This window comes from Vigna angularis, chromosome 3, assembly GCF_016808095.1.
Source record: "Vigna angularis cultivar LongXiaoDou No.4 chromosome 3, ASM1680809v1, whole genome shotgun sequence".
In the NCBI taxonomy this organism is placed as follows: domain Eukaryota; kingdom Viridiplantae; phylum Streptophyta; class Magnoliopsida; order Fabales; family Fabaceae; genus Vigna; species Vigna angularis.
Window position 1 is genome coordinate 22,087,747 of NC_068972.1, and position 72,089 is coordinate 22,159,835.

Sequence of the window (72,089 nt, forward strand, 5' to 3'; positions counted from 1 at the left end):
CATGATTATCTTCATGAAGAAGAGGAAGGGGGAATGTTGTTGAGGGGGAAGTAGAAGCTTCAGCTGAAGAATGTATGGATGATAGTGAAGAAGACAGAATGGCTAATGAAGATGATGGGTTTGGTGTTCAGAATGATAGGGTGGACCAAGTTCGGAGAAACATTAATCCAGTTTTGGATAGGTGGAATAGAATGAAAAGAAGAAGAAATGTGTGACTAGAAGAGGCAATGTTGGGGAAGGTTCATTTATAATGAATGAAGAAGTTGGAGATCATGACATGAATGAAGAATACAATAGTGATGAATTGGATTCAAATCTAGATAGTGATGAGGATGTGAGGTTGAAAAAGGGGAAATTTAAAAAGTATAGAAAAGATTATATGAACAAGAACTTCAGATTTGAATTGGGGATGGAGTTATGTTCATTAAAGGAATTTAAAAATGCACTATTGGAGCATAGTGTATTAAATGGAAAAGAGGTTAAGTTTGTGAAGAATTATCTGAACATAGTAAGGGCAGTTTGTAAAAACAAATGTGGTTTTTTTATTATGGCTAGCAAGGTAGGAGGCAAGCAAACATTTAGGGTCAAAACCTTGGTTGGACGACACAGTTGTGGAAGGGTTTTTGGAAACAAAAGTGCAAATGTTAACTGGATTGCACAAGTATTAGTAGATAGGTTTGTAAATGTGGCTAACATGGTAGTCAACCAAATAATTAATGGCATTAAGAAGTCATTCAGTGTTGGAATAACTGCTTGGAAAGCTGGAAAGGCCAAGGAAATTGCTTTGGATTCTTTGGTTGGTGATGGAGAACGACAATACGGTCGTCTATATGATTATGTGGGTGAATTGCTAAGAGTGAAGTCTGGAACCTTTAAAATTAAAGTCAATCAACCCCAACCAAGTTTGCCTCCAAGATTTGGCTCATTTTATATGTGTTTAGAGGGCTGTAAGCAAGGCTTCTTAGGAAGTTGCAGGCCCTTCATAGGGGTAGATGGTTTTCATCTGAAGACAACATATGGTGGTCAGTTGTTGGTGGCAATGGGCAGAGACCCGAATGACCAATATTTCACACTAGTTTTTGCTATGGTTGAAAATGAATGCAAAGAAAGTTGGAGATGGTTTTTGACACTACTTCTGGATGATATTGGAGGCATTGATTGTCAACGTTGGGTTTTCATTTCTGATCAACAAAAGGTATTTTCATTTTAATGTTTTCCTATTTTTATTTCGTAGCAATTGGAATATTTACTATTGACCAAGACCTTTTGTGATTTGCAAGGACTAATGACAGTTTTTGATGAGATATTGGAAGGAGTGGAACATAGATTGTGCTTAAGGCACTTGTATAACAATTACAAGAAGAAGTTTGGTGGAGGAGTGCTTATTAGAGATCTTATGATGGGGGCTGCGAAGGCCACATTTAAACAGAATTGGGAAAAGAAAATGGGTGAGTTGTCCAATGTTAACATTGATGCTTACAATTGGTTGCTAGTTATTCCAACTAATCGTTGGTGTAAACATGCATTTAGTAGTTATCCTAGATGTGATGTCTTGTTAAATAATTTGTCTGAGTCATTTAATAGTACAATTTTACTAGCTAGAGACAAACCTATCATAACTATGATGGAATGGATTAGAACTTACATTATGAGTAGGTTTGCAACACTTAGAGAAAAAGCAATGACATATACAGGAGTTGTGATGCCTAAACCACGAAATAGGCTTGATAGGGAAGTTGAGAAGAGTGGAAATTGGATTCCAACTTGGGCAAGGGCTGCAAAATTTGAAGTCACTCACGGGTTTACAATGGATAAGTTTGTAGTTGACCTAAGTAACCATTCATGTAGTTATTACTTTTGGGATTTGGTAGGAATTCCTTGCAGGCACGCTGTGGCTGCCATAAATTACAAACTAGAAAACCCTGAAGACTATGTACATCCTTATTACAAGAGAGAGGCTTATGAGACTTGTTATGGCCCTGAAATTGTTCCAATCAATGGACAACAATTGTGGTCTACTTCTGAATTTGGTTCACTACTGCCTCCAATTTATAAAACACCCCCTAGAGGCCTAAAAAACTAAGAAGAAGGGAGGCTGATGAATATGTGACTCATACAAAATTGTCAAAGAAGAATCTTGTTATGAAGTGTAGCAGCTGCAATGAATTTGGTCATAATGTAAGAACATGTAAAAAGGGAAAGAAAAAGGTACAAAATCACTCTTTTACAAGTTCACTTATTTACACATTCAAACTTATTTACACTATGATAATCGCAATGTTGCTTACTTCCATTTACAGAACACAAGGGCCACTTCAAGTGTAGGAGGATCTAGCAGCACAAGGGCGACTTCCACTGCAGGAGGTTCTCAAGCAGAACCAGCTCCATCAACGTCACAAGGAGGAGCAACATCAACAAGGGGAAGAAGAAGTGGCAGTGGAGCAGGACCTGCATCAAGTCACTAAGGAGGAGGAACATCAACACAGGGAAGAAGAAGTGGCAGTGGAGCAGGACCTGCATCAAGTCACCAAGGTGGAAGAAGAACATCCTCACGACTACTGGCTGCACAACATCTAGGGTCCCAAGCTAGTACCAATTGAAGATTTATTGTAGCCAAGCATTTATTTTAATGTATTTTGTAAGTCACAGTCACCCACTTAGGGAACAATAGTAGTGGGTACAGTAGTTGCTTTTAACATCTACCATCCTATGTAATTGTAAGGGACCACTTAACTTACTTTAGTACTGTTATTACAATATTTTTTGTAGTGGAAAGGGACCACTTAACTTATCTTATTTAATAGTATGGGACCACTTCATATTATATCCTACTTCTTGTTGTATTCCATCTTTGCATTATGCCAAGTTAACTTTATTTATTCCAAGTTCACATTTACAGATACTCTGCTTCTACTTTCTTATGTTGCCAACTGTTTTCTTTATTAACATACAACAAAAGACCAGTAACAGTAACAGTGGAATGTTAAAGGGAAAACAAATAAGTTATTTAGAGAATTTAGTCAAGCAGAATTTCGAGACAAACTCAACTACCTCATTTTATTCAACCATAATTCTTAATTACAATTCATCTTCAACAAAAACATAATACAAAAGAAAATTGTTAACGCCCATGACAAGACAAACAACAACAACATCATTTTCCCAACTTTCTTCTCTTGTTCTAATTTCCTTTTCAACTTGTCGTTCTTCTTCCTTAGATCCAGTACAAGTTTTTCATTTTCCAAACACATTTCAAGTTCTTCACGTTTTCTTTCAAAGCTTCCTTCAATTTCAGAAACTCCTTCATCATGCCATTCAAAGTAATTACAACTTGAATTACTCTGCAATCAAAACAACACAAGATTAATTCAAAATTCAGCACATGAAATGAAAGATTTAATCACTTACTGCCCAATTTCTATATCTATAAAACAATCTTCCTTTATTCTTCATAGTAGTTGCCTTCAAAACCAACAATGTTTCACCACAACCACACAATTTAGAAGGTAACCGTGAAGATGATCCACAACTTTGCGACTTTCCCGAACCAATTGACCTTCGCGTCCAACCATTTCCTCCACTCTCACCTTTCATTTCACTACAACAAAGAAATCCCTTCATCAGCTTTCCTGCCCACCCAAACCCTGTATCCCCAATCCTTATATTCACACGAAGAAGAGCAAAACAAAACATATCAACTTACCTCCTCAAGAACACGAACTTCAACCTTCAGATGTACCTCCTTAGCTTTCTTTGCCCCCAACTGTAGTGACGAAGAAGAACCCAACTTCTTCAAATCTCATTTATAACAGATGACGAAGTGCTCTTGAACGAAATGCACACTTAACATACTTAATCTCAGTTCAACAGTTAAACCTCCAACGTGGCAGAGAGTGAAGAGGGCAGCTGATATTTCACGTGGCATCGCCGTTTGCCACATCTACTAAAACTTAACATTGTCCCATTTGAAGGACTAATAGTCAGAGTTTCAAAACTATAAGGACTAAAAACCATCAAAGTTTTGAGTAGGGACTAAAAACAAAATCGTGTGATACTTAAGGGACGAAAAACATATTTAACCCTTTAAATTATAAAATATTATGTACAGGATGGTTCAGAGTTGCGTTCAACCTTGTTAAGTTCTACCGACTCTTAATTTTGAATTATAAAATATTATGCACAGGATGGTTCAGAGTTGCGTTCAACCTTGTCAGGTTCTACCGACTCTTAATTTTAAATTATAAAATATTATGCACAGGATGGTTCAGATGTGCGTTCAACCTTGTCAGGTTCTAACAACTCTTAATTTTAAATTATAAAATATTATGCACAGCATGGTTCAGAGTTGCGTTCAACCTTGTCAAGTTCTACCAACTCTTATATAAAATATTATGCACAGGATTCAGAGCTGCGTTCAACTTTGTAAGGTTTTAACGACTCTTAATTTTAAATTATAAAAATTATAAAATATTATCCACAGGATGGTTTAGAGCTGCGTTCAACCTTATCAAGTTCTACCAACTCTTAGTTTTAAATTATAAAATATTATGTACAGTATGGTTCAGAGTTGCGTTCAACCTTGTTAAGTTCTACCGACTCTTAATTTTAAATTATAAAATATTATGCACAGATGGTTCAGAGTTGCGTTCAACCTTGTCAGGTTCTAACGACTCTTAATTTTAAATTATAAAATATTATGTTCAGGAAGGTTCAGACCTCAACTTGGTCAGGTTATAATGACCGCTCGGGGAGAAGTCAGAAAAATGACTTCAGAAATCTCTGCTCAACGCCTGCCTCAAGCCGCTCGAGGGGAAGTTAGAAAAATGGCTTTAGAAATTCCCGCTCAACGCAGGAAGTCAAAAAAATGACTCATGCCTCAAGCCGCTCGGGGGGAAGTCAAAAAAATGGCTTCTGAAATCTCCGCTCAACGCAGGAAGTCAGAAAAATGACTCTTGCCTCAGGACCGCTCGGGGGGAAGTCAGAAAAATGACTCCTGCCTCAAGCCGCTTGGGGGAAGTCAGAAAAATGGTTTCAGAAATCCTCGCTCAACGCAGGAAGTCAGAAAAATGACTCCTGCCTCAAGTCGCGCGGGGGAAGTCAGAAAAATAGCTTCAGAAATCCCCACTCAACGCAGGAAGTTCGATAAAGAACTCTTATCAGTCAAGTACTCAACAGGTTCAGCTTTGTCAGGTTCTAATTCCTTTTCATTATAAAAATAAATATTGAAGCGTTTACTTTATTTAAAAGCATATTTTTTGGAGTGAAAATCTCTTGCAGAGGAAAAAATTTCAAAGAGAACTCTTAGCATTTTATGTTCAGTCTAAGGAACATATCCAAAGAGAACTCTTAGAGTTCGCCGCTCGGTACATAAAGCAATGAAGACTTAAAGCATCAAAGATAGACTCCCTAAATACAACGTGAGCGACCTCTTTTAAAGCTCATAATAATCCCTACGCACCTCTTTTAGTAAAGAGCTTGCTCGGACTTGGGGGGCTTATGTACTATATGAAGTATACCGATCGAAATTGATTGTCATTAAGCAGGTACTAATAGGTCAGATTCCCCTACTCTCTACAAATATACGACACTAATGATTAATTATTGGGTTTGATTACCTAAAATATATTGCACTAATGGTTAATCAATGGACGTGGCTCTCACAAGCCTTATAAGTAGACAACTGATGTCCAGGTACAATGATCCTTTTCTATCCTAATAAAATATAGACCTATTTATGAAGCGTCGGAGTGTCTTCTGCAGGTCAACCACTCATTGGAGCGGATCGCATTCTCGGGGAAGATTGAAGATCAAAAGAGAGAAGAGAAAGGAAGGACGACCGATTCTCGGACCAATTCAACCGAAACAAAAACAATGGAATGCATGAAGAAGCCCCCATGTTGCATAGCTTCATGCAAAACTTCATCTAGTCTTTTATGTTTCACTAGTGAAGTTGTGACAATGTGACCCGCAAGCTCAGCACACTCCTTGTTCTAGTTTCCCCTCAAGTTCAACTAAATTGTACTTGAATCCCTCTACTGTTGATCCAGTGGACAGGTTCGATGTTTGTACATGGGAAGGCAATTTCCTGAATTCGTCCTTGCGGACAAGGTTATTTTAACGGGGAGGGTAAGTTATAGTTAAAAGCAATTGCATTAAAGGGACACGTTAATGGACATAACTATTCGAAAAAGCAATTGCATGCGTAAAATGCCCGCACCTTTACGAGAATCATACATTATTGTAAGTAGAAATTTTCCCTCCGCTTGTGTATTCCTTATTTGTTTCCTTATTGTCAACACTTGTCTTTTGTTCGTTAGAAATTTTCTCCCATGAATCACTTCACTGAAATGACAAAATATAACTTGAATATTGTGTGGTTGGTTTGGTTTTCGGAACCATTACAACATCTCACAAACCTTCTCAGAGGGAATTGTTAAGAAAAAAACATTGGATAAACAAATAAAACAGTTTTTAATATCGACCAGTCAGAACTAGTTACATGAATAATAAGCTTGTTAACATTTTCAATGATTATCTTAAACGTCACATTTGACTGGCTTTCATGATCCTTACCTACCTCCACAGGTTGACTCCAAATGGGTGTTGGAAGGGATAAAAAAATGAAGAAAAAATAAACATGGTTCGGGAGAATAGTCTCAAAACGTTTTGAAATGGTTTGATCGGATTAGAGAGGTTACAATGTATCCAATGGAAACCAAATAAAAAAAACCTAGATGTAAATCATATTGAAGAAGCCTTGTTAAAGCATGCTTACAACAACAATGAAGGTGATTTGTAATTACTATACATCAAACATTTAACTTTAGGTAGACCAAGGTTAGAAAGAAAAATACTGTTAAAAAGTTAGAAGCAATAGGATAACGGTTGTTTGATTGCTAAGCAGTAGTAGCATTCTTCTTCGCTGCGCGCACGCGACAAGCTGTCAAACCGGCAACCGCCATAGCAGCCCCAACTGTAAATTCAAGGTACGAAGTTATTTAAAAGGTTTAATACTTAAAATGGATATTATGGAAGTTTGTAGTATATGCGTTAATCGGTCGAGTGTAGACAAAATAAACGCACCCAAGGCAAAAATCAGAGAGCGATGAAACTGGTGGTGTTGCTTCTTTCTTCGCGAAATCTCAGTTTCTGGAATGCTCAAATGAGGGTTTTCTGCTGCATTAATAATTTTGTTATACACATTACTCGAATCACCTAGTTTCATACTGACGTGAACAGGTGCCTTTATTCCCAATTCCTGGCTAACCTATACAGGAAGATAAAAATGTAATAAAATACGCAACTCATAGTTATAACATTACAGATAATCATCATGTATGCAACTATATTGTAATGATGAGCTGAAAAAGCGTTACCTTAAATGAATCTAGTACTGCCCTTGGCAATGGAGATAAATCATCCTTAGCAGCGATAACCAGGCAAGGGGTTCTATAACCAGTTAGTTCTCCATTTTTAACGACCTTATCAAGCAAATCTCTGGATTTCTTCCATGAATACTCATCTGAGCTGTAAAACAGGAACACACTTTAAATATTGACAGGGAACGAAATGCAGGAAATAGTTGTACTATAAAAAAGCAACGAACATTGAGACAGTCATTCCACTTCGACTAGGGAAATTTATTCCATCCATGGACTCAACATTAATGTTCATCAGGTAGAACCACAAAAGCTGATACTGTACATGTTTGTTTGATTATTTACGAGAAAACACTTTCTTTGAAAGATGAAAAAGAAGAATAAAATACAAATACTTCTCCCAAAATAAGTTAATACACCAGGTTATATTTTGCAGTGTTAAGATGAATTTTGCTAGAGAATATAGCCTCACCTTAATGGTACGTTTGGTTGAAGAATAAAAACGGGATTGTTTGGTAGGATAGAGAAAAAAAATTGAGTGAATTAAAAAGTGAGTACGTCCCACTAGTACTTGTCATCTATTTTTTCTCATTCAATATATCTCTCTTCTCTTTACAAGACTCTTGCAGCATTATAAAATAATGCATGCAATTAACCACAACCTCCACTCCCAAAATAAGCAAATTTCATCAGCATAGGTAATTAACCAGCTATTAGGGAAACACAACACGCAATCAACCACTTTTAGTGAATCATAGTGCAACACGCATTACTTTAGTTTCAACGAGAAAAACAAAAATCTAGCTAAAGTGTATAGATAATGCAAAACAGCCGGTTAACTAACAAATTATTACCACTTAAAATCATCTTGCACCCCACCTGTCATACACAAAAACAGCTACATCGCATGCAGCCAAAAAATCCTGATTTGATAAAAGTTCCGGTAATCTATCCTCAGGTATCTCACGCAATATGAGAATTTTCCGGGTTACCTGTATAGCAATCGTCAGGATTATGAGTATATAGAATGCATCTTGTTCCAATTTAACTTCCACAACAATGTCTACCATGCTTCCTAATATAGTAATCAGCAATAGAGTATACTGAGACATGAGAGAAAGACAATTATGTTTGACAATATCATGAAAATGGTAACCTGGTTTTCACATCATAAAACAATACCATCCTCACCCCTTTTAGTTCAATGACATTTGCCGCATACTGCTCAACTGTTGTTGGAATATAATTATTTGAGAAAGGCCTGTGAAAATGATACTGTTAATTGTTGCTTTGGAGGGAGAAAACAATAAAAAGTATGAGTATATCAAATTTCACATGCTGATTTGGATTAAAAGAAAAGGAAACATAAACAAGACATTGATTATGAAGATTGGTTCAGTGGCCTACCTTCCCAGTAACGAGTACAGCAAAGCAGATTTCCCAGCCTGTTTAGAACCAAAAACATAGCATTGGAACACATTTCTTTCTGTAGTTTGCTTCTTGCGATTTAATGATCTTTTACGAGTGACATGGAGTGCTGCAGCAGGATTACCCTTATATCCAATGTAAATCAAATTAGCCAAGCTAAGTTTTGGATCAAGTAATGTCATGAGGGCCCACTGCACCATACAATTTAAAAGATACATCAACAAAAAAAAATATACTCAGCTTCTAACTGAAATACAAAATATAAATGAAGGAACCAAGTCACATGGCTAGAGAAACAACCACCCAGCTCATCCCATCCAAAAGATGAACCAAAGAGAATAAACGCATATATCAAGAGAAAAAGAGAGGATGAATTACATATCTCTATGAATAACTTTGAAAATGTTACTCTCATTCCCGCCTTTAGCATTTTTCTAATCTAACTGTAAGACTGAGTAACTCATCTTTAACCATTAAAGAATGAGAATGAGAATCCGGAGTAACTATTTTAGTGTTACTCATAAAGTAACTCGATCCTTCCTTGGACACACATACATAAGAGAGGTATTATTAACCCCGCAAGGAAACCACAAAACAATAGTTTCTAGGGAACTCCAGGAACAACAAAACAGAATCCAGATTATCTGAAAACCAAAATTTTCAAAACTGGATGATAATAACATTAAGTAACTTCCTTTAATGTATCTTTCCAAGCAATCAAATGAATTAAATACCTCAAAATTGCTTTTCTGAATCTTCATCTATAGTGATAGACATGTCAATAAGGGGTTGTGTTTCAAGTGTGAAAAACATAACAATCTCATTCACCAATGCCTGAAAAATATTTGCACCTGCTCATTTGGGGAGGTGATTACTTCTATGAAGAATCATTAGTTGCCACTGAAGATAAAGAGGACAAAGAAGAACATGTTATGGTGCGTCAAGTTTTGGATCATAGGGAAATATGAGCATCAAGAAAGAGTCCATTTAGAGACCATTAAGTTCAAATGATTGCTGAAGTATTATCCCACATGTTGTGCTGGTGGATGGCAGAGCCGTCACAATTTCATAGTTATAGAGTTAGTGGTTTCTTTGGGATGAAGGTGGTTGACACAAACTTACGGTGTACTTTAGGAAATGGAAGTAGGTGCAAGGTAAGGGAGCTTTGCCCAGCTATTGAAGTAAAGGTGGGAAGATATAATATAGTTGTGGATGCATATGTTTTGGACTTAGGGGGAATGGACACTATATTGGGTGTTGAGTGCTGGTGACCTTGGGAAAACTGAAATAAATTGGAATATGTTAGGATATAGGGTATTTGGATATAATGGGAAAGGGGATTAGGATAGAAGGCAAAGGAATTGTATAAATAGATTGATTGGATAGTTAGAAGGCAGTTTTTGAGTACATTGTTTGTTGACAGGCCTTAGACCTGTGAAGAGGGTTATGCCTCTGCATCTTTTAAACACACACTATTCTTTCTGTTAATAATACACTATTCATCATATATCTCTCTGTTTTCTTGGTGTGAGAGACTGTGAGGGAGTTCTTGGTTGGGTTTCTTGTTCGGAAACCTATCAATTGGTCCGACCTGCCGGATACCCTAACGGTGAGGCAACGATTCAGGTGAGATGGAGGGAAGAGTGGTGGCGGTAGAAGGACAGTTGGAGGCTATGGAAATTGCGTAGCCGAGACGAAGGCTGATACAGTATTTTTACGGCATGAAACAGGGTCCCTAAGACAGAACTACGAAGCAATGCGCCAAGATATCCAAACGATCTTGAAGATGTTATGAGATCGCAACCGCGACCCACACGACCAGCGCCAAGATGGAAGCCAGTCATCGGTGAATGATAACGAGGGTGGACCGGACGGGGAGAGAGGAAGACGAGGACAAGGGAATCACGACGGACTGACAAACTGAAGGAAACGGGTGGAGCTACCCGTATTTGAAGGAGACGAACCATGGAACTGGATTAGTAGGGCGGAAAAATTCTTCGAAGTTCAGAGAGTGGCTGATGAAGAAAAATTACAATTGGCTTTCATTAGTATGGAGGGCTACGCAGGGAGTTGGTTTCAATTTTGGAGGGAGAAGACCAAGAACCATTCTTGGGATGGGTTGAAGAGAGCGTTGGGGATTAGATTCGACGGAGGAACGGTTTATGAGAGATTATCGGCCATTAAGCAGGCGGGGCCGGTAGAAGAATATATTCGGGAATTCGAAGTGTTGGTGAGGCAGACAACCAAGATTCCCGAGGAGCAGATTCTAAGATACTTCATGACAGGAATCCGAGAAGAGGTGGGCGACCATGTAAGGCCGCATGATCTACAAGACCTGATGAAGGCCATGTGCGTTGCGTGTGATGTGGAAAAACTATGTACGTATTCGAAGACGGGAGGGGGATTGGCGTCCAAGAATTAGAGTTCTTGGGGGAGAACGACAGGGGCGGTCGTGCGAGTGGAATCAAATTGCGATATGCTGGGACGAGGAGGAATCGGGGAGAGTGTTGGGTCCGTAAAGAAAGAGGCGACTCAAGGAGGCGGTACCGCAAGAACCACCGGCGACGGGAGGGAAAGGAATACTCGCAACGTTACCGTACTTGGAGTTCGTAAAGAGGCGAGAGGAGGGAAGATGCTTCCGGTGCGACGGGGCTTTCAGCCCCGGCCATCGATGCCCAGAGAGGGGATTAAGAATGTTGATACTGGCCAAAGAAGAAGAGGAAAAAGAGAGTGAGGCTGAACCAGAACCCAAGCCTCCTGACTTGAATTGAAGGACATAGCCAATGGGTTCCCTTCATATGGTAGACCGATGAGGAAGAGGAGCCATGAGACCAAGCTTCCCGATTCCAACCTTGAGTGAGGACAAGGTTGTTCTGCAGCGGGGTGTAATGTTAGGATATAGGGTATTTGGATATAATGGGAAAGGGGATTAGGATAGAAGGCAGAGGAATTGTATAAATAGATTGATTGGATAGTTAGAAGGCAGTTTTTTAGTACATTGTTTGTTGACAGGCCTTAGACCTGTGAAGAGGGTTATGCCTCTGCATCTTGTAAACAGACACTATTCTTTCTGTTAATAATACACACTTCATCATATATCTCTCAGTTTTCTTAGTGTGAGAGACTATGAGGGAGTTCTTGGTTGGGTTTCTTGTTCGGAAACCTATCAGAATAGGAAGACAATGAACTACGAGTTGAATGGTCATTTGATTACAACAAGGGATATCAAGTCCAAGATAGAAATCACATTGCATCCTTGCGAGAAAAATTATACAAAATGTGGCTATAGAAATGAGAACAACTATAGATAGATCAGCTAGTCCTCCTTATGAGAATAAGTATCTTGAGCAAATCTTAATCTACACTAACTAGTCCTTCAAAATTTAAAGGAGCTTCCACCTCCTAGGAACAATGATCTCACCATCACCTTTGTTAAGAAATAGACTTTAAACCTAACTCAACCCCAGAAAATTGACTTGTAAGGTGAGGTTTGCACACACTTATATGTTATAAATTGATCTTATCTCTAGTCGATGTGAGACTTCCAACACACCCCCTCACGTCGAGGTATATACATCTCGAGCATGAGACTAGACATTAATGGGTGGTCCAATAGCTGTTCAATAACGGGTGGAACAACATGCCCAACAAACAACAAATATTGCTAGGATAGGCTCTAACATAGCTCTTATACCATCTTAAGAAGTGGACTTTAAACCTAACTCAATCCCAAAAAATTGGCTTGTAAGGTGAGGTTTGTACCCACTTATATACTATAAATTGGCCTTATCTCTAGTCGATGTGGGACTTCCAACAACCTTGAAACCCAATGAGTGTTATGTTGTACATTCATGCTTACAACCACAAGGATGAGATTGATAATCAATTGGAGGAGTTGTTGGTTGAGGTGAAATCAAGCATAGGACCAGTCCAATGATTTTAGTTCTAGAAGAAGGACAAAACTTGGAGGATGTGTGTGAATTATGTTTTTAAGCCATTATTGAGGAAGTATGTATTAGTATTGTTTGATGATAGTCTCATCTTATGCAATTAAATTAAATGCTCAAAGCTTTTGGTCCAACACCAGTTTGCTGTAAATAGAAAAAAATATATATTCCATGAGACAACCAAGACTACAAATATATTGGTCATATTGTTTCAGTGTAACAGGTGGAAATGGATCCTTTAAAGATTCAAGCTATCTTAGATTGCCCAGTCCCTCAAGAAGTCAAGGAAGTAAGAGGGCTCCTAAGGCTCACTAGGTACTACAGGAAGTTCATCAAGGACTGTGGCAAGCAATTGACAAAATTCTCCAATACTTGAAGTCAAGTCTAGGAAAGGGACTATTATTCAAAAGGGAAGACACATTGCCTATGAGAATATATACTTATACTGACTATGCAGGTTCTATTACTGACAAAAAATCTACTTCTGGGTATTGTGTGTTTCTTGGAAATAGTCTGGTAACATGGAGAAGCAAAAAGCAAGATAGAGTATCTCGATCTAGTGCAGAAGTTGAATTTCGAACTCTTGCTCAAGGAATGTGTGAAGGACTCTAGATGAAAATCATTTTGGATGATCTTAAAGTCAAGGTGGATAACCCTGTGCAACTACACTTTGACAATAAGTCTACCATAAGCATAGCCCATAATCCAATACAACATGACAGGACCAAACACATTGAGATTGACAAACATTTCATCAAAGATAATCTAGACAGAGGTTATGAAATGAGGTTTTTCTTGAAAGAAAATAGATGAAAACAAAGAGGTATTACCATAAATGTGATCAGAAGCACCTGAGTCAATTACCCATGAATTTTGACCTTCCATGGATTGAGAAATGCAGGTTGTTGATGTATTGGGAGATTGAGATGGTTGTGCCACGTTGTTAGACTTTAACCTAAGATACTCTTGATATTCATCCTCGATGAACTTAGAAATGGAAGTTTCAGTCTTCTAAGTGGAAATTCAGTCTTCAAAATATTGGCGGTTTTGGAAGGGAAACCATGTAAGGAGTAGCAATTTTGTTGAGTGTGACCCATCCTTTTACAGTGTGTGCATTGAGGACGTCCCCAACCTCCTCGTGCCACGTCCTCCTCTTCCCCGTGTGGCAACCATGACAGATGGTTCCACTCGTTCATGCGCTTCCTGAGTTTGAGATACCGGGACACGCAGAAGGCGAGTGATCAATGTTTTTATGGAGGAGACTTCATGACTGGTCAGAAGTTGATCTCTGAGATGATCAAAATCGGGATGTAGGGCACGAAGGATCAACACCATGTAAAATTTTTCTAGTTTCTTTTTTATATCTTCTAATGGGTCCGCTTCCAAAAAAATCCTAAGTTCTTCAACAGCAGATTGGGCTTCAGCCCTGAAGGACACCATATCATGGTCTGCCATTTTAAGAGATGCAAGCTTGTAGGCAGTGTCATAGAGACGTTGAATATTGTTGGCATAGATGCTTTGGGCTTTCTTCCAAAAGGAGTGACAAGTTTTGAAAGCCCTCAAAGATATAAGAAGTTTGGGTTCCACTGATTTCCATAACAGGGCACACAACTGGAAATCTGCTTGTTTCACTTATCAGCTTTTTCAACAAGCACATGGCTTCCATCTCGCTCAAGGTGGTCATAATGCCCTTGGGCAAGGAACCACATTTCAACGGCAGCAGACTATGATAGATAATTTTTTCCATTTAGCTTCTCGGAGGTAATTGATGGACTTTCGAAGAAGGAAAGCGTACTGCCAGACGCTATCAATGAAGACGACGAATCGCACAAGCGAGGAACAAGAAAACCCTAAGGATTTAGACAGGAGGAACTATGACGGCGGCAATCGGCGGCGGAAGGTGCTACGAGACAGAAACCAGAACGGGATCGACCCGCTCTGATACCAACTTAAGAATTAAACTGTAAAATAATTTTAGAGGGCTTGATTGATCTCTCTCATAATCTTCTATTTATAAGAATTGATACAAGAGTACATGATAAATAAGGTAACCCTAGACACAATATGATCATGATAAATAGGGTAACCCTTGACACAATATAATGATGATAAATAAGGTAAATATCCTAACAGATTCAATTGCAAAATACTTTGCAAGCTGATCCAACAAACAAACCAAATTATAATTGATGGAAAAGGGTTGTTCTCTCTGAAGGGAAGATGTTATTATCTAAAAGTTCATTGTTGATTCCTATAATATTACAATAGTTTCATTCCATCCCTATAGGAAGCCACTTTAACCCCACAAATATGCCCATTTTATGATGTTATGATGTTAGTAATTGATTAGTTGCCTAAATATGCCCATTTTATCACCCTTAAACCCCATTTACTGTCAAGACTAATATATAAGTTTTCCCAAAAAGTCATTCAAGGCCCTACCATTATGTCTGTGACATGCTTTTCTTGTGCAGGTTTTGGAAGGAACTATTTTTCTCCCAAGGAATATTGTCGCGCATGAGTATTTCCTACCACCGTCAAATGGATAGTTAAACAAAGATGATTAATTGATGCCTTAAAACTTACCTAGGTGTTTTCTCTTTACAAAGCAACCTAAACAAGGGCATTTTTGTTTGTTGTGGACCGAATTTTGGTATAATGCATCATACCATACAACAACCGGAAAAACCCCATTTGAAATTGTGTATGGTAGGCATCCACCAGCTATCATACAGTATTTGAATGGGAAAACCTTAGAGTCAGTGTGCATGTGTTTTAGTTGAGAGAGATGAGGCCTTCCGTAATTGAAGCATCATCCCTAAAGAGCTAAACAAAGAATGAAGAAACATGCAAATTCTCATCGCAGATAAGTGACCTATGCCAATGGTAATTGAACGTACATTAAATTGATACCACATTGACAATTGAAGAAACATGCAAATTCCCATCGCAGATAAGTGACATATGCCAATGGTAATTGAACGTACATTAAACTGATACCACATTGACAAACACTATAGAAAGCGATCAATTCATAATTGTCTCTATGCTTCTTGGTCCTTTCCATATTGTCTCTATGCTTCTTGGTCCTTTCCATATTGTAGCCCACACATGGGAGGTAACATATGAGCTACAATTTTCAGAAGCAGTCAGGGATCATCAAGAATTCAATGTATCCTAGTTCAAGCAATATTATCATGGTAAAGCAATGGAAATCGCAATGCCATCTAAGATGGAGGTTGAAGACATGGATCTAGTTGTTCCAGAGGCAGTTCTAGCTTCTAGAGAAAGTAAATGCAATGGCAAGGTAATCACAGAAAGGGTCATCCTTTGGAAGACTAAACCAATTGAAGAAGCTACTTGATAAGAAGCAAAAAGGAACCAAAGAGAAGTTTTGTACCCTTTGCCTTGAGGACAAGGCAAGATTTAACGTAAGTGGAATTGATTGGAACCCAAATCCAATTTCAAAAGCCCCTAAACCCCTTTAGGTGTATGCTCATAGACCTAAGATTAGTGAGGCCCGTTACTTCAAAACAGTACATTGGTAAGGCCAGGGGCAAGTTAAAGAGAGACAAAAATTGTTGAGAGGGGATATCCAAATATTAACGGGATTGTCAAGTCTAGATGTTCTTTTGAGCTGGGAGCTACTGCTCTTTGTTATTTCCCTTTCTTCAATTATTCATACAGAAATATATACAATACTGATGACAGTTGCTATCACAAAACCTATCTCAAGTCTCAACTTCACAATCTGTTCACTATATTAGCAAGGAAAAAAGCCTTTGTAGATCACAGCCATCAATAATGCTGACAATTAGAATCATGAATCACAAAAATCCTTTCAGAGATCCATCAATGGTAAAGGTTGAAGAAGAAAAGTATAAAGTAAGCACCTGAGACAAAAATCCATTTAGAGAGATATAGCCCGTATCAGTTTTCTCTGCTGCATCCTTATATGGAGCATTGTTCCATGGACTGAAATTCATAAACAAATAAAAATTTCAGATGGTGAAACTTTTGTCAAGAACATATCACACTTGAACATGGATGAAAGGTTTAAAATTAATACTACTCTTATTGGTTTCAAGTAATATCAACTAAAAAGAGTAAGCATCATGTTTTTTATGTTCAGATTTCTCAAGTAAGTGAAACAATCCACTCCCCAAAGTCTGAGAGATTTTCAAGTCGTTATATCTACACTAGCATGAAAAACTACAACCATACTCATTATCAAGGTTTTAACAAGGTCAATGACTATGATTTTGACTACAATGTTAAGGTTTTTAGAGTTATTGCAACCGTAATTTCCTACAACATCAAGGGTCGAGATAGAACAACAATTTTAAATCTCGCTCGCAATCAATATAAATAAGACACTAACAAACCCATAGGACTGATTCAAATGAAAGAAAATATAAGCTAAATCAGCCCCATGTAACAAGAGTCATGAATTAGACAAAAATAACTTACCAGCCCTAAGTTCTCATCGTTATTGCTTGAGCATTACCAACCAACGAGACATGGATAGTGACAATAACCTAAGAACTTAGTTGAATCCAAACATCACTTATTATTAGCCCTATTAAACTATTTTCTAGGTGTTTACTCAACATATTTGAACGTTCCTTTCCTTCCAGAAAATTTAAGTCAATTCCAATATATTTCTCGAAGTTATGATGCCAGTTATGAAACAATATATTTACAAAACCACATTGCAAAGTTGCATAAAACCCCCCAAAACAACACGTATAAAGCACTAACACTAGCAAGTTCAAGAAGCGAGTATTCAATTGAGGCTGTCAATAATAGTTCAAGAAGCCCTTGTCTTGCTCCTACAACTCAAACTACCAAATCAATTAGGTAACTTCTCTTACCCACCAAACTAATAGTGCAATTACTATTATTTTGCTGGGGAAACTAAGTTTGTAAACTATTATTTTCTCAAGGGTCCTATTAATAGCTTACTGAGTTTTGAACTTAAAAGCTATCTAAAGCACTCTTCTAGTCACTGAAGCAATATGTCACGTTAGAGGTAGTCAACAAGTTCTAGACTATTGATGAGAAAACAGAAGAATTGTTCTGATATTCAGTTCGGGAAAGGATACAAACACCACACTCAAGAAATATGAGAAGGTAAGTAAGTGATAAGTCATAGAATTGATCATCACAAGTTATCCCATAAAATGTTTATAAAGAGAAAATTTAATTACCTTTGGAATTCATATATATCCTTTTATTACATTAAAAATACATCTTTTTACAGGCTAAATTATGTGCCCATGTAGACAACCATAATAAGACCCGCTAAATTCTACGTTAATTCCTAATCAGTAGTTCTTAATGTCCACTAGCAATCACTAGTGTTGCTTTTAATTTCTACTATATGCATCATTATTTTCCACCATGAGAACATGAATGCTTCACCTTCACATGTGGTTTTTTTATCTTCCCATGTGACAATTCAGTCACTTGGTAAAAAAAGCATAATAAAAATTACAAAGAATACACAAAATTATATTGACCACCTTTTGATCATATCAACTACTTCATCAAGATAAGAAATTACAATTAAAATAAACATAAAATTAGGATGATACTACTTTTAAAGGACAAGTACCGGCAAAGGTCACCTTTCTGGAGCAGTATCAAATAGGTTATCAACTTCGGCAGGTCGTAGAGTTAGATCCTAGAAAAGTATCAGGTTTCCAAACCGAAAATTAGAAGAGTATATTGATGTTCTTCATGGAAAGCCACATAAAGTGGGTGTTTAATGCACATAGTAGTGGTCAAGAGAATCCAAAAGAGTTATACATACTTTATCTGTATCTAACAATTGAAAGATATCATTCAGAAACTCTACGGCTTCACATGTCAGCTCCACACTCTGCATGGTAATGTCTAAGAAAGTAAGTTCTACATATCTCTTGCAAGTTATACAGCAATCATAAAGAACACATTCACAAAAATGTTTGTCGTGACTTAATGCCCTAAAACAAGAGGATGTGCAGTGATTGGCTAGAAGAGAAACCATGTCTCACGTTTCTATAAATGATCATTTGATTGAACACATGCATCACTAAACTATACCATCAAATATTTGCATCCTTTTTCCAATTCATAAAAGAGAAAATAGGAATAATATTATAATATGTCAAGTACTAGCTGTAAACTATTACAGTCCAAACTGCCAGAGTCTGGAAAATGAATAACGACAGAACATATAAGAGGTAAATTTCAAGAAAAAATAAAATCAATATTCTCTGTAATCACCTATCCTAGTGATCTGAGTAGTTCACATCTGTCAGCTAACATTTCCTACTTGTTTGGTTTTGAGAAATTATCAACTTTGCAGAATTGGTAATTAATGGCAAATATTACTAGAACAAACAAGTACCACTTGTTAAAAAATGGACTTTAAGCCTAAATTTTACAAAACCGGCTTGTAAGGTAAGGTTTGCATCCACTTATATACTTTAAATTACCACCCTCACACTGAAGTATATACACTCGGACGTGAAACAAGACATTGATGGGTGATTCAATAGCGACCCGATAGAGATTGGAAAAATATACTCAACAAACAACAAATCTCGCTAAAATAAGTTCTAAGAATGGCTCTCATACCATGTTAAGAAGTGAAGCCTAACCCAATCCCACAAAACCGGCTTGTAAGATGAGGTTTGCACCTCATTATATATTTTAAATTGGCTTTATCTTTAATCGATGTGGGACTTCGAACACCATTCATATATAACATTTTAGTTTTCCTCATTTAACAATTACACAAATTTTCTGTTAAGGTTAATACAAGTGTGGAGATTATAACAATTGAATGGTTAACCTGGTACTTTAACCTCTACAAATTAACTCAAACAAGAAGATCGAAACGGAATTACACAAACAGCCAAAACCAAGAAAAAAAGAGAGTATGACCTGATCAGAAGCATGCATGGATGGAATTGGAAGGAAATCATCCCGAAGTTTTAAATTATTATCATATCCAAACTTTCTTAGAACGGCCCACAATGTCTCTGTTCGCCCTTTCTGTAGAAACATGTTATTGACATAAATAAAGCCTGGAAAGGTAAGACCAACAGAGTTGACTCCGTCAGGTACTTTCTGCTGCACAATCGATTTGACTTTTACTATTTCAGATGGCTGCAATGCTGCATTGAAGCATTTAACCTGTTGAAATATGAATTAGCAAAAGTAAAGGGCATACAACAAACTAAATATTCAAACTATAAAGGGCAAGGAGGGCAATTTATAAAAACCTGAAACTCATTTAGCTCTTCATCATTGAGAGCACCATCCATGTCTTGATCGCATAGAATAAATATTCTTCTTAAAGCCCTCACACATGGATCTGTCAAACCATGTCTTTTATAATCAAACAACGGATCTACTGGATGCAGTACTGCTTTTAGGGCAAAATAAAAAACTTCTGGGACCTAAAAATAATCAAATATAACGCACCTGAGTTTTACTAAATAGGGAGTTGAATATAATTCCAATATCATCATCAAGAAGTTGTCCTTATATGCCTAAAGACAGATCTAGCACTATCACATCAATGCACGACTTTCTTAGGATTATTGTAATGAATCGCACTAAAGGAATACTCAGGAATGAGTGATCTTTAATAATAAAAAATATGATCCATTCATGCATTTTCTGATGCTGTTTTCTAACCATATAACATACTAACTAACTAAACAATAGATAAGCATGACCAAGATTTTAAGACATGGTCTGCATAGGTTCCGAAGGTGTATGCAACTACAGTTGTGCCCACAGCAGCAGCATTTGTCCAAATTTCCAACAATATCAAGAAACACATAAAACCACGCAACCAAGTAACAATGATGCAGCAAAACATCACACCTGGTAAAGTGTAACAGCAGAGCATTCAACACAAGTGACAATTTCTGTGAACTGTTGCATGATATTTGTTGTGAGACTCTCTAAGCTCACTAGCTGATTTTCATTCCGAAGGTCAAGCTTACAGCCAACTACAATCACAGGTGCCTTCACCTGCCTCACAATAAACAATAGAAGGAAACTATTAGCTTCCCATTCACTTCAAACTCCATCTCTAAACAGAAAAATTGTCATTAACTAAAAGAAGCAAAACTAACCTCCAACTTCCGCAGTTCAGGGAGCCAGTAAGTACTCAAACGCTCAAAGCTCAACGGTTCGTCGCAAGCATAGGTTAAGACCACCGTGTCAGCTCGCTTCAATTCTTCACTGCGCTCGCCTTGCTTTTCGAAGCTAAAACAATACAAATCACACGTCGCGACGAAAGTGTTAATTCAAACGAGAAAACTCCCATATAAACTCTACATTAAGAAAATTGAATGGCATTCCTTTCAGTTGAATCTAGGGCTTATATCTGATTAACCAGTTATTTACAAATTTATTACTACTGTCAGTTTTCTTTTGTTTTGCTTGAATTGAATAGCGCGCGGAGAAGGAATGCGAGTGTGGCAGAGACCTGGAAGGTGTGTCAATGAGGGTAAGAGGAACGGAATCGGGGTAGATATTATGAGGCAGGTGAGTAGGAGGGAGCACGGGCGGAACGGACTTGGGGAAAGATTCCGACGCCATTGCGGCAATGAGTGTGGATTTTCCGGTACCACAGTCGCCTACGATGGCGACTCTAACCACCCTGCGATCGACGGCGCTGAAGGGGCCCACCATTGCAGGAAAACAAGGAACAGACGAGAAAATTTGGAGAGGTGTTCGTATGGAAAGGCGGTGCGGAGAATTGCGGTGTGTTTTTGGACAATCGATGGAGTCACTTGAATTTATATATTCCTTGCCAGTTCCGAAACAACGAATTTAAATTTGAGTAAATATGGAAGCATTGGGCAATAAATCCTTATTTTTAAGAATTTTACTATATGTCTCTCACAATAAGAGTACCGTTGGAGTAATAATTAAACATCCTAAGTTTGTTTATATATTATGTAGGTTATCTATTTAGTAAAAAAATGTCTGGATTTTTACTGTGAAAACTCATTAGAGGTTGTAATCGCAATTATACAAATAAAATCAATTCTTCACCCAATATTTTTTACTATAAATTACTTATATGATTTTATTATTTTAAAGATTTTTTAAGAAAAAACATAGAATTCTAGGAACTAAATTTATCGTTCGTTCATATGAAATCATACTATGGAATTATAAAATTGGTTCGGTAGAAAAAAGTGAACTGAGAAAAAAATAGTTTAAAAATTAAATTGAAAGAAGATAAATATTGTTTCAAAAATTTAAATACTACTTCAATTTTTATTTTTCTTATACCATTTTAGTATTAAAATTATTATTTATTGTTTGGAATAATACAATTTTACTAATTTTTTTCACACATTAACATAATAAGAGCTACAACGGAGGAAGATGGTCTTATCTAAGGAAGTTTAAGATTGAGGTAGGAGATAAGGATGATCGGCACAGAATTCTTTAACAAGTGGAAATATAAAAAAAAGTATAGAATAATATAGAATCAATAATAATAAATTATAATTTAATTAATATTAAATACTATTTTAGATTTTAATTCAGAAATTAATTATAATTTTTATTAATAATAAAATTTATTTTAAATATTTATGATTTTTCATTTCTAAAATGGTTTTTAATTTAATTAATATAATAATTAATTACTTTTGAAAAATAGAGTATTAGAGTTGATAAGTCTTTTAAAATAATAAAACTGAGTATTTTAAAGTTAAAATAATTCAATAATATAAATAGAAATTTTTAAACTTGTCTCATTATCAAAAACATTTGTCATCTCTCTAGAACTTTTTCTCTTAGTTATTTTGTCATTTTCTCTACAATTTCTAACTCCTAGATCATCTGTTTGATTATCATAAGGTGTCTAAGCGATCATAGAGTGAATCCTTCATTTCCATTCGATCAATCTTTCTTATAAAGCAAGTAAGTTTCTTCTCACTTTTTCTCTAATTTTTTGTCATGTCCACGCATAAAGATTTCTTTCGCATATGTCAAATTTGTTTTCTTTCCATCTCTTCGTTGATCAGATGTCCTAAGGATTTTCTCTAATCATGTTTCTATGGCTTGTAAGTTTTTTCTAGAGTTCTTTGAGCTCGAAGCAATAACAGTTAGTTGTGTAGAGTTGTGGTAGATTCCTATTAAGGTAAGGGAAGCCAATGTTTATGCTTATATTATTGAATTTCAATTATGATTGATAAATTGTTAAGATGATATAATATTTTAGTTGTAATTGAGATGATTGGCTTATTGAATTATGTTTTAACTAAGTGAAATCAATAGTGTGATGCTTGATGCTTTGTATGACTTTGCGTTTAGGTTGTAATAACCTTGTGAATGTGTGTTTTGTGAAATGGTTGTGTTACTTTTGGTTGAAATGTTAAATGGAAATGAATTAGTAAAATTATGGGTCATCTTGGTCAAAAGAGAGGTGTTGATAGAAAATTTTTAGAAGAAATGGTAAAAATGGAGAAATGGTGGTTAGGGATCCATGGTAGTGTCATTTGAGATTTTTTTAGGTGGTGAGTAAAGATAAGAATGGTCTAGAAATGAATGGTGGACGTTAGATTGTGTTTTTCAATGACTTTTAAATGTATTTTGAGGTTTTGAGTAGTGAGTTTTAGAAGTAGAAGGTATGAGATAAAATTAAGGGTTTTGGGTTTACTTTTGAGTCAATTTGGACTTGCTTAAACCCCTAAATTGCTTAGTTATGAGCTAAAAGGTATAGAATAGAAATTTGGTATCTAAAGTGAGGTTTTAGTTAATTTGAATCGAAATCCTATAGTGAAACATATTTAAATTTGGTTTAAGTTGAAGATTATACACTTAGACAGGTTAATTGTATCTTAGAACATCAAATGAAAGTGGTGGAAGTTGATAGGAATGTCCAAGATAGGTTGGGATGGATTAAGGGGTGCAAATTCTGCATAATTGGTATTCTGCATAATTATGTAGTGTCGTTGGGCGAGTAGGTGCTTGCTGGGCGAGTATTGAGAGTGTTGAACAGTGGGTTTTAGTGGCTAGGCGAGCCAACTTGTTGGGATGTTGGAGCTCACTGGTTGTGCTCTCGCTGGACGAGTGAAGACTGCTCGCTAGGCGAGTGAGTCTGAGTTCTTTTAGTTATTTAAAGTGACTTTCTCAATTCTATTTAGTTGTAAATGGTAGGATGGTTTATCTTATATTGTGTGATATGGTTGAAAAATATGATACTAGTAATTAGATGTTATTCTGACGCTCTCAATAACTTCTAGTCTTAAGAAGAGAAAGACAATTATACTGTTATCTGATAATAATTTATCATAAAATTATTTCCTTAATTTTATGAAATTTTTTAGAAAAAAGTAATCATATATAAAGTAGTATTAATTAATTAATTTGTAGAATTTTTTGCATTAACAATTTATTAAATTATATTTTTTAAAAATATATTACACCGTGATTTGTTTTTTAAAAAAGAGCAGAGGGGCAATTCGTAAACCACATCCGTGAGCCATGTGTTGGTAAAAACTGAAATGGCAAAAGAAAATAAAAATAGCCTAGGAAAATAGGAGCTCATTTCAATTTAGGGTTAAAGAGCTCAAACCAACTCACTGATCATGATGCAGTGGAGTAAAAGGGGAATGTTGCTGCGTTTTCTCGCCGTCATTCGCCACTTTTCCACAGAGGCGGTGCCTGTTCGTGCCGCCGCAGCCGCCAGTTCTAGTGGTGGTGGAGATACCTTAGGGAGGAGGCTTCTGAGCCTTGTGTACCCTAAACGCAGTGCCGTTATCACCATCAATAAGTGGAAGGAAGAGGGTCACGCGCCACCACGCAAATACCAGCTCAATCGCATTGTTCGAGAGCTTCGTAGGGAAAAACGCTATAAACATGCACTCGAGGTTGGTTCATCATCTCTTGAACTCTGTAATATCGGTTAGTTGTAACCTATTAATATGTTGAATCCTGAATCATGAGGGACACACTACTAGCTTTCCTTTGGTTATTCTACTATAAATGTTTTATGCTGGGTTACTGAAAAAATATTGAATTTGTAATCATAATTTTAAGTTACACAAAGTAGTACGTGTTTGGATTCACGATTTTAGTTCGTGTGTCATCTTAGTTGAATGTTGACTTGCTTTGTTCAAAATTGATTTGAGTTAAAACAACTTTGATAGTTTTTTAGTTGAGTTTCACTGTTCACTTATTAAAGAATTTTTTAAATACTGGTACGCTTAGTTGATTGGTTTAAAAATCTCTTAACTGAAAAATGAACGAATTATAATTTGTTTCATTTATTCAGTGTTGCAATTGTGTTTTTATTTTGGTATTAGACCCTACCAGGGGAAAAAGGTGTTCCAACAATATTTTGTTGAACCCCGCTTACTTGCAATTTCAAATGTCCCAGCCAAGCTGTCTAGGCTTGGGGGTTAATTGGAGTGATCTTTTACTGGCCTTTTAATGTAAAACGGTTGATCCTTTTTGTTTGAATAGGTATGTGAATGGATGACCTTGCAGAAAGATATCAAGCTGGTGCCGGGTGACTATGCTGTCCACTTGGACTTGATAACTAAAGTTCGGGGTTTAAAGAGTGCAGAAAAATTCTTTGAGGATCTTCCTGATCGTATGAGGGGCCAGCAAACCTGCTCCTCACTTCTCCATTCCTATGTCCAAAAGAATTTGGTTGACAAAGCTGAGGCCCTCATGTTGAAAATGTCAGAATGTGACTTTTTGAGATGTCCTCTTCCTTATAATCACATGTTATCCCTCTACATATCGAATGGGAAGCTAGAAAAAGTTCCTAAAATTATTCAGGAATTAAAGCTTAACACTTCCCCAGATGTTGTCACTTTCAATTTATGGTTAACTGCTTGTGCCTCGCAGAATGATGTAGAAACAGCAGAAAGAGTACTGCTTGAGTTAAAGAAGGCAAAAATAGATCCGGACTGGGTAACATACAGTACATTGACCAATTTGTACATAAAAAGTGCTTGCCTTGAGAAAGCAGGATCTACTGTGAAAGAGATGGAGAATAGAACCTCTAGGAAAACTCGAACTGCATTTTCCTCTCTCCTTAGCTTGCATACAAACATGGGGAATAAAGATGACGTTAAACGAATATGGCAGAAAATGAAAGCCTCCTTTCGCAAAATGAATGATAATGAGTATATTTGCGTGATATCCTCTATGGTGAAACTTGGAGACATTGCTGGAGCTGAGGATCTTTATAGGGAATGGGAGTCTGTTTCTGGGACCAATGATGTCAGAGTTTCAAACATACTTCTTGCTTCATACATTAACCAAGACCAGATGGAATTGGCTGAAGGTTTTTGTAATCAAATAGTGCAAAAGGGTGCCATTCCTTGTTACACTACATGGGAGCTATTGACATGGGGGTATTTGAAAAGGAAGGATGTGGAAAAATTTCTCGATTATTTTAGTAAAGCTATTTCTAGTGTGAAAAAATGGAGTCTGGATCAAAGATTAGTACAGGAAGCATTTAAAATCATTGAGAAGCAAGCTCATACTGAAGGAGCAGATCAGTTGTTAGTTATCCTTAGGAATGCTGGTCATGTGAATACTGATATTTATAATCAATTTCTCAAAGTTTATGCAACAGCTGGTAAAATGCCTCTCATTGTCGCAGAGAGGATGAGAAAGGACAATGTGAAGTTCGACGAAGAGACTCAGAGACTATTGGATCTAACCAGTAAAATGTGTGTGTGTGATGTTTCAAGGAATTTGTCCTAAGTTAAGTATCAAATAAAAGGAGTTTTACAGAGTGTTTGGCTGGTGAGATAGTAAGGGACGTAGCTTAACGTGAGATCCATTTCATGTGCAGTGCATGGAAACCAGTTTTGTTAAAAGACATGAACCAAGGAAAACGGAACGGAATAGTTCCATTTCTGTTCATGCGCCAATGCCACTTCGAGATTTTGTAGTGTTAGTTGCATTTGTGATGCAAAACCCAACTTGGCAACTGATATAAATTTTGACCGAGCCTTGATTTTGTAGGTAGAATCAGTAGATAACCCGGTTGAATACTTCAAGCTATTATAATGTTTTGTGGACAACATATCATGTTTTTGCGTGATGATGCCCAACTTGTCACAATTTCGCCGCCCAACAAGTTACAGAGCACCCTGATATTGATTCTTCTTCCATTCCAATGAGGAAACATTTGAAATTCATTGAAGTTGTTAAGTCTGCCAACATTCTGAAAGTTGCTGTCGTTTTCATTGATTCTCCAACGTGCTGTGGATTACCTATATTTCTCAATTAAAATATTCAGCAAAAGTTATTTCAGTTTATTTTTCTGTGTAGTAAATGTTTTCGTTATTGATTTGGCGGTGTTGCAAATTTGTCATTACTTGTTGAGTGATGTGTACGTACCCAAGAATCTCAACCTTATTGATTCAGTCCACCCCAACCATGTATCAACTTTTTCTAATGATCTAGAACTCCTTAATGGAATTAATTAACTGCTTCACGGTAATCCCTATAACAGTATCATTACCATCAGTACCACTTATTTAGTTATGTTGAGATTGAATACACGTGTTGCCAACAATTTATTGTCTCTTTTTATGATTGAATCCACGTGTAATAATCAATTCATTATCTCGTACCCGACGTTATCTGCATTTAGTGCGTAATGAACTATTATTTTGACTCGAATGTTTTTTATTTTTTTCGGAAAGTGGTGTTAGACGATTTTGTTTTTCTTATTACTTTCTTTCTTATTCACTGAGGTGACATCCTACTTTGTGCAAGAATAAGATTTTGTATTTTTTATTTTTATTTTGACGCTGGTGTTAAGGGAAAGGAAGAAGGCACACCGTTGTGTTTGAAATTGAGATTGCGCTAGGTTTTCTTCTTTGTTAATCGAACACTGTTTATAACTCTTGCTTGTCCTGGTATAGGATGAAAACCTAGGTTCTCCTTCGTTCTCCAACCCTTATTTGACCTGTCTATTATTACTATTTGTATAGGGTTGAGAGATTAACTGAAACCTGGATAACCGTGTTGTTTGACGATGTGTCTTCGTCATCCACCGTTCATTGTGTCTTCGTGGGTCTTTTTATCATCTTATTGCTTCGTAGTGAGTGAAGAGAAATTTTTTATTTTTGGGATTTAGGGTTTCACGCAGTTTAGATTTGTTAGTTTTGGTTCTGTGCATAAATTTATTTTAGAAAAATGATAATTTTAGAATTGATCATTTTAGAAACATATTTTTTACATTCATTTTATACTATTTTTTATTTTTATTTTGTAAAATATATTTTTTATGATCATTATTTTTATAATATATGTTACATAAATAAAAATGTATGTCATCTTACATTACTCTTTATTTTAATACATTTTTCTCTTTATTTTAATGTTTTTTGCGATTCTGGTTATTAGGTTTACTTGGTGGGAGTGATTTTTTTTTCATATGTACATCTCTCAATTTTCGTATGCCTTTTTAATATCTGATAAAAAAATATTTTTTTCACTTTCCTGCTTGTTTCATTCTAAATTATTTTATATTTTAAAGTAAAAGTATTATTTTATTAGTGGGAATAAATGGATGATTTCTTAATGTGGAGATTGCATTTGTGTGGACAGATTTTTCTTTTCTTTTGTTTGTCAAATTCCATAATTGAGAACTGGAAACATTATATAAAATTGTAGCATGTTCTTGATTGAACTGTGGCTAGGTGGAGGATTGGAAGGATGTTGATAGTAATTGCCTTATGCTTTCAAAATTGATTTTGATGAACTAACTGAATAATTTTATTTAATTCATGAAGAAAGAAAAGGTTTAATCTGGTTAATGATGTTTTGAATTATTATTTTGCGCTTGGAGATAGTGCTAAAATATCCCTTGGAATTGTAGGTAATATTATAATACTATGAAGAACAAGTAATTAATTGGATGATCTATCAAGTGCAGAGTTGGAACTCGCACAATCAAAGTCACTAGAGGTGGTGGCTTTGCTGTGGGTGGATGAGGACAACTTTGAATTAATGTCTTTAGATATGACTATGGTGTGTTAGTTCTAAAATTTCTTGAGTTGTGAGATGATAATTCTAAATATGATAGGAAGAGCATGCCTAAGTAAAGCTTGTAAGTATCTATTAATTTTTTTTAATCATTTATTACGTTATGTTATGACTTATTATTTTTTTTTCAGGAAGACCTACAATAAATTAGAAAAAAAAATATATGATTGGGTACTCGATGGAGATAATATTTAGAGGGAATTAATGTTTCAATACTTTGATTTATATATTTGAACATAATCGTGTACATTGTATAAGATGTAATTTACAGTTGTAAATAACATTGTATATGAATTGGAGTTAATGACAAACAAATGACATTGTTATTTAAGAAATGGAAATTGATGACCCTAAACATCTATCTCAATTAGTATTTTTTTTTAATGAAAAAAAGTCTAAAACAAATTTAACCTTGATATGTAGTTGACATTTAGTTTGAACATCTTGTTAGTTTATTTACATTAAAATGTTTGACCAAACTACATTAACTGATGAGTAAATATGTGATTTGTAATCATTTTAACAGTTGAAGTTATTAACAAAGCATTGTGGAGTAATAAATATCTATCACAAACAATAATATTTGTGTAAAAAGTCTAAAACAAGTTTGATGTTAGTATTGACATAGTTGACATTTAGCTTAAACACCAATTGGGGTTGGTTTATTTATATAAAATATTTACCAAACTGAAGTAATTGACCAACTTATATGTCATTTGGAGTCACCTTGAGTAACCTCGAGTTAAAAATTATGTTATTCTAGGTTATAGTTTTTGTACAAACTCATTATCCATTAAGGTGAATCGTGTTACAGATTTTGCACACAAATGTATCTAGTGTAGGTAACATGGTGGTGGAAACACCAATGACTTCCTCATAGGGTTCATCATAAATCTGTATAGCAATCTCACAATCATTCGTCTTCACTAGTACAATATTTGCTTTTAAACTCACACAATATGCCTCATTTTACACCAAATCGTTGCCTATAAAACGCGATGACAGATCAGTAATTAAGGCGACCTTATAGGCCTCGAATGCATGCAGAATCGAAGCATACAGGAGCTACCACCTCGGCTGCATGCAGAACCAGTGCCTCAAAACCCCCTACCCGCCAGACTTTTGGGCTGACAACTTTATGAAAAGGTAATACTACCTCGGTTTCATGAAGAACCGAGGCATAAAGCCTCTGCCACACCTGCATCACTGAATCCGCCAGACTTTTGGGTTGACAAAAGGTGATACTACCTCGGTTTCCCACAGAACCGAGGCATAAAGCCTCTGCCACCTCTGCACCGTATGACTTTTTGAAGACTTTTTTAAGCTTCTATTCATTTTGTCCAAGTGCTACGACCTTGGTTTCTTTAGGCCCGGTGTCAAAAGCGTGTTCGGCTTCAGTTGCGTTTCTGACTGAGGCATATATGGTGTTATTGCTTCGGGTGTTTTAGACAACCGAGGTAGTATCGTTTATTAAGTTCAAAAAATTTCAGCTCATTTCATTTCTTCTCGCGCTGCTTCTTCTTCTTTCTCTTCGCATGATATAACCTTCTTCTTTGTTGCTTCTTCGTTGGTTCTTCGCGCTGTTGGTTCGTCTTTGCCGCCACCACTGTTGTTCTCCCCAAGGGCTGCCTCCACCATCGTTGCCGTCGCGAGCCGCCTCCGTCATCGCTGCTTCGCTGATTTGTTCAGTTTTTGGTGCTGCCGTTGTTGTCGTCGTCGTTCTCACCTTCGTCCCTGCCGTTCTCACCTTCGTAGTCATTGTTGCCGTCGCCCCCACTGTCATCGTCGTTGGTGCTGCCCATCACGATAAATTTTTTATACCCTCTTTATCTTGTCTTTGATATTTGAGTTGGTATATTGGTTGAAACCATCGTAGTGTCTCTGTTCTCTGCGTTTTGCTTCATATTTTATTTTGTGTGTGATTGTAAAGTCTTGAAGCTAGGTTCCTGTTTCTGAACTCAAGCAAGTGATAGTGGCGTGTCTCTGCTCTCTGCGTTTTGAGTTTTATTTAAATTCTTAAGTGATATAAAGGTTAAAAAATAAATTTTGATATAGTGATAAAATAAAAATTTAGAAATTAAATTGAGTATTAGAAGGAAGGTTGTCAACATGGCGAGAGTAGAAAGGTGGAGAGGGGCGGTGCATGGCTGTAGCTCCGTGACGACGTTAAAACAGGTGTTGAAAGGAAAAGGATTACAAAATGAAAAGCAATGACTAGACCAGAGATCAACGACAACTATTCAAGCAATGACTAAACTTCTTTATGCTCTTAGCTTGATAAATAATTTTTATTTACTATAAACAAGTTGACGTAGTCCAATGAAATATATAATCCAAAAGCATGTTCTTATTGCCCAGTTTTACAAGGTACATTAATCCACTAACAGTAGCAGAATCATATACATATTACAATCATTATATGTAAACAATAAGGACCAAAAACAAATGTTTTTTTTAATAGCATCCCAGAGAGAGATGTATACTTGAATGCTTAATGATCAATTTGCAGAACACTGCTCTCTCACCTAACATCTTAGATTTAAAAAGTTTGGTAACCTTGTGAAAATTTATCCAATATATAAATTTAAATTGATAATCATTCATGTTGTCTTTTACCAAATTTCAAACATGAACTTAGATCTTACTTTCTTTATTAATGTAAGACCTGTTACTTTAGATTTAAATCCTACGAAAAATACTAAAACATAAAAAATACAAAGATAGAGATAATACTAAGAGTTCTTTTTATAGATCCTACTATCGATTTAGGAGTAATATATACAACACCCATGGCGGACTCAATGATTCAAAACACAGTCCTTAGAATTTTTCAAAAAAACACGAGTTAAAAAATTTACTAAACTAGTCAACTTTTCTTTCACATATTTATCCTTGTCAAAAATTAAAAATAAAAATATCAAATATATGACTATATTACAAAAACACAATAGATTGATATATTTATTTATGTTTTATTGGGACAATTTATGTAAAGGAAATTTATTTTATTTTTATGGTTTCTGAAAAATTATGTTGGAAGTCCCACATCGACTAGAGAAAAAACCAATTTATATTTTATAAGTAGGTGCAAACCTCACCCTACAAGTTGATTTTGTGGGGTTGAGTTAGGCTTAAAGTTGGATTAGATATTGTTTGTTTGAATATATTGCATGTTGTATATGTAATTATTTGTTTGCTTGAATATATATTGTTGTTGACAATTAGCCTTAGTTTCCCGTTTGAGATTCAATACAAAAATTATTTACTATCTCTAGATTTTTTGAACAAATGTACTTTTTACAACATTTCTATTATATATATTACATAGATCTTTCAAATGATTTTGAAGTTTTGTTATGTGACAGGACTCCTTGGTTGAGCAGAGCTTCCAAGGTCAATTCACACAAGAAGGTCGTCAGGATATTCTTGCCACAGCTATTGGACGACCTGAGCACCCAGGACGGGTGCGTGGTGTTGGGACTGGTATAGGCATAAGACAGTTCTTTGGGTCTTCCTCGCGTCCATATTCATACGAAAAGATGAAGGAGGACATAAGAAAAGAGATGACGCAGGAGATCACAAAGAAGGTTCGGGCAGAGTTGTATGATGAAGTTGTTGAAATGGTTGCGTGCCAATTTCAGCAGCGTTATGAGGATTATGGCAATCGTCCTCCACCATCTCCTGTAGCGGAACATGTGCCCCTACAGGTAAACTTAATGATTTTTGTTTATTAATTTACTTTTTGTATAACCTAACATTTAATTTGACAAGTAGAAGCGGTAAAGGAAGTTGCTCAGCTGTCGGTGCCCTAGGGGACGACATGGATGACACTCGTCCATGTCAGTTATATATTCTCTCTGATACCGAGACCATGCTAGTGGCTCGTGTTACAATTTATGAGACAACCACTGTAGTGCATGGTGTACAACTTGCAGAAGATGAGGTCAAGGTCACGGTGGATGAAGTTGTCATACCAGATGCCGTTCTTCCTGTGCCTACAGATGAGTTCTTCACTGTGGAAGAGGCATTTAAGTCCTTTGTCGCCTGGCCTAGACATTTGATTGGTGATGTATCTGATCCCCCGGTAAACACTCGTACTATATACTTTTCAATTTTAATATTTACTTCTAATTGACGTTATAACATTTCCATTTTTCATGTAACAGCAGATAGGTCAAGAGGGAAGTCCTACACCGAAGAAGACTCATTTATCTGAGGACGACCCTCTTGGTGCGTTAGACGAGCTTGCTAAAATCATTTCAGATGCATCGATGAATGTACACTGGGATTCTACTACATTTGGAAGAAAAGCTCAGATCCCATTGTACTTGCATCATCAAGATGTTAGGGAGCTTGTGTCGGGGAGAGAAGAAATTAATATTACACTCATTCAGCTGTGGATGATGTAAGTTTTTGAGAACTTTTTTATATAATTATTTTTTATCAAGTTACTTATATCAGATTATTTCTTCATTTTAGGTATATGTTTGATGTTAGTAATAAGAAGGGGTTCAATGATGTATATGAGTTCATTGACCCCTCTATGACTCATGAAAGAAATAAATTTGATGATATCCAAACATACATCACCACCTGCTTTGGAATGGGGAAGGAGATATACTTTCTCCCTTATATACATGGGTAAGTGAAGTTTGTTAACTTTAAAGTTTCATTTATTAATTTTGGTATATGACAATGAAGTTATTACCAATTTCAGGTGTCATTGGCAGCTACTTGTGATCTCCATACCGGAGAACACTGTTGTCTAGTTTTGTTCATTGCACAAGTCTCCTCCCAACCCTCTTAGACATGTAGCAGATTGGTAAGAACCTCAATGTTTCAACTTTCTTTGTTATATAAATGTATGCTAAAGCAATTTTTTTAATAGTTCCCTTGCAACAGATATGATGTTATCTGGGAGATCTACTGCTACAGCTAAAAAGCTTGCATGGGTTGCCCTTAAGGTTTGGTATTTTAGTCCATACTTTGTTACATTTGGTTCCATTCAAATGATGTTACTTAACATTTTATAATTATGATGATATATTGTAGTGTAATAGACAAACATGGTCATATGAATGTGGTTACTACGTCATGTTTTGGATGATGACCATTATTCGTGCACATTACACCAGTGGATGGGAAACAATAATATTTAGGTTTGAATTTTAGTTTCTCTATAGTTTAGATTTCATATACACTAATTGAAATCATTGTGTTTTATGCAGAGATTCAATAGGATTGCTCCAATTCTAGAGAAGTCACTTCAACTCGTGAGGAAAGCACTGACTAAATATGTAATTCAATTATATAATAGTATGTAGTAGATATTAGGATATAGTAAGTTCTTTGTTTATGTTTCTAAGTTGTTTTATGCTTTTCTACATTATTATTAGTTTAACTTTGTACATTGCATTGATTTATGCTTCAAAGTTGATTTATGATTACATTGGATTGATTTATGCTTCTAAGAAGTTGATTTATGATTCCATTGAAAGTATTTATGTTTTAATATAATTTTCATTCAAAATATACGTTTCTGGATTATTCTGGATTGTTCTGGCTGTAAATATATATTCATGTCTGTTTCTGTAGTTGGTAATGTAGCAGAAACAAACCTCATTTTAAAAAAAATAGGGGAATATGTCTCGGTTGAGGTCATAACCGAGGTAGAAAAGCCCCCTATGGCCTCGGTTAAGGTCACACCCGATGCAGAAAGACTGGCGGATGAAAAAAAAATGTGCTCTATTGCCTCGATTAGGGTTACAACCGAGGCAATAGAGGGGGACATACTGCCTCGGTTCAAGAGGAACCGAGGCATAAAGTCCTACGAAAAAAAATAAAAAAATCAAAACATCTACTGCTTCGGTTAAGGCTGAACCGAGGCAAAATCCTCCCCTTTTATATCTCGGTTCGCACCCAAGGCAAAATGTAGTAGACTTTTTGCCTCGCCTGGATATGCCTCGGTTCTGGAACCGCTGCCTATGGGCAAAAATAACTGTTGTCGTTTCCCGTGACTGCACTAGTGCTTGTTCATTTGGATTAAGTTGTACTACAAAATAAGTACAAAAATACTTTGTTCAAACTATCGTGAAACTCATTATCCATTAAGGTGACTCCCACGTTATAGTTTTTAGAAAAAACAATGTGTGTTGTGTGGGTAACATGGTGGAGGAAGCACAAATGACATCATCATAGGGTCCACCATAAATCTGTATAACCATACCACAGTCAATAGTCTTAGTTGTTCACTTAGTTTAAGTTGTACTAAACAAGAAATATCCAAATACTTTGTTCAAACTATTATGATACTCACTATCCATTAAGGTGACTCCAACGTCACTCTTTTTGCACATAAAATATGTCCTATGTAAGTAACATGGCAAAGGAAACACAAATAACTTTCTCATAAAATCAACCATAAAATTGTATAGTAATACCACAACCATTAGTCTTAATTATTCACTTGTTTTAAGTCGTCTTGCAAAAGAAGTACCAAAATACTTTGTTAAAACTATCAAGCAACTCATTATGCAGTAAGGTGAATCCTGTGTTATAGTTTTAGCAGACAAATGTGTTTTGTGTTGGTAAAATTGTGGAGGGAACACAAATGACTTCCTTGGTAGGGCCATTATAAATTTGTACAACAATATCACAAACATTGGTTTTAGTTCTTCACTTGGTTTAAGTCATACTACAAAAGAAGTACCCAAATACTTTGTTCAAACTATTGGACAACTCATTATCCATTAAGGTGAATCCCATGTTACAGTTTTTACAAACAAATGTGTCTTGTGTTGGTAAAATGGTGGACGAAGCACAAATGACTTCCTCATAGGGTTCACCATAAATTTGTATGCAAATATCACAATCACTAGTCCTAGTTCTTCACTTGGTTTAAGTTGTATTGCAAAAGGAGTACCCAAATACTTTGTTCGAACTATCAGACAACTCATTATCCATTAAGTTGAATTCTGCGTTACAATTTTTGCACACAAATGTGTCTTGTGTTGGTAAAATGGTGGAGGAAGCACAAATGACTTCTTCGTAGGGTTCACTCTAAATGTGCATAATAATACCACATTCATTGGTCATAGTTCTTCATTTAGTTTAAGTCGCACTATAAAAAAAGTACTCAAATACTTTGTTTAAATAATCGGGTAACTCACTATCCATTAAGATGAATTTCGTGTTATAATTTTTGCACACAAATATGTCTTCTATGGTTAAAATGATGGAGGAAGCACAAATGATTTCTTCATAGGGTCCACCATAAATATGCATAGTAATACCACAATAATTGTCTTAGTTGCTCACTTGGTTTAAGTCGTACTGTAAATGAAATAAACAAATACTTTGTTCAAACTATAAAGCGACTCACTATCCATTAAGATGAATTTTGCTTTATAGTTTTCCACACAAATGTGTCTTGTGTTGGTAAACTGGTGGATGAAGCACAAATGACTTCCTCATTGGGTCCACCATAAATTTATATGTCAATATCACAATCATTGGTCTTAGTTCTTCACTTGGTTTAAGTCGTACTACAAAAGTATCTAAATGCTTTGTTCAAACTATCACACAAGTCACTATCCATTAAGGTGATTGATCTCAAGTTAGAGTTTTTGCACATATATGTCCTATGTGGGTAAAATGGTGTAGGAAGCATAAATGACTTCCTCACAAGATCTACCATAAATTTTTATAACAATATCACAATCATTTGTCTTTGTTGTTCACTTAATTTAATTCGTACTACATAAGTAACATTCTATGTTCTTCAAACTTAGTATCCATTAAGTGACACACTGACTCATAATTTTATCACCTTCTTAAAATTATCAAATATAAAACAAAGTTTAGTTAATCATTAAGTCGACATAATAAATATAATTTTTTTATATTATTTATTTTATATCTTATTCATATAATTTATTCAAAAGTACTAATTTTAATTACATAATAAATTTTAACAAAAAAAATGTTATATTATATTATATATATATATATATATATATATATATATATATATATATATATATATATATATAAAGAGGGAGTTCATATTTGTGCACAACACTGTAAAAAAATTATAAAAAATTGAATCAAAATTATTGTAATATAATATTTTAAATACATAATTAAATCAAATATAAATCTTCATAAATTAAATAACAATTTTATTTATTATAAAATAAATTTTCATATATTTTATTTGTCAGACCCATTAAAAATTCACCAAAAACCCCAGTTGAGTGGAAGACAAGTGTCGAGGAAGGGGAGCTAGAAAACAGAAAGTGGAAGACAGGTGTGAGCAGTGGAGTGGCCGTTCAGTTTTGACGGTAGGAGTAAAACTCTAAGTTTTCAAAAATTCACGCCACTCTCTACATGCAACCATCTTTTTCAACCTTCTGAAACTCCATTCTTCTCCTCCTTCTCTCTAAGATTTCTTCATCTTCTCTCTATGAAATCTTACTCTTTTCTTCCTCCGATCATTAAACAGACCACACCTGAGCATTCCCGGCGTCGAGGCCGTTCGTTTGAACCGATAAGTTTTCAATTCTGAGCTGGTAAGTTCATCTCTCCCTCAGCCGTGTGGCTTCCTGGTACATGCAAACCTAGTTTATGGGTTGCATGAATCAATCATCTTGTTCTGAGAGTTTCTGGATTTTCTGTTTGGTTTAGTTTCAGAAGTTGTCGAGTGTTGATGGTAGAAGGATTTGTAGAGGTGAACCAGTAACCATATCTGTGAGCGTTCGGTCACGTTAAGAGGTAAGGGAAGCTTATATAATTTGATTTAGTTTCTTACTTTGAATGGATGCATGTTCGTCGATTGCTGAATGAATATGAAATATGGTTGTTATTGCATTGTTGGCTGTATGAGTATATGAATCTAAGAGATGAGAAACTGGAATGATATTGTGTTTGATGATTTGGTTGATGATGAAATATGGTATGCTGTTTAAAAGTATTGTTCAATTATACCAACGTTCGTTCTCAGTAGCGTTCATTCTTAATAAGTGTTTGGTATTAGACCCTGTTGTCGAGAGTCAGTATTGACCATTCAATTATACAAACGTTCGTTCTCAGTAGCGTTCGTTCTTAATAAGTGTTTGGTATTAGACCATGTTGTCGAGAGTCAGTATTGACCATTCAATTATACAAGCGTTCGTTCTCAGTAGCGTTTGTTCTTAATAAGTGTTTGGTATTAGACCAACGCTCGTTCGATATAATGTTCGGTTTTCTTGTGGACTCGGTTGGAACTTGATTCTTTCATTTGGAGAGAATTCTAGTTGAAGACTAGCGTCTTCGTTTCGTTTTGTAATATTTATACTTAAGCATTCAACCAAGGATATTCGTTCCTTGGTATTTGATTATAAACTTTAGTATATCTATATGTATTTGTATATTTCATTCGTTCTTGAACATTAGTTAAATGATATCTTATATTTATTAAGCCTTTATTCTATAAGTTAAGTAGTGCTTGGTCTTACACTAAGCGCTCGTACTAAGTAGTGCTCGGTCCTACGCCAAGCGCTCGTACTAAGTAAGTGTTCGGTCTTACACCAGGCGCTCGTTCTCATTTCCGAAATCTATCTTTATAATCAGAGCATTCGTCCAAACTCAATAGCGTTCGCTCTCTACAGTGCCCGATCTTCGACTGACATTCGGTTTCCTTGATGTTTAACTCATTAAGAAGCTAAGTATTTATTGGCGTTCGATTTCTTCATATGATTCCGTCAAGTGCTATTATTTGATGTCCTACATTATCTGTCTTAATTGGTTTTGGCCTAGAGTCTTAGTACTCGGCCTAGGCTTTACGGTGTTCGGTTTGAAATCTAAAGAGTCAGTTCATTAAATTGGCTCACTTGGAAAATAACGTTTGATTCTATTGGTCTCTGAGAAGTATTATTGTATTCGGTCCCTTTCACAACAAGTGAGTAACTCTCTCGATTTGATTAGTTTTGAGTTGGAGACATATCGGTCTCACTCCAAGTTTTCAGTCTCGTTCTGGGTTAAAAACTAACGTTCGGTATTTGGTATCCTACGGGATCTTTATTCAAATTGATTAAGTTGAAGTTTTAATGATGAAAGATGATGGAATATGATATGGATGAAATGACTTTGATTATGAAAGAGTATTCTGGGGAGGAATATCTCATGAATGGATATTGGAAATTGGTAAAGTATGAATGTGGATAAAGCTAAGTTGGCGGTTCATCCTGATATTCCGTGATTACTCGTTTCTCACATAGAGAAGGGTAAGTCATGTGTGGGAATGACAGGAGGTCCTAGTCCTTATGGTTAATTTGGACAGATAGGACTAACCTCGGGTGGCATCTGTTGAGGGTATCCCAATTACTACATCACCCGGGTGCACGAACATCGTAGCTACACATAATTCATACAGTCCGGACAGTCATAGTCTAGTATTTGGCTTTGCATGAAAGAGTTAATGATTTATCTGGTTTAATTGATTTTATGAAATATGCTGATACATGAATTAAATTACATAAGCTTACCCTATTTTCCTATCTTGTCCGTTTTGTACGTTCGGTCGTTTGTCCTGTTGCAATGATCATCCGTGTGGATTTGAGCAGGAGGAGAAGAGCTACTGGAAGAAGCGCTGGAAGAAGAAAGTTTGGTCGAGGTAGAAGTTAAGACCGAACAGTAGAACCGTTCGGTCAGTAGTTAGTTTATTTGTACGATGACCGTTCGATCATCTTTTACCTTTTTCTTTTGTATGACCGTGCGATATAGGTCTTTTGTAAACCGTTCGGTCTAGATTGCTTATTTGTACAGTTTTAACTTTCTCGTTATTCTGTAAGGCCGTTTGGCCATAAGCGTACGTCCTATCTTTTGTAAGACTGATCTGTAGTATTATTAACATGTGATTATTCTATTATATAGTTTTATACTGTATTTTTGGGATGTTACGTTATTTCATATGAAAATAAAAAAATAACTTAGAATTATAGTATTAAAATAATTAAAGTGATATATTTTTTATACTATTAGTAGAGAAACAATTTACTCATATATGACTTAATATTGATTTATGATAAAAGAAAAGTCTTAAAATGGACCATCACTTCAAGGCAATAATTTCAAAATGTTGGAAGAATTTGGTATAGTGGTTTAGAAAGTTAGTTGAGAACCTTGACATAGATACTAAAAACTCATACACATACTTTATTCTACCTTTTTCTTACTCAAACCATTCATCATTGTATATTTGTACTTTTTTTTTTATTATTAAAGTCAAACTGGGAATATTAGCTGCATCTCTAAGGTTGATCACCAAAATAACAAACTAAGAAGATAGTGTGACCAAAAACACATTTGAAAAGAGAAGGAGTAACTGCAACAACTAGATATACATGGAGAGGTTTACCCAACCCAACCCACATCCACGTATAGCCAAAGACACCAACGTTGAGTTCCAATGTTCTCATAAAATGACCCTAATCTCCCTTCTTATTCTCAATGCCGACAGCACGTGAACACACGCGCAACTAAGCAACTAAACGACTTGTCGTTTTTAAAGTTGGGTGGTTGCAGACAACTGCATGCAGAAAGCACGCGTGGTTTGAGGAGCGTAGTGAGTGTGTGTACGTAGAAAACTGCAGATACTCACCCACTAACGCCACGTAGGTCATGTAGTTTGTTGCATTGTAAGACAGAAGTTGAAGCTTTAAAAGCCTGTCATGTCTCAACAGTTTCAGAATAAGGCAGCAAAACTGAACTGTATTAGAAAATAAACTGCTATAACAAAGGTTTTTTCTCTTTCTCTCTGTCCATGACTGCTATGCATGATGATGGTGAAGTGGGTTTTGAAGAAGGAATGCTCTGGTTACCCTCTCATGTTCTGGACGAGGCATGCGGCACCAAGGTTATATCTTTTTTTCTGTTCTTCATCATTTTTCTTCTTTTCTTCCTCTAGTGTACGAATTCAACGACTGAAGTTGACATTTGCTCAAGTGTCTTGCTTTCTACTTTTTGATTTGATTTATAGTTTATAATGTAATTCTAGTAATTGCGAAGTAAGTTAATGTGCTTCAATTTATCTTCAGGAATGTACGAGGAACCCATACCAGAAGGTCCAAAACCATCAGCAAATGCGTCAACTTGGTCCTCAGAAATCACCTGGAGAACCAAAATGGCCGGTAAATGCTTTACTTAATTGCATCCATTGAATCCATCTGTTTATGGTTGCTGGGGTCCACGAGACAGAGTCGGTAACACACGATACCTCTTTGTTTTGTCTGTGTGTGAAAATTGGTAGGAAAATGCAGGTATAGATATGAATTGAACGAAGGATATGATTAGGCACATTAGAATGTAGGTCTAAAGATTGATTAAATTGTAGCATGGTACTTTAAAAGAAGTGTAATAGGTACATGTGTTCCACTTGTCCCACAAGTGACATCTGATTAATCAAACAATACCCTTATATTCAGGGAATTTGACCCACTATATATGATATAAAGATTTGGCAGTTAGCATTATAGACTCCTTTTGCATTTTAATTTCTTTCTCAAAATTACTTGGATTTCTTTAACAAAAGTTGAAACCGAAAGGATGAACATAAAGGTTAGGCAAACCTACACAAGCAGTAACTTTAATTAGTGGCTTACCAGAAAAGTTCTGGAGCATATATGAAACAAAAACATTAAATTAGTACATGTCATGTCAAAATGCACGTGTATTGAATTGGGAAGGTGTGTGACTGTGACTAAAAAATCAGCAAGAAAAACTACTTTAAGCTGATTTTAGAATTGCAACACCAAAAACAGATAGGGTGAAACATTAAAGAGAAATAAGATTTGGTATCTATTCATATATGAATAATTTGGTCCTACACTTTCATTGGATGTACTTCACTACTGTGTATCTACAACATTCCTTCAATGTACTTCAGTACTGTGTATTTACAATTTTATTTTTGTACACCTAATAGTTTCTTTCCTCTGTTTTCTTACTGAAATGTCCTCTCTAGTATACAAAATCTACTTCAAGATCTCTGTATACTAGGTCAAAAATTGCCAATGGTGGACCAGGAATGCGAGTTATTTTCTTGGGATCCACGCAAAGATCCTGTGGCACTGGCGTATTCTTACCACAAAGAGCAGGCACAAACTTCGAACCAAGCCACAGGCCAGGTTTGAGAACTTGGATTTCCTTGCAGTATTATCAAGTAGTATGAATATTCCAACAAAATATGTTTTGACAGCATATGTATGCATATGTCTAGAATTTTAACATGAAACAACATGGTCAAAGTCAATGTTACAGAATTGGACTATGAATGTTAGTGTATGAATGTTTCCACTTGCCTAATTTAGATTTATTCATACTCCTAATTGTTTTACAGCTTGTGCTCCAGTCATTCTTCCAGCACGAGTTGTTCAAGCTCTAAATCTTAATGTGCATGCATTAGGTGTGCAGGTTTCACCACCGCAAGGTCTTGAATCCAACTTTTTAATTCATTGATTTAATTTTCATACATTCATTCAATATTTTTATTCAATTACAAGTATTAAATATATATTGTACAGGAACTACACTTATACTTTTTTGTTCAGACGTTATATTGTTGAGAGAAAAGTTAATTAACCCTGGCCTTTCGTCTGGTTGCAGTTCAGAGATATAACCCTTTAATATGCAGAGAGGCATGCAACAAGAACTCACTAGAAAAGAGAAGTGACCAGAAAGATACCTCCAACCAATGTAGTTTCATTTCTCAGAAACGAAGTTCTTCTCCAGAGATATTTCTCCCAAAGGAATGGACTTATTAGCTGACTTTTCATTTGCAAAAAGAACAGTTGAATTTGAGAAGCAAACAAATGGGAGCTAGCAAAAGATTGTACATATAAAATAATAACAAAATGCATGAAAATCATGCATTATGCAGAACGTGGAATGGTTTAAAACTTTAATTTTTGTTGCTGGTTGCACTGTTAGATTTGTTGATCGATCATGTGTTGATTTTAAATAATAGCATCCCAAGTCTCACAGGGTGATGTTTGTAATTTCATTCTTCAGTATTAATATAAGTTTAAGTCTTAGCATTATATTTAATGGATTAATGGACGTGAATAGTATTAAAATGTTTATATTGATTTCAGAAGTATTTTGTTTCCTTTTTCACCCTTTTTTAAGGGTATCTGACGTTGAACTTTAAAGAGTAAATTAGAATCAAATCAAGGATTGAGGGTAGTAAGAGCAAAGTCACTGAATCGACGCAGGGAAAGGTGGATACTACATAATTTAAGACAATTCAGTATAATTATCACATAATACTTCCACTAGTTTTATATATATGACATGAATAATAATATAAGCTTTATCTTGAAGATTATGTGTAGGAAAATAATGAGATGCATATAGAAATAATATGTTGTTTAGGAGTGTCTTAATTAATAAAGAAGAAATATTTAGAACAACGAATTCACTGAAAATTTTGGACATGATTAGAAATAAATTAGAAAAACAAATTTAATGAATTTGCCTATAAATATACAAAAGTGAAAGGTTGGATTGACTTTTGTTTGTCGAAGGCTTAGGTAGAAGCAATATAGACCTATATCTTTTTGAGAGGTCTCTCTACTATGTTTTGTTTTCCTGACATTCCATGTATATTTTTATGGTTCTGCTCACTTCTTAAAGTTTGAAACACAGTTACATGGTTAAAGATGCTGTAGATGTATCCTAAATTCTTTTGAAATAGTTTGGTTTACTTTCTATACATGTAATATATAATGTTTTGGTTGAAGGGGTTCGAGGTTGATCATCTCCTCTTCTAGCCTCTCCTGCTCAATGATCTTACCTTCAATTTACAAATCTAATCGCCTAATCAGCAAGTCCTTCTCCCGATTGGTGGTTGATATGTAGAAAATACCCTGACCCTCAAGTAAGAAATATTGCTTAAGTGTGCTTTTGTGTCAAATTGGAAAAAGATCCCCTTATCTGGACATTAATCTCCTATTTATAGGCTTCATAATTATTTAGTCCACTCATTATTCATTAATACCATATATTTTTAGGTAATATAACCTCTCAATCACTTATAAATATGGTATATTCATCCTTGATATGATCATTAAACGTATTAATTGACCATTAATGATATCTACCTTACCTGGTTTGCGCTTGTCTGAGAGTCGGTCGGTTGATTGTTTTGGCGACGAACCTTTCCTTTCCCGATCAGTCACTAGGGTATAGTAATAAACAATATTTATTGTTGTTGGTCTTTTAATTTTGATGTGCACCTTGTATGATCTTGGTAAAAATCAAACAAAAAGAAAAAAACAAATAGAAGATAAGTTCAACTAATAAAGAACAGCAAAAGTAACTAAAACAACGTCTCAATCTCTTCCCAGATTTGTCTCTACTCAATTCCAAGAAATTATTAGTTTGTATGAAGTAGATATTTCTATATAAAGCCACAGTAATTCAGGTAGTTTCTTCATTTGCTTACTTTATAATTTTGGTGTTGCTTAATATAGTTTTTTGTTGGATTATTTTAGATAGAATGATATTTGTTGGATATTTTGGACACCATATTTATCTTTTATATTATGCGGTTCTTTTTAAGTGTACATTATATTTTGCTTGTAAATGAATTGATGTATTCTAAGTACATTCAAATTTATAATTTTTCTTCTGATAAAAAAAATGTATAATTGGTGATATTCATATACATAATTGGTAACGTAAATGTGGTAAAGCACATAATTAATTTTGTTCAAGCACACATTATGTCTATAAACTTAATTGATTATATGTATGGTCGACTATCAATTATCACTCCACACAATTTATTATGTTAGTATCTTGTGTGTTCATATATATATGTCAAGTACACACGTCAATGTGATAAAGAATAAGTGAAAAACAGAATGAATTAACCAGAACAAAGGCTCGAAGATAAAATATAAGTACTTCTCACGAGTACTAAAGAATGAAGTTATTTTTCACAAGCGCATAACTATAAGGTAATGCTTCCATGTTTTGGCTGGTAAAGATAGTGAGAAGGAATAAATTTATGTGATAAAAGTTTTGAAAGTAAAGCTAAATTCAATGAAAAACATAACAAACATAATTATAAGGTATGTGGATCCCACAACTTTTTTTTTATCTCAATCCAAAGAAACACTAAATATATATAATAAATTTCATTCTCATTTAAGATATATACTTTTACCATGTCCTATATTAAAAAAATATGAATTTATATTCTTTGTTTGGTTTTTAGTGATATTTTTTGTGTTTTTAAAATACATTCATTTTAATGTTTTCAAATATGTTAAAAACTTTTTAGTATATTATTAGTATATTTTGAAGGTCCAACAACATAACCAACACCGAAAAATCAACAAAAATGAACTTAAAAAAATTACCTTTTATCACATCAAATATAAAATAGTCATTATCAATTCAATTAATTGAGTTGATATGTTAGAAATACAACCAAAATATATATAAATAGAAAGAAACTTTACGAGAAAGTTAAATTATTCTTTAAAGCAATCTCACGACCTAGCTATACACAAGACATAGTGGTATATGGATGTTCATAACAGGTACGAGAAAGTTAAAGTTTTTGTTTTTTGAATCCCATTTTAAATGTACTAAGGTTGTATGTGTTCTATATGTGCAGATGAGAATGGTTCTCCAGAATGAAATTCAAAACACAGTGGTATATGGATGTTTATAACAGGTACACATTGATATTTTAGAAAAAAAATTGAATCTTTATTTTGCACAAAACATTAGACTACTATTAGTGTTGTCACTATTAACTTTTTGACAAGTGTACCAATTTATTACAAGTAGTAAATGAAAGTTTCAAGTATCTTTTTCCAAAGGATTTATGTTTGTTTATCTAATTATGCTAAATCACCAATTACAGTTTGGATACAAAACATTGTTAACATTATAGTGAATTAAAAAAGGTTACAAAAAAAAACTCCTAAAATTGGTAAAGTGATTGAATTAAAACTTCATTAGGATTAGATTTCATGAATCAAATGATGCAAATACACTACACAAATTATCTCCATTCCATTCAAACATTCATATCATAAGTGTTGATAGGGGAGTATTAGACTCCACATATATTGGTTTTTGATGATAAATGGTTAATAATGACTAGAAAAGGTTTTAATCATCATAGCATAACAAAATGGCATAACAACTGTTTAAATCATTAACATGTTTGTTTAAATCATTAACATGTTTGTGCTAGATGTATCAATCTTGATAAACAAGCCTAAACAGATTAAGAATCTAGTTTTCTCGTAGTATTAACCGATTACATTAGTAATATAATCTATTAGATTAAACCAGAACACTTAGAATGCAAAACAAGGTAAAATATTATGTTATAATCGATTACATTAATTACATAATCGATTAAAATAGAAAGAAAAATATAAACTGTTATACAGATAACATAATCTGTTAGGAAAGGAAAATGGAAGTGAAACAAGGTTTAGTGTCAAAATAATCGATTATATAAGTTACATAATCGATTAAAACAGAAAGAAAGGTCTAATCCATTATACCATTAACAGTTGAAAGAAACAATTATAAGCATAAATGTCAAAATAATTGATTATATAAGTATCATAATCGATTAAAACAGAAAACAAAGCATAATAGATTACGCTATTAACATAATTGATTAAACTGCGACATGATTTGGTTTTTCTATATAAACCATACTTGAGACCTGATTCTTTAAAAACGTTTTCATTGGCATATACTAACATTTTCTCGGAGTTTTGAGTACATGTTTTCTCAAGAAGTATTCTTAGAGGATTTGAAGCTTCATTGATGATCAAGAAATCAAGAATTCATTCAAGATACATTGAACTTCATATGTTCTAATTTTTCTGCACTATAGGAGTGTGATTTCATCAGGTTTTTAAACCTTGTATTTGATTTAGCACCTGTGCTGGGTAGGCCAGGTTTGAGAGTGAATGTTTCCTCTTTGTATTGTTAGAGATAGAGTGAATCATCTATTGTATTGATTGAGAGTGAATGTATCCTCTTTAGTGTTATTGTTTTCGGATTTGAGTGGTGTGAGGATAGCAATTAAGAGCATCATTGTATTTCTGTACTCAAATCTTGATTAGTGGATTGCCCCCTAACTATGGTTGTTGAGGGAAGACTGGATGTAGGCTTGAGAAGAGCTGAACCAGTATAAATCTTTGTGTTTTGATCTTTCTTTCATCTTTCTTTACTTGGTTGATTAAAACATTTTTTATAATTGATTTCAAGATTTAAAGATCTTCAAAGATTTGAAAAAGCTTTCAAAATCCATTTCACTCCCTCTCTTGGCTTGATATATAAGGGCTAGTTTTCTAACAATTGGCACCAAAGCTTGGGTTATCAAAATTTAATCGATTAAACATATCCAAATCGCCAAAATATCTCAAACCTTGGAAGAAAGTGCATCCACAAATAGATCACCTTTATTTGCTGGTGAAAACTATCCTTTTTGAAAAATTAGAATGGGGATATTTTTTTGGAATTAGTTGACAAAGGTATGTGGGATGTTGTGATAAATGATCCCTATGAACCAACCAAGATTGAGAATGGGAAGACCAAACCCAAAGACTTCTCTGAATGAACTACTAAAGAAAATAAGAGAGCTCATTATGATGTAAGGGCCAAAAACATTATTTTCTCTGCACTAATAATTGATGAATTCTATAGAATTTCTTTGTGTGAAAAAACCAAAGAAATGTGGGATGTTCTTGAAATCACACATGAAGGAACTGATGAAGTGAAAAGGGCTAGGAAGAATTCCTTGATTCAAGAGTATGAAATGTTTAGCATGAAGAATGGTGAGAATATCTATGATATGCAAAAAAGGTTCACTCATAGTAAATCATCTTCTTGCTCTTGGAAAGACCTTTGATAAAGAAGAGATGAAAATATCAATATTTTAAAGAGTCTAAACAAAAATTGGCATCCTAAGGTTACAACCATATCAAAATCAAGAGATCTTACTACTATGAATATGACTACATTGTTTGAAAAACTAAGGGAACATGAACGTGAATTAGGAAGACTGAAAGAGAAGAAAGAGAGAAAAGGCATACCATTACTCTTAAAACTGCTGCAAGAACAACAAGCAAAACCAGCTCAAGAAAACATGGTTCTAAAGATGATCTAGATGCTGAAAATTCTGATAGTGAAGCAATGACCTTTATGGTAAAAAGTTTCCAAAATTTCTAAAATTGAAAAAAAAAGGCTAACACTGATTTTACAGGAAAAAGCAGATCAAGTAGGAGAGAAAAATCTGCTACTGCACCTACTTTCTTTGAATGTGGCAAGGTTGGACACATTAAGCCAAAATGTCCAATGATTAAAGTGAAGCAAAAGTTGGAAGAGAAGAACAATTTTGACAACAAAAACCAGAAAAAGAAAAAGGCCCATATAGCTTGGAAATATAATGCTTCAAGCACCTTAAGTGAATCTGATAAAGGCCTTGAAGAGGAAACAAATATGTGCTTGATGGCTGGCTCAATATCTTCAAAAAGCAGTGTACGTAGTTGTGAAAATGAGTGCTTAGAATATAAGTATTATCAACTACTTGATGCATTTCAAGAATTGAATGAAAAGGCTAGAAAATTGCAATATTCAAATAATAGGCTCAAAAGTGAAAGTAAGTGTCTAGAGGGTAGATTAGAAAACCTAGACAAGGAGAATAAAAGTCTAAAAATTGAACTGGAAAAATGCACCTAGGCAATATGTAGAAGAAAACAAAGTGAGTACTCAAAAGTGTGAAAACTATCCAAGACAGTTGAAAATAATTAAATATCTTATGAAGACTTTGTCTAAGTTTACACTAGGTAGCTCAAACCTTGATGCTTTCCTTAGATCACAAAGAAGTGTGTTAAACAAGCAAGGGATAGGCTACACTGGTCAAAGTAGTAAAATGAAGGCTAGAAAATTTGTTGACATTAGTTTACCTTCATCAATGGCATGTTTTTACTACATACATGATATCGTCTAGCCTATGTAAATGCTTTAAGATTTTTCTTTATTAAGTAAGTGCATTTAGCAAGTTGTCTTCTATCTTAAGTTCTTAGAATAATGTTAATTAAGACTTTCAAGGTGCTTTCCAAAAACATTGTCTTAACACTTTTTACCTATTTAACTATATTGAGAGCTAACTAATTACCGTCTGGTACAATATAACATTTGAGTTTAGGAAGACTTTCATTTAATGCTTTAACTTGGGAATCATTTAGTGGTGCGTCCAGTTTATGTCTAGGTGTTTTTCTAAGACTTTTCCTAAGTTACTTGGTTTTCAGAGTATTTTTATTTATCACTTATATTTCAACTATTATGATATTTCAGTGATAACACTATCATATGTTCATTTCGTTTAATGTTATTTGTTAAACCTTAAAACATATGAAAGCGTTTAGACACTTTAGTCTTATAGACGATCTTGTCTTAACATAACACATTTCCTATTTGTATAATCACCACCACACAACTCACAACCTAGCACAAATTATTGATGTTGAGCCTAAGACATTCAAAATCTCTTTAGGTCATTGAAAAAGTTTCTTCATGAGAGTTTCAAGTTGTTGAGTCATGATTTTATTTCGAGCCAACAAAGCATCTTGGGATTGAAGCTCAAGCATACCTTTCTTTTGAGGTTGAGTTCTCTCATTTTGCACTTTATTGTCACTAGATGTCATATTTTCAATCAATTCATGGGCCTCATCAAGTGTCCTCCATCTAATATTACCTCCACTTGAGATATCTAGCATCAACTAAGTGTGATATTTAAATCCTCCTAAGAAGAGATTAAGTTGTTGTGTAGGAGCATCAAAACCATGAGTGAGAGTCTTTCTTAACGATCCTTTAAATCTATCCATCGTTTGACTCAATGAATCATCGACATCTTGTTGAAAAAAATGAGATTTCTTGTTTTCCTTTATTGATCTTTGACTAGTGAAAATACTTGTGCAAGAACTTGGCAACAACGTCCTCCCAAACGGTTAAACTCCCTTCGGGGAATAAATTTAACCAAAGTTTGGCATTGCCAGCCAAAGAGAAAGAAAAAAGACTAAGTCTTATTGCCTTATCTGACTCTTGATGAATTTTAAAAGTGTTACAGATCTCTAGAAAAGTAGTCAAATGAGTGTAAGGATTTTCACGTGACAATCAATGAAATTAATTGCTTTGGACAGGATAAATCAGGGTTAACTTCATTTCCATATTAGTCGCATTCATAACTACCTGAGCTATGTTATTAAATTCGGGATTGAAATTGAAGCGTAGTCTTCTAGAGTTTGACGACCCTGACCATGACCATCATCTTGATTTCCAACCATGTATGCCTCCTTTAGTTCAAATAAGGAGAAAAGAGTTTGATCAGAAATGGAACTTGTTTTCCTAACTTCCCTAACTTTCCTTTTCTGCCTACGCCTCCTATTGTTATTCCTACGAGTAATTTTATTCTATCAATAACAAATTTTCAACTTTTGTTCTACTTCTCATGTAGAACAAGAAAAACTAGACTAACAGGAAAGACAAGATCAATATATAATCTAAATCTACCTAAAACTAAAACAAACTGGATATACAATTGAATGAAAAAGCCAAAATTGGTAAACAACACAATTTGGACTAAACAAACAAACAAATCCTCGACAACGACATAAAAAGCTTGTTAACTTTTTGGTAAGTGTACCAATTTGTTACAAGTAGTAAATAAAAGTTTCAAGTATCGTTTTCCAAAGAATTTGTGTTTGTTTGTCTAATTATGCTAAATCAACAATTACAACTTGGATATAAAACATTGTTGACATCATATTGAATTAAAACACGTTGCAAACATCAAAATTTCTACAATTGGTAAATTGATTGAATTAAAATTCATTAGGATTGGATTTCATAAGTCAAATAATGTAAATACATTGTAAAAATTGTCTCAATTTCATTCAAACATTCATATAATATGCTTAAAAGTTTTAATCCCTTAAACAAGTTTGAAATCAGTATGCTAAATTACTAATTTCTTAGTTTATTTAACATTCAATTTGCATTAAATTCAGATATTTAGAATGATCAAGAAGAGTTGAACCCATTCTTAGAATCAATTCTCTTGGTTGCTTTATCCATGTCCATGTTTCAATTCACTTTCTAGTAAATAAAAACATTCATAAGTATGAAATTTTTAAATCATAAACATAAAATACAAGATAAAGCATATGAATGAATAGAAATTCAATTGCATAGGAACTTTACATCAACTTGAGTATATTACATCCAATCCTAATGAAAATAAAGCATAATTACTCGTAGTTATCTATATCATACAAGTTTAACGGAAGCACAACGTCTTGATGTACTTAGAATAATCTCTAACAGATTTCTTGAGTTTCCTCATGTTTCCACGACTAGAATTACCTCTTTTTTTCTTTTTTTCTTGACTAATTAACAACTTACACGACGAAAATATATATAATAAAAAATAAAACATGGTACAAATTAATTTTAGTAAGGCTACATAGAATATATATCAAAATTATAGATTCATAACAAAAAAAAAAATATAATCTTCATATTCAGAATATTTTAAGAGATTAAAAGAAATCAATTAAGGACAAAGAAAGCTTACAGAAAACTTAAGTATATGGAATTCAATGATCGTATATGATATTGTGAAACAAAGCATGGATCTATATGGATTCGGTGGTTGTTTTGTAGCGTAGTAGAGGAAGAAAGAACTTCTTGATTGCGAATATTCTTAGAAAAATATAATGTATATAAAATAATATCCTACATGATTGTTAGATGATAAATAATTAGCACACAAAATAATGTGAACTAGTTTAATTAATGATGACTAAAACTCTAATGAGAGCAGTGGTTCCTAGTTTGTTTATGTTACGAGGGTTTCTGAGAATGCTTATGGGTTTATTGACTAGCTAGACGATCACATTTGGCTTGAATCAATCTTAGATACACATTAAGCCATTGTGATTAGATATTACAAGAAAAATTAAAGAGCAGTTAATCCATAAAGTTAATGCATGAAAAATTAGAAGAGTGGTATTCAGTGGAGAGGATGGGGAATGATTTGGTTAAGTGCCTTCTTCACTTCCACAATGCTCACCTTCTTCCCGTTCGCATGTTCCTTCACCTTAGCCCTCAGCTCCGCCATGAACACCCCATTGCTAATTGATGACTGCACCCCAATAACCTCTATCCTCACCTCCCTCAGCATCTGCATCACATCAAGAAGCAACCCTTCTCTGTGGACGCACTCGATCTCCAACAGTGCGTCGCTCTCAATGATCGAAACTTGCACTGATGTTGCCGTCTCAGCCTCCACCGCCGTCGCCTTCGCCGCCACCCCTTCCACGATCCTCACCTTCCTCTTCTCCATCACCGTCACCCCACTCCTCTGCTGCTCCTTGCTCGAATTGCTGCTCGTCCTTTGAACCGTTACCTATCCACATTTGTTAACACATCAACAAATCATGTCACCAAAATATATAAACTTTATTATAATACGGATAATGTCGTTGTTTCTTGGATCTAAAATCACCTCAGGGAGCTTGGAACGGTGTTCCGCCTCAGTGTGCCGGTTGCGCGCCTCAAGCTCCTGGATCTTCCGCCGCAGCTGCTTAACATACTCGATGGTGTCACCCAGAATGGATGCCTTGTCCATTTTGGTGACGAAGGGGACCAGTGACCGCAGGATTACGAACCGCTCGTTCAGCTTCTCGCGGCGGCGGCGCTCCGCGAGCACGTGGTTGGCGCTCAGCTCGTCCTGCGGCGTTCCCTTGCCGCGCAGCTTGGGGTCGGCGGCGGTTTGGGGAGAGGTGTCGGCGGGGTTCTTGGCATGGAGATAGGGGACGGTGAAGAGAATGTACTTGAGGAGCCACTGGCTGGGGCCGTCGACTGCCGGGTGGAAGAGGTGGCTGGCGCGGCTGCTCCACTTTGTGAAAGCTGAATGCGTGGAGTATGTGATGTAGCCAACGGAGGTCGGCGATGTGGGCCACCGGCTGGACTGGTTTTGGAGAATGTTGGACACGGTTTCAGAGTAGTGATTGTCCTCTTGGGTCAAGTCGTCTAATAGATGAGGGGCTGCAAAATACATGAACATATTTAAACATGGAAATTATGTGTAAAATTAAGAATTATATTAATATAACTAAATTATTAACACTTTCTTACTAGTATTATTTTTGTTCACGTATTTAAAATTGAATCCCCAAACTCTAAATTGATTATTCAACCGATCAAAGTCTTCCTTCCAATAATGAAATGTGATTATATCACGATTCAATTGGTATAAAGTAAAAATATAGTAAATATTATATACATGAGTAAAAAAAGAAAACTCGACTTCACAGTGTGCATTCCCAGTCTTAAAGTTCTATTTTCTCTTTATATTAAAAATAAAAATAACATCATGATATTTTAATAACTTTTTTTAATAATTTTTTAATAATAGATGATATATCATTATTTTATTGATTTATATATTTGAAACGGATCAATCACAAGCTACTACATTGTTAAAAAGTTGTTAAAAAAAATTATTAAAGAGACATTTTTCATAAAAATAAGTCTCAAAATTCAGTTTCGGTTGTTATTTCAAAATAAAAATATGCTTTATAAATTACAAATATCAAGTATCATATATAGGTCTTATGTAAGATACGAATATGTCTCACTTAATAAGTTATTATTTGTTTTGAAGGTTAAAATGTAAAAAAAAAAGTACAAGTTAGTATTAATATAATAAAAAAAGTTATTAAATTATAATTAATTTTAGAAACAAAAAATAATTAATCATTATATTAACTATTTAAGATACTATTTCATAAATTAAAAATTATTAATATTTAAATTAGTATCTATTATAAATAAAAAAATATAATTAATTTGTGTTGTATAGTTTAAATTGATTTTTAATATTAGTTACTAAAGTTTTAACTATTAAGAAATTAATGTTTAAATTAGTCTTTAAAATTAGAGACTAATTTAAAACCAAAAATAATAAATATATAAACTTTTTGATAGCTAATGTTATAAATCAATTTAACCCTTAATTCATAAATAATTATATTTTTTATTCACAATATAAACTATTTTATTATTAATAATTTTTAGTTTATAAAATAATATTTGACTTAATAAATATAGTAATTAATCTTTTTTGTCTCTAAATTTAGCTGGTATTTTATTATTTTCTTATAGGTATTATAAAAGAGATATGCATTAATGCAAGTCAAGATATTAAATGTGTAAGTAAAATAATAATAAACAGTTTTATGAAATTACCTCATATATTTGACCATTTTAGGTTAAAATATTTAAAATATAATAATTTTAGAATTATTTTAATTTACCCATTTCAACCAAATTGATTTTTAGGCTATTTGTTTTTTATTTTTTAAATCCATACTGTATAAAATAAGAATTTAAGTACGTTTTTAGTTAATATATATTTTCATGTATTTTTAATCATTACAAAAATTAAGATATGTTTTAAATATTATTACTAAATATATTAAATTTAAAGTTAAAAATGGAAAATATTAATATAATCAAGATAAAGAAAATAAAATTAAGATTATTGCATTTTCCACACTATATTTTATTATTTTAATTTGTATAAACTTTTCATCACATTTTAGTCTTTGAAGTTTATGTTATTGTTTTATTTTTTGTACTTATTAACATATAATAAATGTGGCAAACAAATATAAAAATATTAATTAAAATAATCATATTACTTTTAATACCTTATTCAATCAAATAATATATTTAACATTTTTTTATAAACAAGATAATCACTTATGTATTTTTAAGATATTATGAAATATAATAATTATTTTATAATAAAATTATAATAAATTTTTAATTTGTCAATATTTAAAGAAAATTATTACATATGATTCATCATATATATATATAATATCATTTTATATGTTAAAAATTGATAAGTGACAAAAGGGTATAAATATATCATGAATAAAATAATTTTATATTAGTTTTAAGTTATGTAATGAAAAAATAATGATAATTTTTATACATAAATATAATTTAAATATATTATAATTGATAATTCTATAAATATAAAGCATATTTATTACTTTTATTTTTAGAGATAAATTTCATGTTATGAAACTAGAAAGTAAATTATTTTATAATCTTTCAAAAATTTAAATTATCCATAAAAAAATTAGAAACGTCTAAGTAAATTGTAATTATTTGTGATGAACATATAATGTTAAAATTAAATTATTTAAAAAATTGAAAAAAGTAATTATTTTATTTATCTTAATAATATATTTTTATTTAATAAAATTAAGAATCTAAAAATAATATTCATATTAATTGAAAATATTACATTAAAATAATCTTGATTTATACGAAAGTATTAAACAGGACAATTAGAAAGCATTAGATATTTAATAAGAAAATACTTTCACATGAACTAAAAAAATCATATTTAAATTAAAAAATAATAAATAATTGGAGAGTTAACAAATTAATAATAATAATAAAGATGATAGATATTTTGAAAGATAAGAAGGATGGAGATGTGACTTTAAAGTGCTTAGAATAAATGTAAATGTTGAAGAATAAATAAAATTCGAGTTTATATTAATTAAAAACTGCCATCTACAAAAACCATGGATAAAATGGTAGAGAAAAAGAGAAAAATGTAGGATAAATGATATAATGAAATAAAAAAACCATAAAAATATTAATGATAATATGTTTGTAATTAAAAATATTGAAATACCACTATTTATAACTAATTGATATAAAATTTTATATGAAATTTATAGTTTATGATAATATATGAAAAATATTTTTACTTTTCATATACTTCATATTCATGTAACACCACTTTATATATATATTTTCTTCTACTACACCTTCTCTTTCAAACAACGGCTAAAATTAATCATCTAATTGATATATAATTTCTTTTCACACTCCATTTTTTCTCTATGTACTGAAAAATATATTAAAACTAAAATATATTAATAGTTTATAACAATACACAGGGAATTCCTTTTTAATATTTACATCTTAATTCCAATATAATCTTTAGTCTATGTAATATTATTTTATTTTTCTCATCCTCAGTTTTAAATAACACTCTTCAAGTTTTATATTCAAACTATTTTCTCAAACTTCAGTTTTCTCTTTGTAATGAAAATTTATTAAGATTATAATATAATTAATATAAATAATAAAAATTAGAACAACAATTAAATTTTAACTTGATAAGTAAAACAACATAATTAATAAAGATTCGGATGCATTTCTAGTTTGATTTATATAAAAAGCAATGACATATGAATATCTTAATTTTATCTATCACATACTTAATTTTTCTTCCTATCTCCCTTCTTATAACCTATAAATTTATCATTTTTATTATCTCTAAGTGTATATTAGATATTAGACATCAATACATGCTTTTAGTGTCCATGGATATTTTTTCTTATATGAATTATATTTTGTTTTACTTTATTTATAATATTATATTGTATATATGTTAGAAGGAGAAAAAAAAATTAAGTTTAAAAAATTAGAAGTGTAATTATACAGGACGAAACTCACTTTAAATTAAAAAAAAAAACTTTTATTTTAAATATATATAGTTAAAATTAATATAAATATTAAATTTCAACTCATTAAAAAGAATATAGTGTGTCGACCTGTCCTAGCACATATGTTATTTAATAATTTTAATTTTACTAATTTATAGTACCATTGATATATATTAAAGTAGATAATATGTGTTGTCCATATGTTCACTATCTTGAAGATGTGTATATAACTAAGTCTAAGAAAAAGTTTATTTAAAATTCAAGGACTTGTAATTTGTTTGTTGTGAAAAGTACATTTTATTTTCATTTCAGTCTTGGATTTTGGAGTACTTTGAAACAGTGACACGCCAAAAACTTACATATATCTGTTGGGTTTTCTACCTAAAACAAGGGGAAGAAAGAATATTCTCCACATTTCTGACTTATTTTGATGTGTTCTTGTTGACATTAACATCTATAATGTTTTGGATTTATCTTCCAAACATGTCCAATGCTGTGGTAGCTCATTGAGTTTTGAAGATTTTTCATCCAAACAATGCTTATCTTTAAAATAACATATCTAATCATTAAACAGTGATTTAGTTCCTCTTTGCCCGCAACCACTTTATGATTGGTGTTGGTTTGAAAAGAAATTAAAAGAATAGAAAATAATGAAATTTTACTTGGTGACACATTGAAAAATAATTTCAGAAATCATAAAATTTCTCAGTTTTTTTATTTATTTTTGAGATTTTATTCATTTCATCTCTTCAAATAAAATACTTTTAAATTTATTTGTTTCATATTTTCTTTTCTAATCATTCATTCAATTTTCACTGATCATTTTTCCCTGTCGGTAGCTGATTTTAAGTTAAAACAAGGCTCTACAGAAGACTCTCAAACCATTACTATATATATATATATATATATATATATATATATATATATATATATATATATATATATATATATATATATATATAAACGACTATATATTTATATTAAATAATAATAATAAAAATAATAATCATAAAATCACGTGTTACTCATTATTAGTTTACTTTTTATAATTATCAATATACTACCTTCTTTTCAATATTTTTGTATGTTATTACATTCATTATTGTTATTGTCATTCATAGCATATTTATTATTATTATCATTAATGTGGGTGTCTTGGTTATCATTATTATCAACATCTTTTATTGTTATACTTTGTACACCAGGCATTTAATATAATTAGTTCTTATTGTATTTTTATTCGACTACTGTCTATTCTGTTTTATATATCGTACTGATAGTTAACTAGTCATAAAATAATGTAAACGAGGGAGATATAGAAGAAAAATAATGATAATTATAATGGTTTGTTAATGATAAGAAATTGCTCTAATAATATTTTGAATAAAATGTAACTTTTAATCATGGTACTGGTTAGCTGTTTTATATACTTTTAATGCACCGAAAACTATTTTTGTCTTTTTTTTTGGACTATGCATAAACTTTCGGTTTTCTTTCTGCTGTCGCAGTCATAATTTCGTTTTATAGTGTGTACATGGACAGGGGTCTTTATTATGATATATTTGCATGCGGATAATGGTGTTTGTTTACGTACATATACAGTGTGGGATACCTCCTTTCATGGCTCTGCATTAAAAACCAATTTCGTGGTTTAGACTTTTGCTGAGGACCCTCACCAAACGCTCCTCACAACTGATCTATTAGGATAAGGACCACATGCCCTAGCTCTAGATTAGTGACACTTATTTAATTAATAATAACTCATTTGAAAATTAATCTTCACTAACTAATTAATAAATTCTTCTTAGTGACCTACCTAACGTGGTCCATGTATTCTAGGTGTTGAATGTTTGGTGAGATGCAGTGGCAGTTGTAATGCTATACGAAACCTGTTGTTATCAGTTTATCATTCACATGTATGCATGGATGGGTGTTTCTGCATAACTAAATAACTACCAGTTTACCTGAAGCTGGTAGTTGAACTTGTAATGCCTCTTCACTCGGGCCCCATCTCACGCTCGACTCAGCCTGCCCCGCCGCGTTCCCTCCTTGACTCACCGCCAGCAAGTGGAAGTCCGAGTCCAAGTTGTTCGATCCGTCGTTCGGAGACCCCACCCGGATATCCTCCGGCAACTCCAGCTGCATCAGCTCGCTGGGCTCCGCCCTCGTCACGTCCTCCATCTCCGGCGTCGTGACCCCGCGAGCAATGCGGTCTCGGGTGTCGTCCTCAGAGGCGGACTCCGCCCCCTCCTCCTCTTCTTCCTCCTCCTCCTCATCCTCTTCCTCTTCATCTTCGTCCATCTCGTCGTTTAGGGCGGGATCGGCTGCGGGTGGGTCTGCGACAGTGTACATGACGGCGGGGATGTGGTCGGAAGAGGAGATGGGGTTGGAGGTTGAGTGCTCGGACAGGGCGGGCTTGGGCGGCAGAGGGTGGTGGTGTTCTGCGAAGAATGTCTTCACGTGGTGGATGAAGTTAAGGTCTTCTTGAACCTAAGCAAAAAAGAGAAAAACATGAACATATACAAGTGAAAAGGTTGTTGCGTTAAGAGTGATTGGTACGTTAGGAGGGAGTGAAGGTTGGTTACCTTATCCGTTGTACCAAACTCAACAACGCCGTCCAATAAAGGAATGCACACCACTGTCTGTATGTTACAAAAGATGACAAATTCATCATATTTAATATTATATTTATATATTATTATTCACTTTAATTTTCCTCTTATTCTTTTTTGTATTCGACTTTTATGGATTTTGTACGCGTGAGGAACGCAGAATGAGAAAAAACGATAAAAAAGAATGGTTACCTGTATTCGAGCACTCTATGATTGTGGAAAAGTTTGCAACCAGAAACCAGAGGAAAACACAAGTTAGTAAATTATGAATCACCCTTCATGTCATTCAATAAATTCAAAAGCAAAAGCAACTTGTGTAACTTTCTTTATATCCAAAAAGAAAAATATTCTTTTGACACTCCTTTTGATTCTACGTTGACTTCATAAATTGGTTTTTATAATAAAATATTATATTGACATAATAAAAATATGTAAAAATATAGAATTATAATAAAATAATAATTTATGAAATTATAAGTTGAGTGTAAAAGAAAATTGAAAGTGTCAAGCTACCCGTTTAAATTCTGCATTTTCATCCTTATTGTTAGCTTTCCAATCTTATATTCTGCCCTTCGTTTCATTGATCCCACAGAAAAAAATGGAAAGTTTTTCCCTTAGTTAAGAAAAAGTAATGTTATAATGTTTAAGGAAATTGATTAAATATTAATTTAATATACTTTATAATAAAGTAGTAATTTTTATATTTTTTAATGTAATTAAAAAACTCTTTTCTTTGGATACTTTCTACTTTTAATAGCATTTGTCTTGAAATATTATGTGATTTGTTTGGTATATAAAAGAAGCACCTTGGCTAGAATAGCTCGTGAAAATGTTTTGCTGTCCACCTCGTTTGCACCAGTGAGCCAAACATGCTGCCTCCTAGCAAATGCCTTTCCAGGCAACCTTATAGCGCAGTTCAGTAATATGTGTCAAATGCAAAGAAAATAAATTAAAAGAATAATAATTTTTCTCTCAAATTCCATATACTTAAATTATTACATGTTAGAAATATTGTGAACTTTTACCCCTTAACACTCTTTTATTAAAGAGAATTCAATGTATATGTAACTAAAATTCCCAGAATTGTAGAGAATCTAAACAATCGTCAAAAACAATGATTTGCTTCATACAGACAGATGAAGATCCTGATATGTTAAAAGCAAACATAATAATGTCCCACATAATAGAGAAAGATACAAGAACAGTTATATATAGAAAGATCTACAATTATTTACACATAGCTCCTTAATTTAATTTTATATCTTTCTGTCTTATAACAACAACATTGTCATGTTTCTTTCTAACATGAAATAATCTAAATCCCACATTAAAATTAGTGCATTATTATTAGATTCCTAATATAGTCCTGCTCCACTCAGCTCTAATAAACTTTTTATTTGTCCTCTCCCCACCATAGCGTGTCCTACAGAATATATACAAAACCAAAGGGATCATAGCTTTGAGTGTGTGAAAGTAGACCAGCCTAAATTCACATCATATAATTGAGAAGTAAATAGCATGGTGCAACATTTGATAGGAGCATGCATCCATCTGTTATATAGGGACCAATTGATGTTATAAATCGTTTTGATGGAAGGGAAAATGGTATTAGCAATTTAGGAGAAACTATAGGAAGCTATAGAGAAAAGATCTAGCATTGAAACACGGATTCCTATAGTAAATTAATTTTCCATAATGAAAATATGATGGTGGAAAAAGTTTGATCCCGGAGGAGGGAGAAGAAAAGGAAGATGAAGGTGTGATTGCAAAAAGTTCCAAATGAGGATGGTAGCTACAGTGGAATTTTTTTGCAGCTAGATCGCTTTAAATTTGAACGCTTTAATTTGTCTGGTTTCTCAAAATAGGCAATTCCCTCTAGCAGCAGTCCTATTCAAGCATATAATGCGCAACTAAATATTGACCAGCTCAGCAAATTCTTTTTTGACAGAATGCTCCGAATATATTCCCCAACACATTCTAACACAACTCTCAATATCAATGCTGTCAGTTTGACAAATTTACGTAATCTAACTGTGTTTCATTTACTCCTGAAAGCAGAATCTGAGAAACCTTCGAATAGGAAGAAGAAATAAAGCCCCTCAACCACCTTTTGGTACTTAGAGACAAATGATACCATACGCGAAACACTTTCCAACAAATAAGTGATAATTGCACAAGTTTTACCGTCTCTTCTCTATTTCCACACAAGATATCAAATTCCTTTCACTATGGAATCTGCACTAAATTAATATATCTTTTTCACCAACTTCTCTCTAATACAATATTTTCAATAAACACTTCTTCGTCCACTCAAATGTGTAATTAATTATTCTTCAAGTGACACCAGTTTTACAACTTATTCAATAGTTCTTGATAACCTTATTGTAAATTTTATCAAATATATGTAAATATTAGAGAGGGAATCAAAGAACGCTTGTTATATATATTATAACATTTTCTTTTCAGTCTGTGTATATATATCTTTTACTGACACTTCATAAATTCGAAGCTACTCAGATTGCATTTAAACTACACTCACAGAAGCCTCTGGGCCAGTCTTCATGCCTCACCAAAATGCACTTCCAAGTGAGGGAAATCGCATTGATACTTCATTGATAACCTTTAGCATGACCTCTTTATGAGAAAATGATTTAACATCTTTAATTTTCTCTAAACAAAGTAAGGAAGGAACTTGTTTGAAAAGCTAAGTTAGCACAAATGGAAAGTTATTAAATTTTTGCAGCTGCTATCGTTGCATTTAAATTCACATGTCACAGTAGCTAGTCTCTCCCTTTCTCTTTTACTAAGGGACATTATAATACTTCTCCTCACCCTTTACAAAAGCTACCGTTCCACTCATCTTCAAAAGGTAATAATTAACTCAAATTTTGAACCGAAACTATACATATCTAGAAAATGGCCTATCAGATAATAAAATTCACCACATCAAATATAGTTCAACATTATTAAAAAGAGTCTTAAAGAACTGATAAAGTAAAAGTTAGATTAGATTTCTATGTAAAGACATAAAGAAAGCTTTATTGCAAATAATGCAACATGACTTACCCAACACCAGGAGGAAAGGAGAATGAGACACACATCAAATAGAACCATTCTGATTCTGTTAAGTCCTCTGGCGACAAGGCGGCGCAAGGCCGCCGAGTTGGCGGATTTGTCTCTCCGGCGGACAGTGATTCATAGAGTTCTCGAAGTTGCTGGCTTCTTTGGAGAGATGCCTCCTCAGCACTCACCTCCATTGGTTGCACCGTCTTCCTAGTCTTGATTGCCCCATTGTAGTACCCATCACCCCAAACCAGAATCCTAAATCAACATAACATATAACAAATGACCTTAAAACTAACTTGTTATAATTTAGTGTCACACTAGTTACACACACATACATGTGTCGGTTAGAGAGAGTGAGAAACATTAATTAATTAGAAGAGTATTGGTGATTATATATGATATGGGACAATTAGTGTGGATAAAGTGAATTAATAACGACGTACACTTGTTGTGGGCAAAGTTGCCAGAAGAGGCTATAAGTCCAGTGAACAGATTGCACCGCAGCCTGCAACATGCTTTGGAGTTTATTGCCTAGTGGTGCAGCCATTGTTCCTAACAGGGTTTCGGAACAGAAGGCTTTTGGTTACTTCTCTGTAACCATGTCTAGTTTGCTTGAAAAAACATAGCCAAAAGTGGGAAAAAGGTGAGAAAAAGGAAAAAGAAAAGGGTTCTTGGTTTTGATGAGAAGTTAATAGGCAATGAAAAAAAGATTGTTTTGCGTGGATCTGAGCGGAAAATCAAAGGTTTAATTTATTGGGAGTGAAAGGAAGGGAGAAAATAAGGTAAAGGGAGTTCTGAAAAGAGAAGAGAAGGTCAAGAAATTAAGTATAGACCTGCAGATGGATGTGTGGTTTGCGTATTGGAGAGAAAGAGATGTTTAAAAAGGTGTATGACTTTGAGGTGGATATGCGGGCGATCCAAGAATTACCAAATCTCTGTAAGGAGAAGATCTAGGAACGTTTGTTGGTTAATGATCAGAAAGAGAGAGATAGAGAGAGAAATAGGGTTTTGAAACTGAAGAAAGTGTATGGTTTTGACTGGTTGGTCTACCAGACAGTGGTAGCTAGCTCTGTGGTTTGAGGGTGCCTGGTGGTTTGTTAGTTGTGTTTGTTTTGGAGAGCCTTCAGGATTTTGTCAGTGACAAGGAAAAGAAAATGATTTTCTAAAATGTATTTGGGTATATATACTTGATGAGTAAAAGACAGATAGAAAGGAATCATGTGTGTAACAAATACTAACAACAATGGTTATCATGAAATAAAAATGAAAATTGAAATAGATGCGTGGAAATTAAGCACCGGCGTATCATGAAAAAAACATGAGGATTATGTCAGCCCACTAAATTCTAGTCACAACCACAAGGTCATATGATATAAAATTTTAAATTTATTTTACTTATATTATAAAATAAGGCGAGACTAGGACCTTAACTACGTTATCTGTTAATAACATTTTTACATGGACAATTTATTTTCCTATGAATTAAACAAATATTTGTTGATAATATTTTTTTTTCGGAAACAATAAAAAATGCTATTAAATTGGAAAATTTTATCCAGTTAAAGAGTATAACAATTAAAATCAAATGTCATTTAATACATGTTTTAGATGTTTAAACGTGAACGAGGTCTAGTTAATTTTAACACTTTTTGTGTTATTCATTAGAAGATCATGATCTGATAGTTAACTCATTATAGTTTTAAATATATATTTATTTTAATTAAAAGAATTTGAGTAGTTTTTGTTAACACTTCTCAAAAGAGTTATACTATTAATATTTAATAAAAAATGTTTAGATATTAATTTTAAATGAATTATATAACATTAGCTATAATATATATTATGACTCGACGACACTTGCATACTTATTCAAGTCAAATAATTAAATTTAAAATTAGTAAATTTCAAATAATGTGAAAAGAAACTTTTTTTTAAGCTACTTTAAAACTTAATTATAGACTAAGAATTGAAAATATATAAACTGTAAATACAAAGTTGAAGGTACTTTGCAAATAGTTTTCCTTCACTTTATAAACTCCTATTATTTTATACTTGTTTTTTAACCTCCTTTATCCTTAATCAAATGATAGAGTATTTTAGAAGATTTTTCGACGCTCAAATCAGTGTTCTAAATTAGAGGTTTTAGTCAAAGTATGATTAATGCAAAACTGAAGTCAAAACATAATTAAAATAATATTTATAGAGATATTTTGCTAACCATGGACCCTCACTTGGATAGGCCTCGATTATGGGCTTATTGGCCCATAGACCTAATGACCATCTTACCTACGGAGATCTATAATCATATTTGACTAAGTTACATATCGTGTTGATGTTTTTGACAAACAGAGATTCGTATAGGTAGGCTATGTGACATATTTGACTAGGTTTAGGGAATATGATATTTAGTATTCGACTATTAATGTCTGCTATGTAACATATTGATCTTACTCGTTCGGATATACAACTCTTAGTATCTCGTATTGGCATGTGAGTTCCACTAGTTATAGGATATCTAGTATGAGGCACCTAGTATGCGATATCATATTTATATTTGGTTAACCAATCATCTTAAGATTGTAGTTGATAGGGCCGAAGTGTCTTTGGCCACATACAATACATAAGCTATTTGATAGTTTTAACTTAATATTTTCCTATCTAGTTGCTACATCTAATAAAGAATTATGATATTTTTACATAGTCAAATATATCTTGCTTGAGATTTCAAGAGCACTTTGAACACTTCAAGCATATTTGTATTTAACATATATCATAGAATATGCTATTTATATTACTATTCATGGGTCTTTACTACAAAAACGTCTAATAGTTATTCGTCTAATCCCTACAGTATATATTAAGTGTTAGTTTTTCAAAATTTTTAGAAACATTATTCAATTCCCTTATCTCCCTTTCTAGTGTTTCCACTCAAGTCGGCTAACCTGATTGTTGATATATGACCTAGCATCAAATCATCACAACGGAAAAGTCTACCTGCAAAAAATCTATCTTCAAAAAGTCTCAGATGATCAACTCAATAAGAGATTTTGTGTGAGTATTTATAAAAATTTAATTATGAGATGGTTATATTTATAACTTTTTTTAGTTTAAGAATTACAGATAAATATTATTAATGAGTTTTATCATTGTAAATACATTTTAGTTTTAGCAAGTATAAAATAATATATCTTTTTTTATATTAATAGTTAATATATTTTATGACTCTCGTAGTTGGGTTCTTTGATTTTTATACCTATTAAAAATATAATAAACAAGTACCGGATAGATAAAAACTTATCAATAAGAATTACAAATAAATATATAAATTGACTGTATTAAACACCAAAATCTAGGTGTTACAAATGGAAATATTTTTATTAGTAAGATTTGAATACCTTTATACAACGTTTATAATAGATATGGTTCTATACATAATTGTCAGAAATTTTAGCTGAACTGGTCTACTAGTAATTACTGACAGGTTTCATTTGGTACAAATTTGTAGGCTCCATTCCCCCCAGTTTTTATGAAAAGGAATATTTCAAACCTATTTAATCATTGCAAGATATTAATCTCTCCTTTATTCATTGGTTATTTGGATTCTTTATTTGCTATTATCTTTTTAATTATATAATGGGCATATCACTAGTAAAAAAAAAACACTATTTTAACACGTTTAATATGTATCAGTCTTCACAAAATCGAAACATATTAAAACGTGATGACATATTTGTAATTAAGGCGAACTTATACGTCTTGATTTAGTGGAAACCGAAACCTATGTCCTCTACTATTTCAGTTATTTACGAAACCGAACCATAAAACTCTCTGCGACAAAGCATACTGCTTCGGTCTTTTACGAACCGATGTCATTGAGCATTTATGTTTCCGTTTGCCTTCTAATCGAGGCATATAGGTTTCCCACATCTTCATTCTCCCACATCTTCATTCACGGTTTCTCGATCTCTTCATGCAAACCCATTCTTCGAAGCATATTTCCCACCTCTGTTAGAGTTCTCTTCAAAGCATATTTCCCCTTTCTCATCTTCCATGCCCATCTTCACAAAGCTCCGCCGTCACAATGGCGGCTTGTCTACTGTCATCGCCAAGCCCAACGACTATTGCGGCAGAGGAGGTTGGAGATCTGTTCTTGGCAGCGAAGGATTTGCGTTGGGGTTCGAAGGAGGTAGAGAAAAGTTCATTTTTGGAGGCGGAAAAGGACTTTGTGCGGCGTAGCTCCGGGAGGGCGGGTGGGTGGAAGAGGGCTTTAAGGGCGGCGACGGCGGTGGATGGAGGTTTGCGGGCAGTGGCGGGGCTTCCTCTCCCCACTGTGTTGGTGGTCCCTTTAACCGGATGGCAGCCTGTCTCTCTGTCTCTCTTCCACATTTTAGGGAACACCCGCGCACATACCTGCAATATCTTTCCCTAGCGTCGTGATAATGGCGTAATCCAGTGGAGGCTAGTGGTAGTGGAGGCTTAGGCGACGGACGCGACGGCAGAGCTCTTGCAGCGGTAGCGCACTCGCGGCAAAGGAGCAATTTAGTGATCCCTTTGTCTCGCGATCTGCTGTCGTGGTGGCGCCTTTGTCGTAGTGATTGTCCGGTGATGTTGCAGGGAGAAAGCTACGGTGCTGGTTGCATCTGTAGGGGTCACGGCAGTGGCTTTACCCTTCAAAATCGCTCCTTTAACAAAGTTTGAGCGATGGATTGTTGGGATTGGGTTCCTGTAGTGCCTCCTTCAATTTAGAATTTCATAGAGGTTTTTTTGGTTGTTGACCAACTGTTATGCACATTCTTTTGGAATCAGGCTAATGAAAAATCTGGAGGATATATTAACAAAGTAGTTGTTACCTGCCTTCGAAGTGGCCTTAACAGGATGGTTCGAGTTATGCAAAAGCCAGAACGCACACCTATTAGAGCTTTAAGAACATCTTCATCTGGAAGGTGAATCTCGAAGCTAAATTTTTTTTATTATTTACTTTGTTATTTAGTTTCTGAATCATCTTTTGCTTGTAAGTTTTTCTAATCTATTTTATATCTTGTATTAATAATATTGACAACTTTCTACTAGGAATATGGAATTTAGTAATTTTATAAATGATGGAGTTTGTATGGAACCATACTTTGTTAAGGCATAATATATGCTTCGTTTGTGTATCTCAGCTTTGAGATATTAGTATATGTTACACCTCCCTAGCTGATTGTGCAAAATGGTGTCCTACAAAATGTTTTAATCCTTGTTGTTGATGGGACTGGCTCAAAACTTATCTTTTATTGCTCAAATGCTGATATCTTTGTTGGTGTTAGTGAATAGTTTTGGTGTTTAAATTTGTTTAAGGAAATGTTTGCTTCATTTATGTCCTTTTTGTTTTTCACATCCAGCATTTTGATTGATTGTAATTGGTTTGTGAAGATTTTCTATCCATCAAATATTCTAAAATTTCTATTTGATAGCAAATGAAACAAGTTCCCTCATCCTCCCTCTTTTTGAAGGGGGATCTATGCCAGAAGTATTAATTCAATTTTATCAAACTCTTGTACTAAATGTTTATATTTTCTTTCCATCCTAGATATGTTATCTTTGTCCATCTTGTATTAATATATAGATTTGTGATTACATCATGGCTTTCAATACTTGGATATCCTTATTATTTCAGGTATCTTCTAATTTTGTTTCGTGATTCACCTGTGAAAGTTTGTGGAATATGCAAATTTAAATTGTGGAATCCTCTAACATTAAATGTTAACCTTGTATTTCTTTAAGAGAAAAACAAACAGCTTCAAGTTCCGTGTGATTGATGAAGTTTACTTTTCATTGGGATAACTGGAAATAACACCACAACACCATGCTAAATATTTTAATATTTTTTTATTGAATTTTCCAAGATATTGCCTCGGTTCAAAAGAGAACCGAGACGAAAAGTCCTTTAAAAAAAGGTGGTAAAATCCTACTGTCTCGGTTATTTTTGAACCAAGGCAAAATCCTACCCCTTTTGTCTCGGTCCCCAATTGAGACAAAAATGTTAGATTTTTTGCCTCGTCTGTATATGTCTCGGTTCCAGAACCGTTGTCTATGGACAAAAATAACCGTTGTCGTTTCCCTTAACTGCACTAATGTGATATTGGGTATCATAGAATATCTTATGTAAATTTTGATGCTACTGTACAATTAATTAGTCATCTTTTTTCCATAATAAATACATAAGTTTAATTTTAAAAAATTCATTGGTCTAATTGCCTCTTTGCATTACGCTATTATGTTATACCCTGATTAATTAATTGTAAAAAATTTGTGACTAATATTTGTTTCTGAATGTTTTAATTTTAAAAAAATGGCAATAATTATAAATTTAAAAGCTATATAAGAAAAAGTAAAGGCTTCATAACAAGAATGGAGAGCCAAGAAACCTGCAAATATTCCTTAAATTTCCTTTATTTGAAAGCTAGACAACTAAGTGCATACAATATTAATAGAAAAATATATACATTATTAGCATAAAAATACACGAAATAAAATATTGATAGGAACATAAAGTTTTGATTTGAGAAAAGAAAATTTTAACTCTATTTCAAAATTAAAGGGGGGTTTGGTTTGATAACGACGCATCCATCACATAAATATATACACTCACATAGCCGCATGCAGAAACGTAAGAATCTATATCTAGTACATACAATCATTAAATAACATAAATATATAATTTCATCTGAATCACATCACAATTGTATACAATACATAATCATTAACATTAACATATATGATATTATACCATTATTATATTTAATTCTTGAACTGACAATGAATTAAAAAAATATATTTCTTGAGTGAAATTGCCTCACTTGATTGCATGGGAAGAAAATATAAAAGTATGTCACTCGAGTCTATTCACTCAATAACGAGAATTTATATCTTCTGAGTGTTTGATCAATGTTTAAGTGATAAAATAAATTGTACTGGTCCCAAGTTCAATAAATGATATTATAAGAATCAATCATTACGTATTTAAAGTATTGTCTATTTTTTGAAACTTAAAAATTCGTCATAATTTTTTCTTCAACTCTTAAATTATATGAGTCAATTGAATGTAGAGAAAAATATATTTATTTTTAATTCCTCCTCCCTCAAACTATAATATGTCAATGAAGTGATATTTGGTTGGAAAATCTTAGAAAAAAAAAAACAGAGACATGTAAAATATCAAACTACATCACTTGAATAATTAATCATTACTTCAATTCGCTCGAGATTTTTCTCCTAACTTGATGCTCAAGCGAAGAATCCAAAACACAACAATTTTTGCATAAAGTTTCAAATTAACCCAAAGAAAAATTCAACCATATATCCATTATAAAAAGTTGAAAACACACTTTTATACTCATATAAAGCACCAATATTTATCAAAATAATTTACAATACTCATTTTAAGCCTTTTAAGCCATTGCCTAGTTTAAAAGTTCGTATATAATCCAAGTCAATTTCAATACATAAATCATCAATTCGATATAATAATAATTATAATCAAATTAATAATTTAATATAGTTTGAAATAGTATATCTTATCTAAAATTTGATTGTGATCTAAGTAATGATTACAAAAGTTGAAATTTTATCAAAGATCTATATAACCAAAACATAATAACTTAAGAAATTACAATTAAGTAGTGAATAGAAATTTAAATAAGAGGTGTGAGGACAGAAATTAAATTGGAGGCTCATAGGTATTATAGTGAGTGCAATATTTAGGGTTGATGGGAGAAAGACGGGAAGTCGCGAGTTGAAGATGTCACAGACAACTTGGAAGTAGTAAAATTAGTATTTTTTTTTTCTTAAAATAAATATGTTAATGTGATATATACTTTGTTTCTAAATTTTAATTATCCAATTCTATTTAATTTATATAATGAAAAAGCACTTAATGAATAATTATTATTAATAATAATGTTATATTAAAGTTACCAAATAATTAATTTAATACCATTAATTTTTTTTTAATAAAAGGATTAGGAAAATATCGTCGACTAATTTTTTGTGAATCAGAACAAAGTCTTGTTTGTGATTAACTAATAACTTTACGACAATATCAGTAAACGTTATAAGGCAATAATTAACATATCAAAAGTAATTTTTATGATTTTGAATATAATCTTTAACTAATGTCTCTCAAATACTGTAGAATATTATCTTACAAACGAAAATATTGTAATTAAATTCAACCCCACCACTTCCGTAGATCATTGTCCTTTGATCAGGATTTCTCTATCACGCTCCGCAAAAAGGTCGTAGCAATTTATTTCAAGTTTTGGGTTGTTCCCTGACCCATTTACAACCCAATGTCAACTTCTGTGACACCATGTGCTCTCTAATCTTTTTGTAAGAGATCATTCTTTTTAACTGCTGTGAAGTTTGTTTGAGGTATCTAACTTGGTATACATTAATTCACCACCGAAAAATGTATTTGTAATTTCACTGCAAAACCTAACATAAAAAATGACTCTTTTATGAGATATATAAAAGTTATTGTTTTGGACTTCTGCCAATATTGTAACTTCTCCTCTTTATCTAATCCCTCTGCCATGTCCTTCTGGGATTATAGGATCCCACAACACACGTAACAACGTTGGGCCAGTGCAGTCGCTGTTGCCATGATGATTGAGGAGGAACTATCATCCGACAAGGCGGTTGTTGGATCATATTCAAATTAAGTATACAAAGATATTCTACTACTAATATACTTGCTGTCTATAAAAAAAGAAGTATATAAAGAGATCACCAATGTCATTCTTGGATATTATGATTATGGAAATATTTTGTATCTTGAGTCGCTTTGTTATTAGAATCAAATATATCTTGTGGAGGCTTGAAAAACATTTCGAACATTTCAAGCTTTTTTTTATACTCAAATTCCTAGGAGTTCTACCTACAAAAGATATTCTCACACCATAATTAGTCAAGTGTATCAACAAACAATAAATATAGTAATTGATGAACTTAAGTCACATATATATCTTGTAAAATGTGTTATGTATATAACTATTCATGGGCCCTTATATGCACAAGTTAGATCACATGGCCTAATTACCTCTTAATTTATTATTGTTAATTATGAATTAGTGAATAATAGGTGATTGACGTGATGTTGTCTTGGTTGGATAGATACAGGTCGAGTATACGTCGACTTAGTAGGCTGACATGTATTCAACCAAGAGAAGGTGCTATAATGTCGTGGCTAAAGGGATACTAATCGATATTTAATACTCGTCTTGTTGATCTTTATATCGGTATCTGATCATTGTGTTACTTGCAAAGAAAACTTATATTTCTTTGGTTAACCTTATAGGAATAATAGCCTCTAGTCTCGAGAAGTATAGCTACTAAGAACACTAGTGTAGTCAAGGGAAATGACAGCGGTTATTTTCGCTTATAGGCATCGGTTCTACAACCGATGCATATATAAGCGAGGTAAAAAGGATAAATTTTTTGCCTCGGTTCTGAACCGAGTAAAAAAGATTCAGATTCTGTCTCGGTTCACAGACAACCGAGACAGTAAAGTGTTTTTAATTTTTTTTTAATCTCAACCGAGATCACTTGTTGGTTCCTCATTCTATTATGTTTTTCTATGTTCTTTTACTTTCTCTTTTCCTTCTCTTTGTGCCTTAACCTTCTCTCTCTATTTTTTAATCTCAAGCTTATCCTGTAATTTTATTTCATCCATGTTTTTACATAAGTGGGGGCAAAAATACTTGATCCTTTGAGGAAGAAAATTACTTTTGGCAAACTCAAAGGACAATGTCCTGTTGAATATTTAACTCCATTGCATCCATTGCAATGATACATCTGTGCATCATTGCATCCACAAACATTCTGCACAAATTGTGGTTTACATTAGTTATTTAACTCTTAAACAAGTTACAAAGAGATCAATTGCGAAATGAACTTAGTTTATACCTGGAGCCCAACTCTGCATGACAGACCATGTATCAC

At 33.6% G+C, this 72,089-nt stretch overlaps 5 protein-coding genes across 6 annotated transcripts; 3 read left to right on the plus strand and 2 right to left on the minus strand.

The window, feature by feature from the left end:
• The first annotated feature begins 250 nt into the window (after positions 1-250).
• LOC108324625 (uncharacterized) lies at positions 251-2,577 on the plus strand. The gene is made up of 3 exons (XM_052874509.1): positions 251-1,171; positions 1,235-1,987; positions 2,326-2,577. Exons 1-3 carry the CDS (start codon positions 251-253, stop codon positions 2,575-2,577), a joined length of 1,926 nt encoding a protein of 641 aa, XP_052730469.1.
• Positions 2,578-6,720: 4,143 nt separating this feature from the next.
• Positions 6,721-21,454, minus strand: LOC108324338 (mitochondrial Rho GTPase 2). Of its 2 annotated transcripts, none has more exons than XM_052875417.1 (14): positions 21,249-21,454; positions 20,893-21,025; positions 20,639-20,788; positions 20,029-20,205; positions 19,688-19,939; positions 18,570-18,638; positions 18,385-18,440; positions 16,648-16,729; positions 8,787-8,932; positions 8,571-8,640; positions 8,259-8,371; positions 7,377-7,527; positions 7,084-7,267; positions 6,721-6,973 (listed from the first exon to the last, which is right to left on the minus strand). In XM_052875417.1, exons 1-14 carry the CDS (start codon positions 21,452-21,454, stop codon positions 6,897-6,899), a joined length of 1,866 nt encoding a protein of 621 aa, XP_052731377.1. In that variant the 3' UTR covers positions 6,721-6,896. The 2 variants fall into 2 exon arrangements, with proteins under 2 accessions (XP_052731377.1, XP_017412762.1); XM_017557273.2 differs by having other exon boundaries at positions 8,787-8,998.
• Positions 21,455-24,251: 2,797 nt separating this feature from the next.
• LOC108324958 (pentatricopeptide repeat-containing protein At4g02820, mitochondrial) lies at positions 24,252-27,233 on the plus strand. The gene is made up of 2 exons (XM_017557918.2): positions 24,252-24,654; positions 25,250-27,233. The coding sequence occupies exons 1-2, from the start codon at positions 24,373-24,375 to the stop codon at positions 26,504-26,506; spliced, it is 1,539 nt and encodes a 512-aa protein (XP_017413407.1). The 5' UTR covers positions 24,252-24,372; the 3' UTR covers positions 26,507-27,233.
• A 13,312-nt stretch (positions 27,234-40,545) lies between these two features.
• LOC108325706 (uncharacterized) lies at positions 40,546-42,879 on the plus strand. Its single transcript, XM_017558802.2, has 5 exons — positions 40,546-40,697; positions 40,879-40,971; positions 41,805-41,967; positions 42,180-42,269; positions 42,446-42,879. The coding sequence occupies exons 1-5, from the start codon at positions 40,605-40,607 to the stop codon at positions 42,601-42,603; spliced, it is 597 nt and encodes a 198-aa protein (XP_017414291.1). The 5' UTR covers positions 40,546-40,604; the 3' UTR covers positions 42,604-42,879.
• Positions 42,880-51,661: 8,782 nt separating this feature from the next.
• On the minus strand, positions 51,662-63,242 carry LOC108326438 (truncated basic helix-loop-helix protein A). The gene is made up of 8 exons (XM_017559950.2): positions 62,552-63,242; positions 62,109-62,363; positions 59,849-59,945; positions 59,235-59,249; positions 59,016-59,072; positions 58,395-58,920; positions 52,395-52,936; positions 51,662-52,295 (listed from the first exon to the last, which is right to left on the minus strand). The coding sequence occupies exons 1-8, from the start codon at positions 62,653-62,655 to the stop codon at positions 51,900-51,902; spliced, it is 1,992 nt and encodes a 663-aa protein (XP_017415439.1). The 5' UTR covers positions 62,656-63,242; the 3' UTR covers positions 51,662-51,899.
• Positions 63,243-72,089: the final 8,847 nt, after the last annotated feature.

What these genes read in the sequence shown, in the direction of transcription:
- LOC108326438 (XM_017559950.2), bottom strand. Translation starts at nt 62,655, where the DNA reads ATGGCTGCACCACTAGGCAATAAACTCCAAAGCATGTTGCAGGCTGCG. An exon ending in TCCTTTCCTCCTGGTGTTGG is followed by an intron (nt 59,946 to 62,108) that starts GTAAGTCATGTT and finishes CTGCGCTATAAG; the next exon opens with GTTGCCTGGAAAGGCATTTG. An exon ending in ACCGTTCCAAGCTCCCTGAG is followed by an intron (nt 52,296 to 52,394) that starts GTGATTTTAGAT and finishes AAATGTGGATAG; the next exon opens with GTAACGGTTCAAAGGACGAG.
- LOC108324338 (XM_017557273.2), bottom strand. Translation starts at nt 21,454, where the DNA reads ATGGTGGGCCCCTTCAGCGCCGTCGATCGCAGGGTGGTTAGAGTCGCC. An exon ending in AAGAGCTAAATGAGTTTCAG is followed by an intron (nt 19,940 to 20,028) that starts GTTTTTATAAAT and finishes ATATTTCAACAG; the next exon opens with GTTAAATGCTTCAATGCAGC. An exon ending in ATGTCATTGAACTAAAAGGG is followed by an intron (nt 8,372 to 8,570) that starts GTGAGGATGGTA and finishes ATTGCTATACAG; the next exon opens with GTAACCCGGAAAATTCTCAT.
- LOC108324625 (XM_052874509.1), top strand. Translation starts at nt 251, where the DNA reads ATGAATGAAGAAGTTGGAGATCATGACATGAATGAAGAATACAATAGT. An exon ending in GCATTGATTGTCAACGTTGG is followed by an intron (nt 1,172 to 1,234) that starts GTTTTCATTTCT and finishes TTTATTTCGTAG; the next exon opens with CAATTGGAATATTTACTATT. An exon ending in CTTGTTATGGCCCTGAAATT is followed by an intron (nt 1,988 to 2,325) that starts GTTCCAATCAAT and finishes CTTCAAGTGTAG; the next exon opens with GAGGATCTAGCAGCACAAGG.
- LOC108324958 (XM_017557918.2), top strand. Translation starts at nt 24,373, where the DNA reads ATGATGCAGTGGAGTAAAAGGGGAATGTTGCTGCGTTTTCTCGCCGTC. An exon ending in GCTATAAACATGCACTCGAG is followed by an intron (nt 24,655 to 25,249) that starts GTTGGTTCATCA and finishes TTGTTTGAATAG; the next exon opens with GTATGTGAATGGATGACCTT.
- LOC108325706 (XM_017558802.2), top strand. Translation starts at nt 40,605, where the DNA reads ATGACTGCTATGCATGATGATGGTGAAGTGGGTTTTGAAGAAGGAATG. An exon ending in ACGAGGCATGCGGCACCAAG is followed by an intron (nt 40,698 to 40,878) that starts GTTATATCTTTT and finishes ATTTATCTTCAG; the next exon opens with GAATGTACGAGGAACCCATA. An exon ending in CGAACCAAGCCACAGGCCAG is followed by an intron (nt 41,968 to 42,179) that starts GTTTGAGAACTT and finishes ATTGTTTTACAG; the next exon opens with CTTGTGCTCCAGTCATTCTT.